Source organism: Suncus etruscus, chromosome 1, assembly GCF_024139225.1.
Source record: "Suncus etruscus isolate mSunEtr1 chromosome 1, mSunEtr1.pri.cur, whole genome shotgun sequence".
NCBI classification, from domain to species: Eukaryota; Metazoa; Chordata; class Mammalia; order Eulipotyphla; family Soricidae; genus Suncus; species Suncus etruscus.
The window spans coordinates 183,746,793-183,812,488 of NC_064848.1; the positions used below are offsets into that span (position 1 = coordinate 183,746,793).

Genomic DNA, 65,696 nt, shown 5'->3' on the forward strand with positions numbered 1-65,696 from the left:
CCTTGTCTAAACTTTTATCTCTTACTGAGAGATGGGCTCATTGATGGAATGCTTGCCTTATTTTGTATACATGAGGTCGGGGTTTTGATCCATTATTATTGGATTTCATTTGGTTTTTTAATCTTTTTCTTTTTTTTTTTTTTTTTGGTTTTTGGTCACACCTGGTGGTACTCAGGACTCTGCACTCAGAAATCACTCCTGGCAGGTAGGGGAGTACCATATGGGATGCCAGGATTCGAACCACCATCGAGTCCTGGATCGCTGCATGTAAGGCATAAACCCTACCAGCTCTTCTATCTCTCCAGCCACTTAAATCTAATTTTTAAAAATTTAAAACATACCTCAAATATATTTAATCTCCTTGTAGGGTTTGTTGTTTTTTACTTGGGGGCCATACCCAGGAGTATTCAGGGCTTACTCCTGGCTCTATGCTACAGGGAATCAGTCAAGTGCAAGGCAAGTGTCTTTTTTTTGTTTGTTTGTTTGTTTTTTGGGTCCACACCCGGCAAGCGCTCAGGGGTTACTCCTGGCTCTACACTTAGTCATCGCTGCTGGAAAGGGGCTTGGTTGCCTGCCAGGGGCGATTTCTGAGCGTAGAGGCCAAGAGTGACCCCTGAGCGCTGCCGGTGTGGACCCCCCCCCCAAAAAAAAAGAAAAGAAATCGCTCCTGGGCAGGCTCTGGGGAACATATGGGATGCCGGGGGATTCGAACCACCGTCCTTCTGCATGGAAGGCAAATGCCTAACCTCCATGCTATCTCTCTGGGGGGCCCCACAGTGTTTTTCTACACCATAGATTAGTACTGTCATCTGTCTTTTCTCATGTACATGCAACCAAAATGGTTTCTTTCTTTTCCTTTCACTCAGATTAAATCTTTGCCATTCCTCGTGTACTGTACTGTACTGGGTACTGTGTGCATCTGTAACTTTTCTCATTTGCTGAATCATGTCCCATCATATGCTGCTCCTCATTCTGAAATTGTTAGGAAGAATAGATACAAACCTTTGCACACAATTTTTTGAGGGACATCAGCATTTCATTCCCTTGGAAATGAAGCTGTTGAATTTTCAGTTAAATATATGATTCAAAATATATATGATTCACTGTATAAGAAACTGCCAAAGGCCAGAGAGATGGCACAGTGGGCAGATACTTGCTTTGGATGTAGCCAACCCATTTTCAGTCCCTGACATCCCATATGGTTCTCTGAGCCCCAGGAAGTGCTCCTTAGGCACAAAGCGAAGAGCAACACCAAATGTGGCCCAACCTGAACGATCTCTCTAGTCCCTGAGTGAGCATTATTTGTCTTTTCAATCACAGTCATTTTAGTCGATATGCAATTGTCTCTTATCGTGGTCTTAATCTGGATTTTTTGAGGATTAATGCATATATGATAAAGAGCATCTTTTCATGTCTCAGTCATTCTTTCTGGTGCTGGGAATTGAACCCAGAGCCTCACACATACAAAGCCTCTAGTCTACATTGATAGCTGTATTCCTGGCCCCAATTTCCTCCATTCTTCAATGATGCATCTATTCAAATCCTTTGCCTACTTAAAAAAAATCACACTAACTTGGTTTTGTATTGGTGTTCTTTTTATTTTTATTTTTTGGTTTTTTGGGCCATACCCATTTGATGCTCAGAGGTTACTCCTGGCTAAGTGCTCAAAAATCGCCCCTGGCTTGGGGGGACCATATGGGACACTGGAGGACTGAACCATGGTCGTTCCTTGGCTAGTGCTTGCAAGGCAGACAGACACCTTACCTCTAGCAACACCTCACTGGCCCCTGGTATTCTTTTTATATGCTAGATGCAAGTTGTTAATCCTAGAAATATTTTGCAGAGTTGGGGATGTGTTTCAGTACTGATTGCATCTTGCATCTTACATCTTGCATGCATGAAAACTATTTTTAACCCCTGGCACCTACCTCCAGAAAAAAAAGTTACCAATATTTTTTTTTAGCAGTTTGTAACTTAAAGGCTTTTTCTTTCTTGTTTGACTCGTTATTTATTTGTTGTTGTTTTTGTTTTTTTTTGTTTTTGTTTTGTTTTTGGGTCACACCCGGCGGTGCTCAGGGGTTACTTCTGGCTCTAAGCTCAGAAATCGCTCCTGGCAGGCTCAGGGTACTATATGGGATGCCGGGATTCGAACCACCGTCCTTCTGCATGCAAGACAAACGCCTTACCTCCATGCTATCTCTTCAGCCCCATTATTTATTTGTTTTAAGGCCACACCCAGAATTCCTCAGGGATTACTCCTGGCCCCCATGTTCAGGATCACTCCTGCAATGCTAGGGGATCATATATGGTGCCAGAGATCTAATCCCGGGTCAGCTAAATGCAAGACAAGCACCCTTACCCCACTGTACTATCGTTCTGGTTCCTTACAAAAAAATTTTTTTTTCCTATTGTGCTTTGTACTTTTTGTATAAGAAGTCCTTACCGTAAGGATTTTTTCCTACATATTTTAGCTTCAGGGCTGGAGAGATGGCTCAAAAAGCTGGAGCACATGCTTGACATGTGGATGCCCTGGTTTACATTCCTCAGCAACCATGTTGGGCTTCTGAACACCAGGGTGTGGAGGGACACCCAAGTGTTCAAGACCAGGGACGCCTATCAAACATCAGGTGTGACTTAAAATCTAATGTTATGGAAATAGTGTTTGCCAGGGGTTGTATGGTGCTCATACACAAGCTCACCAAAGACTGTAGCATCTTGCTTATGGAACTCTCATGTCTTTTTAGTTGTGGATGCTCTCTCAGGGTATCAAACATTTTACACACCCAAGACTCCACAACTGCCAGAAAGTGATGGGTGGCATTTTGGTAATTGCAAATAGTGGAGCTGCCAGCACACTGGACGCATATGGTGGGACACCAGGGCTTCAATTTTAAAACACACTGACCACACGCTTGCCATCCCACACTCACGCTTCCAAACAAGGCTCTAAATCCATGCCCATTCCTCCAGGCCCAGTGTTTTGGTGTTTCCTATATACACAATAACACTGGCAGTTTTTCTTCTCATTTTCCTGTTCGCGTGCTTCATTTATTTTTCTTCTCTAATGAGGTCTATTGTCCTGGCTAAAACCTCCTCACGTGGAATAGAAGTGATGAGAAGTGGACATCTTTGCCTTGTTCTTGATTTTTATGGGGAAAACAACCCGTCTTTCCATATCCACTTATTTTGTTAAAAGCATCTTGTTCTCTGTTTCATGGATGGTAGTAGCTTACCATTTATCTGAGGTATCAATTAGAGGACTGATTGGTTTGTTTAGATTTTTCCATGTGTTTTGCTTGTTCTGATCTTGCCAAGCAATTCATTTGGGGTTCTTTTATTTTTCTTACTGAGTTATTTATTTTTTAATTTAATTTTTTCTCTTTCATGTTGTGGCTTTTCTCAAATGGACTTATGTCTCTTGTCTAATTATTCATATTTGAGTGGATACTGCAGACGGCTGGTTTATTCTCAAATTCCTTTCTTTTCCTGGGCATTTGGCTGTCCAGCTCGATATATATTTTTTTTTTCAATCTCTTTTGTGACTAGATGAGGTCATATAACAAGTTTTCACCAATAAAATGGAATGGAATTTATGTGTGCTGCTTCTGCCTTGTTTGCTTAAAAGAAAATTGCTGCCCTGGATTTCCTCTGTTTTCCCTTCCTGCCAGCTGGGACACAGATGGCCACGGTTAGCTGAAGACAATCTTTTCAGGGATGGCAGAGCAATGAATGAGAACTGGGTCTGTGAATGACCTGGGGAGCAAAGACAAGTTAACTTCTGTTTTCTCTGTGAAGTGGGGAGTGTGGATGTATGGGCTTACTCTCAGCTCTGTGCTCATGGGTTGCTCCGGGTAGTGCCAGGAACCCAACTAGGATCAGCTGCTTAAAAGGCGAGACCTTGGGGCCCGGAGAGATAGCACAGCGGCGTTTGCCTTGCAAGCAACCGATCCCAGGACCAAAGGTGGTTGGTTCGAATCCCGGTGTCCATATGGTCCCCCGTGCCTGCCAGGAGTTATTTCTGAGCAGGACAGCCAGGAGTAACCCCTGAGCAATGCCGGGTGTGGCCCAAAAACCAAAAAAAAAAAAAAAAAAAAGGCGAGAACCTTAACCATTGTACTATCTCTCCCGCCAGTCCCAAATCCTATTTCCTTAATTATTTGAGGGTCTTCTTGGGATAGCAACCTAGACATGGTTATCAAACACTCCCCACCTAAGAGAGGCACTGAGAAGCTTGGCTGTTCCATTCATGTTCCATTTAGCACTGAATCATTGTCTGAAGTGGATCAAAGATAGTGAGTGGCTCTCCAGATGTGGTCTGTGGAGCCCTGAGATCCTTCCAAGGGGTACTTGAAGACACAATTATTTTCCTGACAACAGTAAGTAATTATTTATCCATTTAAACCTGGTTTCTGTTTGTGCATTTTGAGTCACATCCACTGGTATTCAGGGAATATCCTGCAGTTCCACCAGGTGGCTCTGAGGTACACAGGTCAAATCTCGGGACTCCTTGTGCGTGAAATTTGTGCTCCAGCCCTTTGACTGTCTTTTCATTTTTTCCCCTGAACAAACAGCATAGTGTTCTAACAACTCCTTAGCCTGTGATTCCTCACAGAATAAAGAGCCCAAGATTTGCAAAACTGCAAAACAATGGCATTCTTCTTGCTCATCTTCTGTCTTTGGGCCATACTCAGAGGTGTTCAGTTACTTCTGACTCTGTGCTCAGGGAACTGCTGATGAGGCCTCAATGGACCTTAAAGATCTAACCTGAGTTGGTTCTGTGCAAGGCAAATGCCCTGGTTCTGCTATTTCACTGTCTCTGTGCTAATTATTTTTGTTTGGGTAAACCCAGCTTGCTTTTTTTTTTGTTTCGTTTTGGTTTTTGGGTCACACTCAGCAGCGCTCAGGGGTTACTCCCTGCCTCTATGCTCAGAAATCGCGGGGGGCCGGGTGGTGGCGCTAAAGGTAAGGTGCCTGCCTTGCCTGCGGCTAGCCTTGGACGGACCTCGGTTCGATCCCCCGGTGTCCCATATGGTCCCCCCAAGCAGGAGCGACTTTCCAAGCACATAGCCAGGAGTAACCCCTGAGCGTCACCGGGTGTGGCCCAAAAACCAAAAAAAAAAAAAAAAAAAAAAGAAATCGCTCCTGGCAGGCTTAGGAGACCATATGGGATACTGGGATTCGAACCACTGTCCTTCTGCATGCAAGGCAAATGCCTTATCTCCATGCTCTCTCTCTGGCCCCCCAGCTTGCTTTTCATAAAACTATCTGAAGGTGTGATGCATTATCACTCTTTCTAAATGAGTTCAGTAAAATATTTTAAAATATTCCCCGTTAAATTGGGAATATAATGCATCTTTTAAAAGCTCTCAGTTGTCTTCAGAAACCAGTCAGGATCCCCAGTGGGACCCTAGTATTACAAAGAAACCATTGCAGGGAAAAGGAGGCAGGGAAATCTCCATGGGCCTTTTTTCCTGGGAATTGTCTATCCCTGTGTGCGTGGTTCTTTTTTACTTGTGCTGGCTACTTTCTTGTTTTCCCCAGAGGCAAATTAGCCACTGTCCTGCTGAGAAATTTGCAGGAACTTGCATGGTTCATGGAGCTTCTCAGCAAAGCCTGCGACATCAGCACTGGACTCCACATCTTCCATCCTGTGAGCTGGTGGGAGTCTCCCCTCCTCTCTGAGTCTGTTGGGGTGGGGGGGCATCCCATATCTGCAGAGCTCAGCCTGCCTCTGGCAATAAAGTGTCCCCATGGGGCTCCCTGATACAAGACTCCACAGAGCAAAAGGGCTATTGCATGAGTATTGTCAGAGCCCTTGAAAGCATCCTGCAAACAGAGCAAGCTTTGAGGAGCAGCTACAGCCAGTCCTCACACACTCTCCCCTATGCCTGCTCAGCAGGAGTATTAGGAACCCTGCAGGTTCTGGTTATATCCAAGAATCTCCATCTCTCACCCCCTCTTGGGCCCCAGCAGTAAACAACCATCCTAAGTAAGTAATCAAGTAGCTGTTGGCTTTAAAATGTTCTTTGGGGACTGAGAGATAGTAGAGCAAGTAGGGCACTTGCCTTGCACAAAGATGACCCCAGGTTTGATCCCCAGCACTTCCTATGATCTTCCAAAATCCATCAAAAGTCATCCCTGAGCACAACTAGGAGTGTTTCCCCAGAAAAACAAACAAAGCAAAAAGATTTTTTTGGCTACTGCTATAGGTGGTGCTGGGGCACATGCTTGACTCACATGAGCTGTTCACTTGGCCTGGCTATCCCACTTTTCCACACCCCTTCCCCTTAGATCTTCCCAGTATCATCTTCTTCTTTGCTTATCTTTAATCAACTCAACCCAAGACAGAGCCCTCGCAGCAGACTCTACTGGCAGCGGCAATGCCAGCAACCATTCTCCCTTCTAGCCTATCTCTGGCCAACTTTTGCTTTGCTAGGGCTCTAAGTGGCCTTGCACTTTCAGAGAAGCCAAGCCCCTTCCAATCCCAGGACCAATTGAGCTCCAGTGCAGCAATGCCAATCCTGGGCCCACAAGTAGGTAAAAATGGGGAGACAATACTACTCTTGCATATAAGGCGTGGGGCTATCTTGAGGGTACCTCTGCAGACTTTCTCATTCTTTTTTTTTGTGTGTGTGTGGTTTTTGGGTCACACCCAGCAGTTGCTCAGGGGTTTTTCCTGGCTCCCGGTGCTCAGAAATTGCTCCTGGCAGGCACGGGGGACCATATGGGATGCGGGGATTCAAACCGATGACCTCCTGCATGAAAGGTAAACGCCTTACCTCCATGCTATCTCTCCGGCCCCAGACTTTCTCATTCTTCTTTTGTTTCTGGTCACATCCAGTAGTACTCAGGAGCTACTCAGAGCTCAATATTAGAGGGTCACCCCTTGGGCTTCTTGGGGGACTGTGTGGTGCTGTGGATCAAAACCAGAGCTCCTGCAGGCAAAGCATGCTCTAGTCCCTAAACCATCTCTTTGGTCCCTAACTTTAACTTATTTTATAAATGGGTCACAACACGCATAATATTCATCTGTCTTCTTTCTGGCTTTGGTTACTTACTGGCTGAGAACACTTCAGGGAATTTCTTTTGAATGTGATCTTGAGGGCAACGACATAGGGTGCCATAAATTTTGAAGGTGGCAGAGTTGAAAACTAGAAAGAATCCAGGACCAAAGGTGGTTGGTTCGAATCCCGGTGTCCCATATGGTCCCCTGTGCCTGCTAGGAGCTATTTCTGAGCAGACAGCCAGGAGTAACCCCTGAGCATCGCCGGGTGTGGGCCCCCCCCCCAAAAAAAAAAAAACAAAAAAAGAAAAAAAAGAAAACTAGAAAGAAGACGGGGCTGGGCAGTGGCGCTAGAGGTAAGGTACCTGCCTTGCCTGCCTGCGCTAGCCTTGGACAGACCGAGGTTTGATCCCCCAGCGTCCCATATGGTCCCCCAAACCAGCAGCAACTTCTGAGCGCATAGCCAGGAGTAACCCCTGACCGTTACCGGGTGTGGCCCAAAAACCAAAAGAAAACTAGAAAGATTCCATCATAGAGACCATGGAGCACCCCTCAGCTCACCAACCCCAGCACTGCCTCCCTGGGACTGTGTTCTTGTCACACCCAGCTACTCATTTTATTTTGAGTTTTTAGATCACACCCAGAAGTGCATCAGGATTACCCCTGCTGCACTCAGGAGTCACTCCTGGCAGGACTCAGGGGATCATATATGGTGCTAAAAATAAAACCAGGGTCATCCATATATAGCATTTAGGCAAGCACCCTACATGCTATACTATCTCTCCGGCCTCTCATCTTTATTTTTTAGCAATAAAGTATTTTCCAATAAAGGTGTCTTTTAGACATACTGCTATTGCAGTATAGGAACATAATTTTTTGAAGGGGCCACACCCAGTGATGCTCAGGGGTTACTCCTGGCTAGGCACTCAGAAATCGCTCCTGGCTTGGGGGACTATATGGAATGCTGGGGGATTGCCGGGGTCCATCCTAGGCTAGCGCACACAAGGCAGACGCCTTACAGCTTGCGCCACCACTCTGGTCCCAATAACATACATTTTTGTTTAGTTTTGTTTTTTGGGTCACACCTTGCAGTGCTCAGGGGTTACTCCTGGCTCTATGCTCAGAAACCGCTCCTGGCAGGCTCAGGAGACCATATGGGATGCTGGGATTCAAACCACTCTCCTTCTGCATGCATGGCAAATGCCCTACCTCCATTCTATCTCTCTGGCTTGGAACATAACTTTTATTTGCACTGAGAAATTCAAACTTTGTGTGGCCTGAAGTGTTGTGAAATGGGCTTTCCAGCAGCAGTCTGAAGCAGACAAAGTCTCCATACTGTTTCATTCAGTTGTGTACATTCTTATATTACCTGAGGTCATATATAATATGTAATAATAATACATAATATTTAAAAATTTATATATATGTGTGTGTATTTATATATAGGGGGCCAGAGCAATTGCATGCTACTGATCTGGGATGGACCTGGGTTCGATCCCTAACATCCCGTATCCTCAGGTACTTCAAGCCTGCTAGGAGTGATTTCTGAGCGCAGAGCTAGGAATAACCCCCAGGTGTGACCCCAAAACAAAACAGAATAAAAATATTAAATATTTATATATAACTATGTATAAGTAACATATATAAACATATATATATATAACACATATATATGTTTTGGGGCCACATTCAGTGATGTTTAGGGGCTAATATGACTGCACTCAGGAATCATTCCTACCAGGCTTGGGGAACCATGTGGGACACTGGGGATCAAATCCGGGTTTTGTGCAAGGAAGATGCCCTACACATGTTGTACTCTCTGGCCCCACAAGGATACCAATATTTTTAGGTCCCCATTCCTGCTAGAATCTACTTATTCTATTATGAAACCTTCTCAGTTTCTTTTCTTATGAGTTTGTTGAATAAGCAAGGCACCCTGAGATCCATTCTTTCAAGACATGGTTCTTCTCTTCTTAGTCACTGTGGTCCAGTAACCAGCATGATGTCCAAGCTCTGATGCTGGGCTATCTTCTTGCTCCATGATTTTACCTGGCTACCCCTTGCCCAACAAGCCCCTTCAATGCCCTTCATTCTTCATTCAGTAAATACTGAGGTTCCACTCTGCCAATCACTGTCATAAATAGAACTATAAAACAGCTGGTTAAGCCAATCAGAGAAGTTTGGAGTCGGTTCTGAAAACTCAGACCACCTGGGGTGTACTTCCAAGGACAGTCTCAAATCATTTGATTTTGGCAGGTGGGGACAAGCAAGGATAGAGGGAACAGGAGAAAGGCGGGGGAAGGGGGGGTTGAAAAACATCCAGCCAAGCTGGAATCCAAAAATAAGCCTAGTTTCTTCAAAAGTAAGTGTCCAAACAATGTTTAGGTAATAACCCAGAGAAGAACTAAAAACCTAAACCTAATCATGAGGAAACATTAGACAAACTCCAAACAAGAGGCATCCCCCCCCCCTTTTTTTTAAGTACTAAAAGACAAGAAAGGCTGAGGGCAATCTTCAGATTACATGAGACTAAAGAAACATGAGCAATAAATAGAGAACCTAACCTTAGATTACATCTGTTGAACCCCTGCTGGGGGTGGGGGAAATGACTTATGAAGTTCATTATTGGGTCAGTGAACAAAACTGGAATGCAGTGGGTAGGAAGTATTTACTTAAGGTTATATACAAAGATGTGCTATTCTTAGAAAAGGAGATGGGGAGGAGGGAAGGGAGCAAATGAAAAAGCAAAATAGCACAAACTGCTAGCAAGAGAGGAATTTCGGTAAAGAAGAAAGTGTTCTTTGTACTATCCTTTCTACTTTCCCAAATAAGATATTAAATGTTTCAAACTGCAGGCTAACTCTATACTTCGAACGCAGGAAGTCAGGGTTAGATCCCAGCCACCACACCAAGAACACAAAATGAAGTTGTCCCTGAGTGCCCCAGGAATTGTTCAAAAACCAAATTGTATATAGGTTACCTGGATCCTAAACCAAATCCTGGGGCCAGAGAGATAGCACAGAGTAAGGCGTTTGCTTTGCATGCAGCCTACCCTGGATGGACCCAGGTTGGATTTCCAGCATCCCATAAAGTCCCCCAGCCTGCCAGGAACGATTTCTGAGTGCAGAACAGCACAGAGCCAGGAGTAACCCCTGAGCACAACTGGGTGTGATCGAAAAAACAAAACAAACAAACAAACAAAAAAACCCACCACCACCAAAAAAATCCTTTTGCTAAACCTCTGGGCCTTGTTTTTCTAATGCAGAACGTTTCCAAGTTTCTCTGTGGCTCTGACAATTAGTGTTCCAGAGCTCTAAAGACAAGCTTGAGACTTCCCAACCAAGTTGCAAGAAGACTTTCCTTAGGTTCTCTTAGCCTTAGCTTTCCTGAGGTCTCTCAATCCATTTGTAACGTCACTTCACATTTTTCCAAAGTGCCCGCCCATCCTTCTCATCTGCCTTTTACCTGCCCCATTTATTTACCTTCCTCTCACCGGTCCAAAGGTTTAATCGATTTCACTTCCTCAGCTTTCAGGACCTACACGTGCATTTATCCCCAAGAAACTACAACACCCAAAAGGCTAAGCGGCAACCTTTCATCAGTTACCACCAAAGAGAAAAGACTTTTCAGCGAGGACCTGACGCTGCAAAGGTTTCTGGGAATTGTAGTTCCTCTATGGACATTCTCGAGGCTAGCCTAGGGCTGCACGCCACCCTTCCCAGGATGCACAGCGCCAGCCTCCACTAATCGCAGGCGCGGTTCTTGGAAGGGGCGGGGAAGAGGCGGACTATCCCGCGCGTGCGTAGTGCGTGCGGCTGAGGAATTCATGTGGAGGTCAGAGTAGAAGCAGGTGAGAATGGAGGGGAGCGTCCAGGGCCGCCTTGTTACACCTCTGCAATCCACCTTTGCATTTATTTTTGCTATTTGAGCGGGTGGGGTACGTGTATGGGTGCATCTCATGGGGGAGAGGTAAAGGGCTTGAATCTGGGACAAGCCACAAGGAGTTAAGAGAGGCGTGCATGGGGAGGGGGGGCAGGGTGAGGAATAATCCAGAAACTGTTAGAAATGGAAAATTTGAGGAATCCGGACTGTTGCACCCTGGTTTCGAGGAGAGAATATTTTTTAAGTGCATGAGGACATGAAGTGTCCTAAGGAGTTGAGGTCCGGGTACTAGAAGCAGAGTTGGAAACTAGTTGGGGGGATCATGGCTCTGCAAAGTTAAGTGCCTGCTGGTTTTTGCTTCTGTTCCTGCACTGCTGGCCTTGGCCTTACTCTCCCGCCTTTTCTCTGGCTCTCTACCTTTTTGCCTGGGGAAAATCTTTCTGCCCAATGGGCTGCCTCGTTATCTGGGTTATTTTCCCTACTGGGATCAAGATGTAGCATGATCTTGGAGTTCATTTTACCAATGAAACTTGCAAAGCCAGCCCGTAGTTTATCTCTTGGGAGAGAAAAAGTGAGAGGGTGGTTTTAAGCGTGGTGCTAAGTTCTCTTTGGGGATCTATTCTGTGCCTCATTTCCAGAGTATTCCAGATCCTTGTTCTTAGTGGTGGGAAAGAAAGAAAGAGAAGATCCGAGTGAGAACTCAGCAGACAGTTCATACTGCATTTGCCGGAAACTCAGATCCCTTCCCTGGCATGGCCCCTGGAGCTCTGTTAGGAGCTATGCTCTAAGCACAGAGCTAAGAGTAGCCTTGAACCCAGGGGTTATGGCCCCCAGAAAAGACAAAGGAATCGATACTTCCAAGTTGTAGTTTTATTTTATTAGGTGCCCTTGGGAGGAAGTAGCCAGATTGCTAAGTATACCTCGGAGAAGGCTCTTGAGGATTTGAGGGTCAGGCTGACTTGTTTTCACCTCTCCAGGTGTGAGTGGGTCCAACAGAAGGAGACATGGCTGCCAAAGTGTTTGAGTCCATTGGCAAGTTCGGCCTGGCTTTGGCAGTTGCAGGAGGCGTGGTGAACTCAGCTTTGTACAATGGTGAGATGCTGGGGGTGGGAACACTGCCCTTCCTGGAAGGTTTTGTTTGGTCTTCACGGTCCACGTAACTCCTCATGGCGCTTCATCTCTTACCATCTCACACTGTGTTGTGTGTCTGACATTTTATTGTGGGGTCTGGGAGGGATGCTTTCAGTAATATTTGGCCTGGCTGTATCCCCTAATAACTTCATTGATACCGGTGATGTTCTGGCAGTGCTGGAGGTCAACAGAGTGGCACCCAGTGGTGCTGGAGGAATGAAACTTACAGTGCCAAGGATCTAACTTGGGGATCTCCATGTGCCAGGCATCTCTCTAGCCCCTCCTGCATCTGACCTTGGAGCCCCAGGTCAGAGCCTTTATGCAGAAGGAGCTTCTCCTCAGCCTCTTGCCTCTGAGATGTTCGTAACTGCTCTGGATGTAAGGGACTCCAGCGCAAGGCTTTCACGGGAGGTGGGATGAGCACCCATTGCTCTTTCTGTCTGTGGAATCACTCTGCAAGCTTTTGGACCGTGGAGACCCCAAAATAGTGGGGGATTTCTCAAGCAACTGCTTAAATGCACTGCCTGCTGTGCACATGGGACTAGGGGTGGAGGCGCTGGTTTCCCACTTTCCACAGGTCACTGCCTCTTCTCCAGGGGGGCCTCCAGCCCCACATGCATGCTCGTGCTCTCATTGTGGAGAGGAGCAGATTTACCCACCATTTGTGGCTGTCTGATCACTAGAGTTACTTGTGGAGGGGAGATATTTGGGTCAACTCTCAAGACCAGAGAGGCAGGCAGAGTTCAGTGGATCAGAAAGGCTGGCCAGGAGAGACAGTCCAGCTTTCCACCTTGATCTTTTTTATTTATTTTTTTTAATTGATTGGTTTTTGGGCCACACTGGCGATGTCCAGGAGTTATTTCTGGCTCTGTGCTCAGAAATCGCTCCTGACAAGCTCAGGGGACCATATGGGATGACGGGAATCGAACTGAGTCTGACCCGGGTTCGTCCTAGGTCGGCTGCATGCAAGGCAAACATCCCACCACTATGCTCTCTCTCCGGTCCCGACTTTGATTTCATTTTTTTTTTTTTTTTGACCGTATCTGCCCACGTGTCCTTGCCACCATCACTGTTTTCTCCCCCAGTTGACTGGGAAGCTATCTTACCTCTGAAAACCTTAAGAAATCAGGGACTGGGGAGTGAGAGAGGCCATCCAGTGTTTCATATGCCTGATTGGGGTGCTGTAACCAGGCTAGAGAAAATGACAGGGGACCCTCTCTACCCCACCTCCGTGAGATCCAGGAGGCAGGGTTGGACCCTAGAAATGTATGAATGGGGGCTAAGAGTAAAGGACAGAGTGTCTCAGAACAGCAGCAGCAAGGACAAAGCTGAGGAGTAAGTCTTGTTCCCGAAGTCCTTCGAAAGACACAAGGGCCAGAGAGCAATAGCTTCCTTTTGTAGCTAGTTACATGCCTCTAGAGACAGCAGTGTAAGAAGAAAAGAGCAGGAATGGGGAGATCTATTAAAGGAACCAGGGAGTGGAGCCGCAGTGATAGCACAGCGGTAGGTATTTGCCTTGCACGCTGCCAACCTAGGACGGATCCTCAGCATCCCATATGGTCCCCTGCTGCAGACATCCTGCGTCTCAGGAAGTCTATTGGGATGGAGTCCTTCACAAGAAGGAAAGCTGGAGCACCGGCGGATGAATGGACTAATATTGAGAAAATAATCACATACAGAGTGTGTGGGGTCAACACATCTACTAGCAGGAGTGCGACGACCTTATTCTCAAGACAGGTTTTTATAGTTGCAAGCCAGTCACAGGTGTTAAGGATGATAATTATAACAACGCATCCTCCGATTTTTTTCCTAGTGGACGCTGGGCACAGAGCTGTCATCTTTGACCGGTTTCGTGGTGTGCAGGACATTGTGGTAGGGGAAGGCACTCACTTCCTCATCCCTTGGGTACAGAAACCAATTCTCTTTGATTGCCGCTCCCGACCTCGTAATGTGCCTGTCATCACCGGCAGCAAAGGTGAGTCTGGGCAAGCACATAGCAGGGGATGGTGCACTTGAGCCTGTCCCTGAAACCTCTCAGAGACGCTCGACTCCAGAAGAGGTTGAACTGCACACACTGAGAATTGCTAGCATTATGTTCTGTATGAATTTATAGGAAGAGATGGTTAAGGGGTCCAGAGTGATAGCACAGCGGCAGGGCATTTGCCTTGTAAGCTGCTGACCTAGGACAGACCCGGGTTTGATCCCCAGCACCCCATATGGTCCCCTAGCCTGCCAGAAACAATTTCTGTGCACAGAGCCAGGAGTAATCCCTAAACGCTGCTGGGTGTTGCACACACACAAAAAGAGGCAAGGCCCAAGAGATAGCATGGAGGTAGGGCGTTTGCCTTGCATACAGAAGGATGGTGGTCCGATCCCGGCATCCCATATGGTCCCCTGAGCCTGCCAGGAGCGATTTCTGAGCACAGAGCCAGGAGTAACCCCCGAGCACTGCCCGGTGTGACCCAAAAACCCAAAAAAAAAAAAAAAAAGAAGAGAGAGATGGTTTAGAGACACATTTACAGGCAATTGTAGAGAAGCCATAGTCTTACCCCCCTCCCCCGCAGCCAGTCTATTGGCCTTCCTCACCCACTCACCCTTTCCCTCTATTTCCAAGGCCTCTGTTACCCACAGAGCTGACGTCATGTGACTTTCCCAAGGTCTGTGACACAGTCCTGGACTTCTGGTCAGAACCTAATGTAGACTGTTGTTCTTTTATTGGTGTTTGGGTCACACTCATGCAACATGCTCAGGATCACTCCTGCTGGTGCTCAGGGAAGCATTTGGGATTCTAGGGACTGAACTTGAATCAGTGCCCTACCTGCTGTACTCTTGTCCCTATCCTCCACACTGGTGCACAGACAGGCTGGCATGGATTCATGGTAGTGCTACTTATTTAGTAAGGCACTGGCCTGGAAGGGACAGCAACCCTCCACCATTCTGTTCAGTGGTGTTCTTGATTTGGTTTACTTCCTGGGAGAAGGCCAGTCTTTGTGCAGGAAGAAGGGTGCTCTCGCTCAACAGTCACTAAAGTGCTGTAGAGGTAGCACAGCGGAAGGGCTTTTGCCTTGCATGTGGCCAACCCAAGATGGACGGTGGTTCGAATCCTAGCATATTATATGGTTCCCCCAGCCTGCCAGGAGCCACTTCTGCGTGCAGAGCCAGGAGTAATCCCTGAGAGCCCCTAATGTGACCCCCCCCCCCCCAAAAAAAAACAGTCATTAAAACCAGGACCCTTGAAGTGTGGAGTCTCTTTTGGAGATGGACAGGTGAACAAACCATACAGTGGAGAGTGAGGGGGCCCCAAGACCAGTGTCTGGAGCTGCAGTTAGCACACCAGCACCCTCTGGTGGTAGGGCAGGTTCCAGTGTGGAATCTTTTTTTGGGGGGGGGGGGGAGTTTCGGTTTTGGGTCACACCCGGCAGCGATCGGAGTTACTTCTGGCTCTATGCTCAGAAATGGCTCCTGGCAGGCTCAGGGGACCATATGGGATTCCGGGATTCAAACTACCATCCTTCTGCATGCAAGGCAAACGCCCTACCTCCATGCTATCTCTCCTGCCCTTCCGGTGTGGAATCTTTTTTTTTTTTTTTTTGGTTTTTGGGCCACACCCAGTGGTGCTCAGGGGTTACTCCTGGCTATCTGCTTAGAAATAGCTCCTGGCAGGCTCGGGGGACCATATGGGATGCCAGGATTCGAACCAACCACCTTAGGTCCTGGATTGGCTGCTTGCAAGGCAAACGCCACTGTGCTATCTCTCCGGCCCCTGGTGTGGTGTGGAATCTTTTTCTTTTTTTTTTTTTTTTTTTTTTTTTTTTTGGTTTTTGGGCCACACCCGGTAACGCTCAGGGGTTGCTCCTGGCTTGGGGGACCATATGGGACACCGGGGGCTCGAACCGCGGTCCGTCCAAGGCTAGCGCAGGCAAGGCAGGCACCTTACCTTTAGCGCCACCGCCCGGCCCCGTGGTGTGGAATCTTTTTTTTTTTTTTTTTTTTTTTTTTTTGGTTTTTGGTTTTTGGGTCACACCCGGTGACGCTCAGGGGTTACTCCTGGCCTCCTGGCTATGCGCTCAGAAGTCGCTCCTGGCTTGGGGGACCATATGGGACGCCGGGGGATCGAACCGCGGTCCATCCAAGGCTAGCGCAGGCAAGGCAGGCACCTTATCTCTAGCGCCACCGCCCGGCCCCAAAATCTTAACTGGCACTGCTTGGTCCTACAGCAGAGCCCGGAGTAACTCCTAAACTCTACCAGCTGTTACCCAAAGGAAATAAGGGATATTTTCAAAGTCTGGATCTGAACAGCCTGCCCTTAGAGAGCCAGAGTAATAATGCAGAAGGAGAGGCACTTGGCCTTATACACCTGCAACAGTCGTGACTCTAGTTTAACCATAAGTCACCCCTGAGCACCCCTGGATGTGGATGTCCCTCCCTCAAATATACCCACAAGTGGGCCAGAGCAGAGGCACAGCGTTTGCCTTGCTGTGCTCTAACCTAGGACAGACCTCGGTTCAACCCCCTGGCATCCCATATGGTCCCCCAAGCCAGGAGTGATTTCTAAGAACATAGCTCAGGTAACCCCTGACATCACCAGGTGTGGCTCAAAAACTAAAAAAAAAAAAAAAAAAACTCACATAGGGGCTGGAGAGATAGCACAGCGGTAAGGCAATTGATTGTCTTGCACATAGCTAATACATGACGGACCCGATTCAAATCCCAGCATCCCATATGGTCCCTTGAGCCTGCCAGGAGTAACTCCTGAATACTGCCAGGTGTGACCCCAAAAAAATCCAAAAGAAAATCTCACTTTTATGAATTATCAACAACTTTGAATGAGTGGCAGAATTGGTGTAGCAGAGGTCATGTGAAAGGTCATGGTTTGACACTGGCACTCCCCATCCTCAGACTTACAGAATGTCAACATCACCCTGCGTATCCTCTTCCGGCCAGTGGCCAGCCAGCTCCCGCGCATCTACACCAGCATTGGCGAGGACTATGATGAGCGCGTGCTGCCCTCCATCACCACAGAGATTCTCAAGTCCGTGGTGGTAAGTGAGCAGGGCCTCTACCCCACAACCGCGAGAGCGTGCGTGCGTGCGTGCGTGCGTGCGTGCGTGCGTGCGTGCGTGCGTGTTTTCCTCCTTTTTTCTTTCATTTTCATGACCACACCCAGCAATACTCAGGTATTACTCCTGCTTCTGCACTCAGGAATTATTCCTGGTGCTTGGTATACCATGTGGGGTGCTAGAGATCCAACTCAGTTAGGTGCATGTACCCGTACTGTACTGTAACTCCAGCTATGTGTGTGTCTCTCTGTCTGTCTGTCATTTCCTGACTCCCTTTCTGTTCCTCACTACCCCACTCTGCTCTGTTCCATCTCTGCCCCACCAGGCTCGCTTTGATGCGGGAGAACTGATCACCCAAAGAGAGCTGGTCTCCAGGCAGGTGAGTGACGACCTGACGGAACGAGCAGCCACCTTCGGGCTCATCCTGGATGACGTGTCCCTGGTGAGTTCTCAGGGTGCCCGGCTTCCTTTCTGGGCATACAGCCTCGGGGCCTTCCCTCTGCTGTCCCAGACATGAGGCTGGAAAACACGGGGGCTTCTAGGCGGATTCTTTCCCAAATGAGGGTCCTTGAGCCTCCCCGCACTCTGCCATATAGTTTTCTTTTGACTTACAGCCTACCCAGATGGTCCCAACCACTCGATTTTCCACTTTCTCCAAGCTCCCAATTGGTCTGTCCCCCTGCGTTACCCTTGTAAATGACGTCTCACTAGTGCACAGAAAGAAACTGCTGGGAGGAAACAAGAGAATTGCGAGGTCTTCCCTTCTGGCGCCAACCTCCCGGCCTCACTCCAGGGAGTTCCCCAACACTTGGGTTCTGGCGCTCAGCAAACTGAGCTCTGGGAAAGCCCATGAAAGGTGATAGAGTGTAAGTGAAAGGTTCAGTTCCCTCCTCTTCCTGGTAAGGAGGGCAAGGGACATCTATGAGGCGTCAGCGGGCCTCTGGAGAGAGTGTATTTATGTGACATCAAATGCCATAACTCTCACACAGAAGGCCGTGTCTGCTGGGTAGCGTTTCAAGTTGGTAGAGGGGGTCTTGTTTCTGGATTCTCTGGGAAAAATCACTCAAGAGTGATTTGTTCGGGTAGCAAGGTGGAGGGTTTCCTCTTAGGCTCTGCACAGCCTCTGCACAGCTGTTTCAACAGTCTCTCTCCCCAGCAAGCCAATGCTAACCGGTGCACCAGCATCCAGGACCTCAAACTAGGTTGGCATATGGCTCCCCCTGCTGGCGAGATGCCAGGCTGCAGCCTTTTCTCCTCTTCCCGACACGTTTAACCTAAAACACCTTGGTGGTGGGAAATGTGAAGTGAAAAGCTTCGGAGAGGCTTGGCGTTTTGCTCAACTTAAACCACATGCTTTTATTCCGGGGCAATGTGAGCTGACCACAAGAAACCCTGTCTTAAGAGGTGTGAGAGGAAAATTAGATTTCACGGGGAATTTGCTGCCCTCAGCTGGCCCTTGTAGAAAGAAGTTTTATTCCCTAATTACACATTTCGTTTTTTCATTTCTTTGGACTGTGTGTGTGTTTTCCCCCGCTCTGTATAACTCGGAGCAAGGGTCCAGAAGGGGAGCAGGCAAAGCAGAACAGCTGCAGTTTACGAGTGTTAAAAATTCGAAAAGTCCTGAGGACAAGGGTTCATGCCTCAGGAGTTCTGAACTTCTCTCAAACGCTGGGAGGAAGCGCAACATAGGATCTGGTTATAAAAACCATCATTCTTTATTTCTTCTTAAGAAATTGCATGAGGGGCCGGAGAGATAGCATGGAGGTAAGGCGTTTGCCTTTCATGCAGAAGGTCATCAGTGTGTGTGTGTGTGTGTGTGTGTGTGTGTGTGTGTGTGTGTGTGTGTGGAGGTAAGGCGTTTGCCTTTCATGCAGAAGGTCATCAGTGTGTGTGTACTTGCTCATGGTGAAACTGCTGGTGGTTTGTATTCTCGGCTGTCACTGCAGCTGAGTGGCATTTCCGTGCAGTCAGGGCAGCCGGGGGTAGTTGGAATTTGACTCTCACCTCAAGCAATAGCTTTTCCTGCCCTTGCTCTCCTCTGAGTCCTTTCCCACAGTCCTCGCATATGGGAACTTCGGGCTTTACAGCCCACCTTCTCGTCCCCTTCCTGTTTTGTGCAGGGAGAGAGCGGGATGGTTAATCTATAAGCAGAGCCTCAGACTTGCATCAGCCCTGAGAACCTGGTGCTCCACTCCACGGGGCTCGGTTTTTCCATTTGGCCTCCCTGGGGACTTCTGAGGGGCCATCAAAGGAATGTGGTGTGTCCCTAATCCCACCCTACACACACACTTCACTCTGGAGAGGTAGAGACCAAGCAGGTGCCTGCTGGTGTCATTTCCTCCTGGAAGCCTTTGACCTGAGCATGGCAGAACGATGCCCACAAGCAGTTGGAGTGGCAGCAGTGGCGGTTTCTGGGGAGTGGGCTCGTTTTGCTTGGGGAGGTGCAGGTGGGAGGGTGTGCTGGCCTGACGCCGCTTCCAGCTGCTAGAACTATTCCCAGCCCCTTCCTGCCTTCGCCACGCTGGTGAAGTGATTAGGTGGCCCCATCGTACTCTCTCTCTCTCTCCCCTCAGACACATCTGACCTTTGGGAAGGAGTTCACAGAAGCAGTAGAAGCCAAGCAGGTGGCTCAGCAGGAAGCAGAGAGGGCCAGATTTGTGGTGGAGAAGGTGAGTGTTCAGCCAGATGGCGGGGGCCTTTCTTCCCTGCTCCCGTGTTCGGCTGTTGTTCTCTGGGTGGCCTGGAAATTCATCATCTGTCATCTCTGCTTCCGGGATCATCGGAAGGGGATTGAAGGGACCCTCTTCCCGCAATTGGTTCCAGAGTCTTTGGGGGCTAGAGGGGGACATGTGAAGTTATGTTCTTAAGTCACAGAAGGGTAATTTATATACTTCTCCCCCCCCCCCCCACACACACACACACTTCCCCAAGATCAAACACTCTCTCCTCTCCAAGTTAAAAAATGTGTTTCTCCTAGAATGTTTTCAGTTTCACTCAGATCATTTGTAAGCGGGGTTACTGCCCTGTGAACACTGGCAGGAGAAAGGCTCAAATGTTGCTCCGCTTTTCCGGATGCTTTATCATCTTTGAGTTGTTTTGTTCCGTACCCCCACCCCTACCCCCCAAGCTGTAAGTCCCTCCAGATGTACCAGGGACAAAGTAAGCTGCAGCTGAACCTGTTCTTCATGGGTTTTGCAAAGGGCATTGATGGTTCACTGTCCCTCAGAATCCATCACTAATTTTTTTTTTTTTTTTTTTTTTTGGTTTTTGGTTTTTGGGTCACACCGGCAGTGCTCAGAGGTTACTCCTGGCTCTATGCTCAGAAATCACCCCTGGCAGGCACAGGGGACCATATGGGATGCCGGGATTCGAACCGCCTTACCTCCTTGCTATCTCTCTGGCCCCTCCCATCACTAATTTTTACTATACTTCCGTCCTTGGAATTTGGGACAAGAGGGATTTCTAGGCGGCCAGCATTTCTTTTTGGGAGATGAAAGAAAGGTGGGGGCAGAGGCCAGAATGATACCACTGTGTGGGTAGGGCATCTGCCTTGCATGCAGCTGAACCTGGTTCAAGCCCCTACATCCCATATGGCCCCCTAAGCCTTGCCAGGAGTGATTTTTTGAGCTCAGGGTCATGAGTAACCCTTGACCACCTTTGAGTGTGCCAAAAAAAAAGAGAGAGAGAGAGAAGAAATGTTGGGGCAGACTTGTAGTTTCTTTTTTTTTTTTTTTTTTTTTTTTTGTTTTTTTGTTTTTTTGGGCCACACCCATTTGACGCTCAGGGGTTACTCCTGGCTATGTGCTCAGAAATCGCCCCTGGCTTGGGGGGACCATATGGGACGCCGGGGGATCGAACCGCGGTCCGTTCCTTGGCTAGCGCTTGTAAGGCAGACACCTTACCTCTAGCGCCACCTTCCCGGCCCCTGACTTGTAGTTTCTTGTATCTGCCAATCTCCAGAGCCTGAACAGTGCCACAGGGTCCTTGGTGTTAGAGCACCATGTCGAGCGAACAGTCAGAGCATCCAAGTTTTCACACCCGATTTGAAGGCCGGAGAGATAGTACAGTGGGTAGGAAGGGTGCTTGCCACACAGGCAAGCTAAATTCAATTCCTCACACATCTGGTCCCACCCCACCAGGTGTCATTCCTGAGCAACACTGAATGTGACCTCCAAATAAAAACAGGCCAGTTTTGGGTTTTAGATGGGCTGGAGTAGGACTGCCTGCCTCCCCCCTACAGCCTTCCTTTCTCTGGTTTTGAGCTCCTGGCGGGGAGCAAGAGTTGCTCACTCTCAGGAAGTACATAGGCCTGCCGCTCTGCCACCACACTCAGTTTTAATTTGTCTCATTTGGGTGGTTGTTCCCCAGGGGTATCTAATGACCAAGTGGTGCCAGGGACAAAACTCGGGCCTCCCTCCTGCAAGGTCTGCATGAGACATGCCCTGGGTTGGGTTTTTGTTTGTATTTTGGGCCAATTCAGTGGTACTTGGGTGTTGCACCTCGAGTTGCATTCAGAAATCACTCCTGGTAGACTTAGGACCATATGGGAACCCGGTTGGGCCACGTGCAAGGCAAATGCCCTAACCACTGGCTATCACTCTGGCCCCTTTATGCTGGTTTTAATGAAAGTCACTTTAAAAAAAGGTGGGGGGTGGAGTGATAGCACAGTAGTAGGGCGTTTGCTTGCACCTAGCTGACCCGACACAGACCCCGGTTCGATTCCCGGCATCCCATATGGTCCCTTGAGCCAGCCAGGAGTAATTTATGAGTGCAAAGCCAGGAGTACTCCCTGAGTGTCACCAGGTGTGGCCCAAAAACAAACAAACAAAAAGAATAAAAAAGAAAGTCACTTTGACTTGTAGCTGGATGGGAAGCTGAGCCTTGATTCCACTTTTCTGTTCTGCTATTTTTCTCTTCGAGTTTGGCTCTTCCGGTTCAGGGTCAAGAGGCTTGCCTGGGATGCTATTAGGGTTGGTGTGCAATTTGCAAGAAGACATACTTGAGGGGCCGGAGAGATGGCATGGAAGTAGGGCATTTGCCTTGCATGCAGAAGGATGATGGTTCGAGTCCCGGCATCCCATATGGTCCCCCGAGCCTGCCAGGAGTGATTTCTGAGCATAGAGCCAGGAGTAACCCCTGAGTGCTGCTGGGTGTGACCCAAAAACAAAACAAAAAAGACATACTTGAGCAGATGAGGAGCAGGTAGCACATGCTTGCCGTTCACCTGGGGTTCAGGATATAATCCTGTCTCTCTGTCATTCCCATGCTCAGGCCGAGCAACAGAAGAAGGCGGCCATCATCTCTGCAGAAGGCGACTCCAAGGCTGCGGAGCTGATCGCCAACTCGCTGGCCACCGCAGGGGACGGCCTGATCGAGCTGCGAAAGCTAGAGGCAGCAGAGGACATCGCCTACCAGCTCTCGCGCTCCCGAAACATCACCTACCTGCCAGCCGGACAGTCGGTGCTCCTGCAGCTGCCCCAGTGAGGCCCAGGCTCTGCACATCGCCTTGGGCTGGCTAGACCACAGCCCCCCTGATTCTTGGCGCCGCCTTCCTCCTGCTGCCCCCAACACCCGCCCCAGAAATCACTGTGACAATTTCATGATTGGCTTCGAGTGAAGGAAATAAAAGTAAAAATCATTTTAGACCTCAGCTTGCTCTCTTGAAGCAAACTCTTTCTTCCCTCTTCTTCCCATTCACTTTTTCATCCACCTCCCTGACAAATGGCCAAGTGACTACACAAGGCTCAGCCAGCTGGCTCCCACCACAGTGATCGCTGGGGCACTGGCATTGGGCAGAAGAAAGGCAGGGCTGCGTGGGATGGGCCAGGAGCGTGGCGCTGTCCACCTGGCCAGAGGAAGATGGCACATGAGGCATCATTGTCTCATCATTGTCTCGCAGCAATTCCTATAACACCACAGAAAAGGTGCCAGGGCAGGTCAGAGTGGACGGGGCCTGTGTGTTTCCATTCAACTGATGCTCTTAATTGTGGGGCCCAGACGGAAGGATCTGCCCGTGTGAATGTGGGTGGGCCCCAGATGCGGGCCCCCACCTCCAGCTCCTGAGAGCAGGCCTGGACGGAGATGTGAGTCCTGTGAAGACTTCCTTTCCGCCCCCACCTGGTTCCAGTGCCCGGTGGGATTCCAGCTTGAAGGATCGCATCCTGCCGGGCCCAGACACCTGCCAAGGACGTGCAGCGCTCTTCTGCGCCTCCGCCCCGGGACTGCCCTCTCCCAGGTTCTGGCGGAAACAGCCCCGGGGGAGAGAAAAAGTGTGTGAACCGCTGTCAATAAATGACACCCAGACCTTCCAGCCAAGGCCTCCGGGCTTGGGAGTTTATGGGAGCTGTGGGAGCCGAAGGGAGTGTTCTAGCAGTTTCAGTTGTGTGTATGTGTGTGTGTGTGTGTGTGTGTGTGTGTGTGCTTGCATGTGTGTGTGGAGGGGGTGTTTGTGGGAGCCGAAAGGAGTTCAGTTTTGTGTGTGTGTGTGTGTGTGTGTGTACACAGCAGTTTAATCACATGCAAGCACACACAAATCCATTGTGTCAGTTGGAACCCTCCAGTGTGGCAGGAAATACTGTTCCAGACCTGGGTCACTCTAACCTGAAAGGAATCTTGTGGGTGCGGGCAAGATTTGTCAGCAGCTTGGCTCAGAGCAGTCAGGTTTTCAGAGGCAATAAAGGAACCTGGTTCACCTGAGAGCTAGGATTGCGGGAGGACCTTGCAACAGCTGCTCTGATTCGCTGAAACATGAGTACGCTGCTTCGGTGAACCCATTGGCGCTGCCTGGCTGGCAGGGGTCGCTCGCGTGCAGATGTGTGAAGCTGGGGAGGGCAAGCTCACCCCCTGGGTAGGGCACCATCTCCCTCCATCCCAAGCTGGGTGACCCTCCTTCCCCTCTGCTCTGCTTGCTCACTTGCTCACTCAACACCTGCTGAGGGGAGAGGCCGCTGCATGTTGCACTCTGACCCGGACCCCTGTTCCCTCCCTCCCCAATCCTCACCCCACCCCCGGGGGGGTTGGACCAGCTGTCAGCTGGCCAGGCAGAGCTGGGGTGAGCCTGCCCCAGCCCCTGCTAGAACCTCCTTCCGGTGCCCCTGTGACCACACACGTGTATAATGGGTGCTTCCCTGCCCCCTCCAAGCCCCTGCACATCCATCCTCCCAACAGCAGCTCTTGTACCCCCTCCCACCCCTTCCATCTCCTCAAATGACCAATCTTGTTCACCTCAGCCTTCAGGATACCCCTTCCTCACTTTTTTATTTTGCAGTAAGACGAGGAGGTTTGTGAGTGATGAGGTGCCTGGGCTCCCCCAAGTGCTTCTGGGACTAGGAGCAGGAGGAGGCAATGCCTAAATGGGTTCCAGGCTGCTTCCTCTTCCTCGGCTGCTGCTGCCCCCCCCCCCAGACCCCCTTCGTGCTTTATTGCTCCACACACCCTGTGGGGGAGGGAAGGCCCCCTCTCTCTGGCCTTTTGAACAGAGCACTTGTGTTTGCTCAGGCCCTGCTGGTTTTGCCGTTAGCCTCCCTGCCAAGGCTGGCCCGGGGCAGCCCAAGGGTCTCATTCTGCCTTGACTTTGGCCGTATTAACTCTTTTCACAAATGTGTAACGGCTGTGATGCTGGCCTGGCTGGCCAAGTCTCCTGATAGCCCCTGGGTTTCTCTGGAAGCCTCCACAATGGGCCTTTATCAGCCCGGGAGAGGCTCATAGGCCACGTCCTGTACTGGTCAGAGAAGGGGGCTGAGCAGAGGGCTGCCGGCCAGGCTGAATGATTCCCTTGTTCAGGCGCTGAGGGGGCATTTTCCCAGCAAGCAGTGGGCCTGACGAAGGAACACAAAAGCCAACAGGGCTGCAGCATTCCCTCCTGGTGCTCCAAACTCAGCCCATGTGGACCGATGGGACAGGGATCCCTTGATGGGTGGATCTGAAAGATGAAAGACATGGACACCCAGACAGTCCTGGTGTAGTAAATGCAGTTCTGTCAGGATATTAGCTATAGCTGCCAGATGTGCTATCAGAACTGCCCTGGGTGCCAGCTGGACAATGACTGTGGGGAAAAACCTGGGTATGAAGGTTGCAGGAAGCTGAATGGCTCCCTGTTTTTTAGCTCCCTGTATCCTGCTCCAAACTTAACTGTCTCCAGCAAATTTCATTCTCTCCTTACTGAGAAAATGCAGCATTCATGCTTGCTTAATCAAGATGCGAGCTAGGGGGACCAGAGTGATAGCACAGCGGTAAGGTGTTTGCCTTCCTAGAAGTTGATCCAGGATGGATGGTGGTTTGAATCCCAGCATCCCATATGGTTCCCAGTTCCTGCCAGAGGCAATTTCTGAGTCAGAGCCAGAAGTAACCCCTGAATAATGCTGGGTGTGACCCAAAAGCCAAAAAAATAAAAGATGTGGGCCCAGAGAGATAGCACAGCGACGTTTGCCTTGCAAGCAGCCGATCCAGGACCAAAGGTGGTTGGTTCGAATCCCGGTGTCCCATATGGTCCCCCATGCCTGCCAGGAACTATTTCTGAGCAGACAGCCAGGAGTGACCCCTGAGCACTGCCGGGTGTGGCCCAAAACAAACAAACAAACAAACAAAAAATAATAATAGATGCGAGCTGGGGCCAAAGTGGTCCTGTGCTTGCCTTGCATGTGGCCAACCCAGGTTAAATTCCCACCCCACCCCCACCTCACCCCCACCCCCACACAGCATCTCATTTGGTCCCCTGTACCTTACTAGGAGTGATACCTGAGCCTAGAGCCAGAAGTAACCCTGAGCATCTCTGGGTGTGGCCCAAAACAAAACAAGAGTAATAAGGGCAAATCAGGTCAAAGAAATAGGACAGTAGACAGGGTGTTTGCCTTGAACATAGCAGATCCCAGCTCCATCCCCAGCACTGTCTCTGGTCCTTTCAGCCCCTCCAGGATTGCAGAGACAAGAGCAAGTTCTGAGCACAGTCAGGTATGGTCCAGAAACCTAAAGAAAAAAAAGTGCAAACCTGAGCTGGGGAGATGGGACAGGCATTTTGTGTGTGGGAGGCCTGAATTGGATCCCTGGCACTGTCTGGTCCCCAGCACTGCTGGAAGCAACCCCTGAGCACTGAACCAAGTGTAACTATATGAGGCTCCCAAACCAAACAAACAAAATTTAAAAAGAGGGAAGTGGGACCAGAGCAATAGCACAGTGAGTAGGGCATTTGCCTTGCAAGCAGCTAACCTGTATTCGATTCCCGGCATCCCATATAGGCCCCGGAGCCTGCCAGAAGCTATTTCTAAGCGCAGAGTCAGGAGTAATCCCTGAACACCTCCAGGTGTTGCCAGAGAGAGAGAGAGAAAGAGATGATAGATGGATAGACAGATAGACAGACAGACAGACAGACAGACAGACAGACAGACAGACAGACAGACAGACAGACAGACAGACAGATAGATAGATAGATAGATAGATAGATAGATAGATAGATAGATAGATAGATAGATAGATAGGGGCCTGGAGAGATAGCACAGCAGCAGCGTTTGCCTTGCAAGCAGCCGATTCAGGACCAAAGGTGGTTGGTTCAAATCCCGGTGTCCCATATGGTCCCCGTGCCTGCCAGGAGCTATTTCTGAGCAGACAGCCAGGAGTAACCCCTGAGCACCGCTGGGTGTGGCCCAAAAACCAAAAAAAAAAAAAGATAGATGATTGATAGATAGATGATAGATAGATAGATAGATAGATAGATAGATAGATAGATAGATAGATAGATAGATAGATAGATAGATAAAAAGAGAGAAGTGTGCAGAAGACCCCCTGCCAAGAGGGGCCTTCTGGGTTTGGCCAAGCCCAGGTGCTCACAGCTGGAAGAACATGAGTGAAGAACATATCCTGAAGAACATATCCTCCCAGGAAACCAATTTATTATAGACAGATTATCTGTACACAAGAGATACAGCGAGAGGGAAGTACAGCTCCCACTGTCCAGGCTACTTCAGAAAAGCAGAGCTAGAAAGCAAATTTCCCTTCTCTGAAGGAAGTTAGAGCTGCTGCAAACCTTGGAGGATGAAAGAACCATGGAGATGGGCCAGAAAATCTATGGCCAGTGAGAGTCAAAGCAACAAGACAGCAGGGAGTGTGTTTGCTTTACAATACGGTCAACCTGGGCTTGATCTTGGCATGCTCATATGGTCCCTGGAGCACCATAAGAGTGATTCCTGAGAGCAGAGCCAGGAAAAAGCCCTGACCATTGATGAATATGTCCCTCTCCCTCTCCCCCCCCAAAATAGATCAGTTAAAAGAAGAGAATTAGGGGCCAGAGAGATAGCATGGAGGTAAGGTGTTTGCCTTTCATGCAGAAGGTTATCAGTTCGAATCCCGGCATCCCATATGGTCCCCCGAACCTGCCTGGAGTAATTTCTGAGCATGGAGCCAGGAGTAACCCCTGAGTGCTGCTGGGTGTGACCCAAAAACCAAAAAAAAAAAAAAAAAAAGACGAGAATTAGGGGCCAGAGAGATAGCATGGAGGTAAAGTGTTTGCCTTGCATGCAGAAGGATGGTGGTTCGAATCCCGGCATCCCATATGGTCCCCGAGCCTGCCAGGAACGATTTCTGAGCGTAGAACCAGGAGGAATCCCTGAGCGCTGCCGGGTGTGACCCAGAAACAAACAAACAAAAAAAGATCAGTTAAAAGACAAGAATTAAGTTTGATTGAATGAGCTTCTGCCAACACAGGGCAGGCACAGCAAACTCCTGTTTGTATATCAATAACACATGAGCAAATCATGGTTTGTTTTGGTCCTGAAGGTAACGTTAGAACACACTCAGAATTGTTCAATGGCTATTCTTGGTTCTGTGTTCAGGAGTGATCCCTAGAAGTGGTGTAGGGATCAAACCAAGGTCAGCTCAAATGGCTTCATGTCAGGCAAACACCTTAACCTGCACTATCTCTCTAGCCATCCCCATGGTTTCCAAACCTAAATGTTCAGAAAAATAAACACAAAGTATTATTTCATGACTCAGAAGAATGGCTCAGAAGAAATTCAAACTTCCGTGACTGGAGCAAAGTTTCCCAGAAACAGTTGTGGCCATTTGTGCTATTACAGCAGAGTCGTCTTAAGAGACCATCTGGGGGCTGGAGCAATAGCACAGCAGTAGAGCCTTTGCTTTGCACGTGGCCAACCCAGGACAGAGCCCAGTTTGATTCCCAGCATCCCATATGATCCCTCGAGCCTGCCAGGAGCAATTTCTGAGCACAGAGCCAGGAGAAACCCCTGAGTGCCATGACCCAAAAACCAAACAAACTAAAAAAAAAAAAGAGACCATCTGGCCTGCAAAGCCAAAGTATTTATTCTCGGTTCCTTGACAAAGTTTGCTGACCCTTAACTAAGAAGATTAGGGAAGAAATCTGGAATTTGGACAGCCCAGGGGTGCTAAGGGCTTTAAGTCTGACCCTGCTGCAAAGTCACCAGAGAATCTGTCAGGGCCTTGCACTCACACTGCTAACACCCACTGCTCTCCGTGCCTCACACTTGGTGATAAGAAACAGAGGCAATGGGCCCAGAGAGATAGCACAGCGGTGTTTGCCTTGCAAGCAGCCGATCCAGGACCAAAGATGGTTGGTTCGAATCCCGGTGTCCCATATGGTCCCCTGTGCCTGCCAGGAGCTATTTCTGAGCAGACAGCCAGGAGTAACCCCTGAGCACCGCTGGGTGTGGCCCAAAAACCAAAAAAAAAAAAAAAAAAAAGAAAGAAACAGAGGCAGAAGGTGGGAACTGGAAAGAATTGATGGTCTCCTGAAGGAGTGAGGAGCCCAGATTTGGGGTTTAATCCTTTCTCCTATTCCTCTGCCCTTCATACAGGGCTTGCTGTAGGATGTTCCTTCCAAACAGGACTCCACTGTAATGACACTTCTCCAAAGCATCTGTGTATATGTGTATGTGTGTGCATCTGTCTTGTGCACATGTGTATGTGTTTGCATGTGTTGTGTATATGTGACATGTGTTTATGTATGAGTTTGTGTGGATGTGTTTGTGTGTAACATGCGTGTTATGTGTGTGCATCTGTATATATATTGTGTGTGTCTAGGTTCACCCCAGGCCTGTCCCAGAGAGGATGGATGACCCCAGCATTCTACAGATGTTCCTCTGTGCGTAGTGCCTGCCTCACCTCTGCTGATCTCAGGAGCCAGTGAGGAGGCACTCTGAACACCAGCTGCTCCTTTCCTACTGGGCCTCTGCCAGCCCCCGTGTGAAATGCATTTCCTCCTTCTGCATGCCTCACCCTGCCCTCCCCAGATTCTGTCCTGAGCTGACAGGCTCTTTTCCTGTCTGCCTCCACCCGGCTGGAACTACAGTGGCCCTGGCACAGGTCAGGACTTTCAGATCCTTCAAACAGCATCTTTTTTTTTTTTTTTTTTTTTTTTTTTGGTTTTTGGTTTTTGGGCCACACCCAGCGGTGCTCAGGGGTTACTCCTGGCTGTCTGCTCAGAAATAGCTCCTGGCAGGCACGGGGGACCATATGGGACACCGGGATTTGAACCAACCACCTTAGGTCCTGGATCGGCTGCTTGCAAGGCAAACGCTGCTGCGCTATCTCTCCGGGCCCCAAACAGCATCTTTATTAAAATGAGGAGGGGGGAGTTTTCCCATGTCCCACCTGATACAGGTGACCAGGTCAGGGTGGCACTAGTCTCCTGACTCTCTATCTAAAGTGCTCCCCTCCTCCCCACCTAGGGTTCCAGAAGATTTTGCTTGGGGCTCCTGAACCTGAGAGTCTAGTCTTGGTTTGTTTGGGGGTATACACCAGGTTGCACTCAGGGGTTACTCCTGGCTCTGCACTCAGAAATTACTTTAGCAGTCTCAGGGGACTATGGGATGCTGGAGATCAAAGTTGGATTGGCCAAACACCTTACCTAACGCTGTGCTATCGTTCTCCAGTGGTCCTCAAAGTACAGCCTGAGGGCCACATATTGTATTTGTTTCTTCACTTCAACATAAGATATATGCAGTGTGACCAAAAAAAAAAAAAGATATATGCAGTATGCATAGAAATTTCTTCATAGTTTTTATTTTTACAATAGTCCGGCCCTCCAATGGTCTGAAGGACAGTGAACTGGGCCCCTGCTTAAAAAGTTTGAGGACCACTGCCTCTAAACCCTAAGAATCCTGTCTTACCACTCACAGGAGGTGAGTGTGTGGTGCTTGCATGGTGCATATACACGCCCTCTGCACTCGAATATGCTGGCACTTCAGCCACAGTGGTCAGTAGAGTCTTTCTTTGTAGAGTCATTAATGCTGGACCCCTATAAGTCTGCTTTGACTGAGGATCCAGGCTAGTTGGGGCTTCCTAGAGTCTCCTCCAGGAAGATCTCAGCTTATAGAATACCAGTAGGGAACATGGTTGCAGATGTAGCAAGATTTGAGTCTGGATCCTCACTGACTAGGTTGGGAGACATTCATTGCTATTGCTAAGTCCAGGAGAACGATGTGCCGTTCAAAGACACCAAGACCACAGTCTCATGCAAAAGCAGGGGGTTTATTTTCTTACAAGCATATGCAGGGGCTGCGCTAGAATCCAACATAAGCCAGAAACTGCCAGCCCTGAGCCATGAGTTTACAAGCTGTATATAGCATTTCAAACAATAGAAAGTTACAGTAGATTGATTTGCTTTAGGAAGTTCATGATATCTGGCATTTGCTCAATCACATTTTTGCAAGGTGCAGGTGTAAGCTTACAGGGTTAACATGACCAGGTTAGAACCATGTCAGAACAGAAAGAAAGTTGAACTGTAACTGGGTCTACAAGTTCCCACAATTGTGAAGGGGGGTAGGTGATCAGGGCAGTCAGGGAACTCAGGGGAAATTTTTCCTTTACACTATAAGCATTCTTAGCTCTTTTTTATTTTGCTTTGGGGCCACACTCGGTAGTGCTCAAAGGTTTGGGTTTTGTTTTTTTTTTTTTGGGGGGGGGAGGGTCACACCTAGCAGCACTCAGGGGTTACTCCTGGCTCTATGCTCAAAAATCACTCCTGGCAGGCTCAGGAGACCATATGGGATGCCAGATTTGAACCACCGTCCTTCTGCATGCAAGGCAAATGCCTTAGCTCCACACTATCTCTACGACTCCAGTGCTCAAGGGTTACTCCTGACTCTGCACTCAGGAATTACTTCACTTGATGTTCATATGGGATGCTCTGCATCAGACCCAGGTAGGACATATGCAAGGTGAGTGCCCTAGACATTGGGCTATTGCTTCAGTTCTCTGGCTCTTTGTGTGTGTGTGTGTGTGTGTGTGTGTGTGTGTGTGTGTGTGTGTGTCTGTTTTGGGTTCATACCTAATGGTGTTCAGGGGCTGTTCCACCACAGTCCTGGCAGGGGGTAAAGTGTCCTGGAAACCATGTGGTGTCCTGCAAATCATACACTTCAGCCCTTTAGCTATGCTTCCAGGCCCTAGTATTGTATTGAATTATGTTATTTTATTGTGTGGTCCTGAGAGTTGAACCCAGGGCCTCACACATGCAAACAACCTCTTATTTGGTTTCTATTTCCCACTAGATTGAGTAATCCAGGTCAGGCCCTTGTAGGGATTTAAAAACCTAAAAGCATTTGTCTTTATTGTGGGGAGAGAGGGGCAAAAGGAGAGTCATACCTGGTAGTGTTTAAAAGCTGCTCCTTGTTTAGTGCTTTGGGGTCACAGGAACCATGGAGGATAGGAATTTGGCTTTTTTCCTTATTAAAAAAAAAGGGGGGAGCAAAGAGAGGTAGTACAGGAGTTAAAGACTACTTTGTATGCAATTGACATAGGTTAATTTTTTGTTTGTTTGGTTGGTTGGTTGGTTGGTTGGTTTTTGAGCCACACCCAGTAGCACTCAGAGGTTACTCCTGGCTATGTGCTCAGAAATTGTTCCTGGATTGGAGAACCATATGCTCGCCAGGTGATCGAATCATCCTAGGCTAGTACATCTAGCAAGGCAGATGTCTTACCCCTTGTGCCATTGCTCCAGCCCCAGACATTGGTTAACTTTTGACATGGCATAGGACCCTCTAAATGCTGCCAGGAGTGATTCCTTTTTTTTTTTTTTTTTTGGGCCACACCCAAATGCTCAGGGGTTACTCCTGGCTGTCTGCTCAGAAATAGCTCCTGACAGGCACGAGGGACCATATGGGACACCGGGATTCGAACCAACCACCTTTGGTCCTGGATCAGCTGCTTGCAAGACAAATGCCGCTGTGCTATCTCTCCGGGCCCAGGAGTGATTCCTGAGCAGAGAAAGCCTTGGGCACAGCTGAGTGTGATCTTCCCCAAATTAAAAAAAAAAAAAAAAAGGGGCCGGCGGGGTGGCGCTAGAGGTAAGGTGTCTGCCTTGTAAGCGCTAGCCAAGGAAAGGACCATGGTTCAATCCCCCGGCGTCCCATATGATCCCCCCAAGCCAGGGGCAATTTCTGAGCATGTAGCCAGGAGTAACCCCTGAGCATCTAACGGGTGTGGCTTGAAAAAACAAAAACAAAAAAACAAACAAACAAAAAAAAATTCTCACCATAATATGGAGCCTTTGGGGACTGGAGTGATAGCACAGCGGTAGGGCATTTGCCTTGCATGCAGCTGACCCAGGACAATCCCGGGTTAGATCCCTGGCATCCCACATGGTCCCCTTAGCCTGCCAGGGGTGATTTCTGAGTGCAGAGCCAGGAGTAACCCCTGAGCACTGCTGGTGTGACCCCCCCAAAAAAAAGAAAAAGAAGATAAAAGAATATGAAGCCCTGTATTGCTGGGCTGTTGAGAAGTAAATGAGAACACTTTTAGTTCAAATTTTTCCTTCCTCCTCTAGATGTGTCCTGGGGACACTGCCTGCTTGGGATGCCAAGACAGCAGTGGATATCCGAGGTCCCCCTTGTGCCACACTGGCGGAGGGTTGAACCTGACTTGATTCAAACTAGAAGATGCAAGACGACTTGCATTCCAGGGCCCTGTTTCCCCAGGGTTCTGACTTTTGGCTCAGAAGCTGCTTGTGGCCCTGATTTGAGGCTGAGGTGGAGGGTGGACTGTGGCAACTTCCAAGTGTGTTTTTTACAGTTTGTGCATTACTCTTTCTAGCATTTATTTTAGGAAATGCCTTCATATCTCTGGGTCAATCTTTCCCATCTTTACAAAGGGAAATGCGTGTCACTGAGCTGGAGAGACCCTCCTTCACTGCTATCATTTGTTTTTGTTGGTTTGTTTTGTTTTGGAGTCACACCTGGCTGCGCTCAGGGGGGTTACTCCTGACTCTGTGCTCAGAAGTCGCTTCTGGCATGCATGGGGGACCATATGGGATTCCGGGATTCAAACCACCATCTGTTCGAATCAGCTGTGTGCAAGGTAAACGCCCTACCGCCGTGCTATTTCTCTGGCTCCCACTGCTGTCATTTGAAGGGTAAGCTCTGCAGCTGCAAAAGTGCTAGCCCTGGGGCTGGAGAGATAGCATGGAGGTAAGGCCTTTACTTTTCATGCAGAAGGACGGTGGTTCGAATCCCGGCATCCCATATGGTCCCCGAGCCTGCCAGGGGCGATTTCTGAGCATAGAGCCAGGAGTAACTCCTGCGCTGCCGGGTGTGACCAAAAAAAAAAAAAAAAGAAAGAAAAGGAAAAAAAAAGAAGTGCTAGCCCTCAGTCTCAAGATTCTCTAGGTTCTCCAAGTCTGTTTCCCATTCCACCAGCAAGGATGTGACCTCTTCGTGCCACCAGATGGCAGCAGCGTGCCTAGGTCGCCGTGCCAGGCTGTGTGGACAAGAACAACATGTTCAGAAAAAGATCCCAGAGAAGGGAGGAGGAAGCCCTGAGCGTCAACACCAAGTCTAAGTAAATAGGTTGAGGTGACCCTTTGCAGGCAACTTCCTGATATAGAAGCCCCGGGCATGGCCATCGGTGGCTGTAAATATACCTAGTGTCCTGTCCTAACCACCTGCCAAACTGGCACTGCCCCTCTGCCTGCCAGGTGGGAGATCAGCACCCAGCTCGGAATTAACTCTTTCTTAAACCAGGGAGGCATGTACCCAGGGCTCTGGGCACTCAGGCTGAGGCAGGCTGAAACCAGTCTCCTGGGGCGTCCCTGCCTGTTAGTGAATGAATGGGACACAGGGGACAGCAGGGCTGGAGAGATGACAGCACAGAGGGTTAAAAGGCATTTACTTCTGTGTGGCTAACCCTGCTTTGATCCCTGGCACTGCATATGGTCCACTGTCAGGCATGATCCCAGAGCACTGAATAGGAAGAGTCCCTGAACACAACTGAATGTGACCCCCTCAAAATACAAACAGCCGGGCCTGCAGAGATAGCACAGCAGTAGGGCATTTGCCTTGCACATAGCCGATCCAGGACAGACAGTGGTTCAAATCCTAGCATCTCATATGGTCCCCTGTGCCTGCCATGGATAATTTCTGAGTGCAGAGCCAGGAGTAACCCCTGAGCACCACCTGATGTGACCCAAAAACCAAAAATAAAAAAATACAAATAGCCCTATTTTCATATACAACAGCCCTCCCCTCCATAAAAGAAATGACATCAGATTCTCTTTCTGAGGTCCCTAGAGTTTCCTTAGATTTCCCCAAAGCACTCCAGAGGAAGAGCCAGAGGAAGTAATGGGCTGTGCCCTTCCACGGTGCTCTGAGAACAGACAACCAAGAGGCAAGCACAGTTGGTCTGTTCTTTCTCCTAAAAATTAAGCTTGTGCACAATGATGAGTAGTTGAGGATATTTCATGGCTAGATGCTTTGGGGAATGGGAAGATGAGTCATTCCAGAGCTTTGATTTTTAGTTTGTTGTTTGTTTGTTATTTTTTTTCTTGTCCTGGGGCTCCAATGCAGGAGCTGGTCTATGTGAGACAGGAGTGTTACCATGGACTTATGGTCCACACTAAGTTTTTTTTTTTTTTTTTGGGGGGGTGGTTTGGGTCATACCTGGCATCGCTCAGCGGTTCCTCCTGGCTCTATGCTCAGAAATCGCTCCTGGCAGGCTCAGGGGACCATATGGGATGCCGAGATTCGAACCACAGACCTTCTGCATGAAAGGCAAACGCCTTACCTCCATGCTATTTCTCCAGCCCCACACTAAGTTCTTTATAAAGGAGCTGGTACAGAGGCTGGGGAGATAGCTCACAGGAGTAAAGTGTCTGTTTTGCCCACGGGGGTGCTCTATGTTCAGTCCCCAAGCAGTACACCATGAGTTGGCCCTGAGCACTGCCTGATGTGGCCTCAAATACTAACCAAATAAACCGGCAGAGACACTCACATTGCAACACAGTTCAGATGACAGGTGGTCAGGTCATGTGTATGAGAGGAGGGCTTTGTGGGGGGTGGGGGACAATTTCTTGTGCTAGTCTTCTTCCTTTGGATTTGGTTTTTTATTGTTTGGCTTAGGTCAAAAGTTAAGCGATGAGGCCCTGAAACGGGGGAAGGAATGGTGAGAGGGTGTGGTTGGAAGGAAGCCAAGACAGTCACCCTGGAAGTCACCAGAGGGATCGGCTTCCTTGCCTGTCATCTGCTTGCGTGGACAGATCTGAAAGCAGAGCCTTTCCCCAGCTCCCAGCATATTTCCGTGGGTTGGGGAGGGTCTGTGATGCTAATTCACTTTGCAAAAAATGCAGTTTTACTTTGCAAAATGCACACAGCCTGACTCTCCCACTTGTCTTTGACGTAATAGTTAATGGGGCTGGAGAGATAGCACCTGGGTATGGTGCTTGCTTTACATCCTGCCCACCCCTATTTATGGTGCCCCAACACTGCCAGGGGCCACCCCTGAACACAGAGCCAGGAAGAATAGCCCCTGAGCACAGCCAAAGTAAGCTCCCCCACCTAGAATAAATAATACTTTAAGGTCTTAATCTTTCAATTATGCAGAGAAAAATCATGGGATAGTTTCAAGAATTGGAGACACGCTTTGCATACAGAAGGCCCATGTTTGAATTCCTTATACTGCTTCAGCCTGCTAGTGACCTCTGAGCACTGGGCCAGAAGTAACCCCAGAGTATTACTGGGTGTGGGCCTCTCCCTAAAACCAAAGCATACACACACACACACACACACACACACACACACACACACACACACACACACACACACACAAAGATTCAGAAAAGTATAAAGAATGCAACAGGAGCTAGAGAGATAATACAACGGGAAGGGGGAAAGGAACTTGTCTTGCATGAAGCCAATTCGGGTTCAATTTCCCATCATCCCATCTGGCCCTCTGAGCCCTGCCAGGAGTGATCCCTGAGCACAGGAGTAAGGAGTAAGTCCTGAGCCAGGGTTTACTTAAATAAGAGCCAGGAGTAAGCCCTGAGCACAAGCCCAGTGTGGCCAAACTCCCAACAGTCCCCTTCCCCTCCCCCCATAAGATACAATTGGGCCAGAATTCTACCGTCTGCAGGTCAGATCACATAGAGGTACAGAAAGAAAAAGAAAAGTGAAAGTCTTTGCAACATTTTTATCCCACATCTCCTCTCCACCCAATTACTACTGATCTGGGGCTTAAATTTGCTTCCTTGGAGGGCCGGAGAGATAGCATAGAGGTAAGTGCCTTGCAAGCAGGACAGTGGTTTGAATCCCGGTATCCCATAAGATCCTCTGAGCCTGCCAGGAGCGATTTCTGAGCCTAGAGCCAGGAGTAACCCCTGAGAACTGCCGGGTGTGACCCAACAACCAAAAAAAATTTTTTTTTGCTTCCTTGGAAGAAATGATGCCTGGACACACTACTGAAACACTCCACCATGCTGATCCTTGCTAGTTGCATTTTTTTGGGCCATGTTGGCCATCTTGCTCCAATGACACATAGGCATGCAGTCATCCTGCTGCCTGTGTTTGGAGCCCCCCCCCCCACTGTGCGTTTCATTGTCTCCAGTTGGGTTTTGAAGGACTCTGTGGTGGCTTTATGTATTTTGCTGCTGCAAACAAAAATCTCAGCAGCGAATCCTGGAGTTTTCAAAGGGTCAGAATTTCCTTCTAGGGCCAACGAGTGGGAGGAAATGATTTGGGGAGGGTTGGGGGCTGATCAAGCTCTAGCTCCTGGAGCTGCCTGGAGAGGCTTTGTGTTGTAAATGAAGGGCCCTAGCTGCTGTAGGGAAGTAGTTACTTCACCTCCAGTCCCAGCCAAACTGGCATGGCCGCTGCCAGGCCTAGCCGAGTACTGCCCTGGGAGGCCGCTCTATGTTTTCCAATGAGAGAAAGGTTTGCTGGGCCTACGGATGGTCTCCCTTGGGGGTACTTGGCTCAGGCTGGGTGGCTCTGCTAAGCTGGTGTTCAGCTCTGAGATTCACAAACAAACAGGAAGCCAGTCCACTTCCTCCTGGCTGGGCCTGGTCCCCTGTCCTTATCGCCCACAAGTGGGGGGAAGGGGTAGCCCAGGACTCACCAGGCGGCTTCCTGGAGCTGGGAAGCGGGGAATTCTGAGTCCTATTCTCTGTATAGGCTCCCCATAGGCCTGCCAGCCAGCCTTTCTGACTAGCCTCAAAACCAGTTCACCCCCCCCCCTCCCAATTCCCTACACCAAGTCTTTTCTCATCAGTTCCCACAGCCCAAGGAGACAGAATTCTGTCTGGGGTGACTCTCTCAGTTTAAGTGTCTGCATTTTCTCCCTGGAGGCAGCTCGGACACAATTTTCTCTGCTCTTTCCCACTGCCCACCCAGCTCGGCTCCTCTGGTCCGTGGGAGCCACATTCAATGCTTGTTGACTGTTTGAAGGGCCAACTCCACAGGGGCCCAGGAGTGGCAGGCAGAAGCTGGCATAGGGTTGTAGCTTCTTTTTTTTTTTTTCCGAGCCACACCCGTTTGATGCTCAGGAGTTACTCCTGGCTAAGAGCTCAGAAATTGCCCCTAGCTTGAGGGGACCATACAGGACACCGGGGGATCGAACCATGGTCTTGATCCTTGACTAGCACTTGCAAGGCAGACACCTTACCTCTAGCGCCACCTCACCGGCCCCTTATATCTTCTTTTTTTTTTTTTTTCTTTTTAGGGTTGTAGCTTCTATGTTCACTTATCACTGAGAGGAAGGAGTGGTGGGGACAGGTAAAGAAGGAAGCGGGAGCTGAGCCCTGGCCAATGTTCCATCTAGCACAGAAACTTCAGCTACCTAACAGGTAAGAAGCTCCCTTGTTAAACAGGTGTTTCATTCATTCTTTCTGGCTGGCTTGCTTTCTTTCTCTCTTTTTCTCTTTCCTCCTTTCTTCCTTCTTTTCGTTCTTCCTTCTTTCTTTCTCTTTTCTTTCTTCTTCCTTCTTTCTTTCTCTCTTCTTCTTTCTTTCTCTCTCTTTCCTTCTCTCTCTCTTTCCTTCTTTCTTTTTTTCCTTCTTTTTTTTTTTTTTTTTTTTTTTTTTGGTTTTTGGGCCACACCCGGGAGTGCTCAGGGGTTACTCCTGGCTGTCTGCTCAGAAACAGCTCCTGGCAGGCACGGGGGACCATATGGGACACTGGGATTCGAACCAACCACCTTTGGTCCTGGATCGGCTGCTTGCAAGGCAAACACCGCTGTGCTATCTCTCCGGGCCCTCTTTTCTTCCTTCTTTCCTTCTTTCATAAAGGAACCCACTTTTTAAGATGCAACCCACATTAAAAACCAGGCTGCCTGTGTTTTAATCCTTGGCCGTGACTCAACACAGCAGGATACCTCGTCAGAGCCTCAGGCCATCATTACTATCAATTACTTAAGAGAACATTAGCCCCAGGTCACACCGCCCCACCGCCTGCAGTGACTCACTGTCAATTGCTTAAAAAAAAAAAAAAAAAGGCAAAAGAAAAACTGATATCAACCTGCTTGGTAGCCTCTGTTCTCTTCCTAAAGAAAATAGAGCCCAGGAACTTAGCTTCAGGTGTCTAGGAAACACCCCCCATCCCACTCCCTCTTGAACCTCACTTTGTTGGGACTCACTTTATTGGTGCGGGGTGTATAGGGAAGCTGCAGTCAAGGAGCTTGGCGGGCAGGTGTGTGGGCCAGGCAGGTGAGGATGAAGGGGACTTTCTGGGCTCCAGCAGACACTGTCAGAGGTCAGAGGAGGCATAGGGAGATTAGAGCTCTGGGAAATGCATCCTAGCAGGAGTGAGGCAGGACAGGAGACCACAGGGGCAGCTCTAAAAGTGTCTAGAAACTGAGGGTGCTGGAAGGGGCATCAGAGTTGCAGGACCCAGGGACCCTGAGGAAGAGTCTACATGCTTCTCCTTCTCCTCCTTCTTTATGTGTCACCCAGGGGACTTCTCTAGACAGGCCCTGTGAGGTGGCCAAAGTGCCTGCATGTGCGCACACACACACACACACACACACACTGTACTTGCTAAAAGTGTGTCCTCTAAACATTAGGAAGAAAGAGCAGCATAGAGACGGCGAAGGGTGAGGTCAGAAGCTGGGTTCAGCTCAGAGAGACACCGACAGGACAGACTCCTGCCCCCCAAAGTTTGCAAATGCTCCCAGCACTGTCTGCCTTGCAGCCTGGCAGACCCCATGGGGCAGCAGAGGTGAGTGGCAACCTCAGGTTAAAAAATTACCTAGTCTTGGGGCCAGAGAGATAGTATGGACATAGGGCATTTGCTTTTCATGCAGAAGGATGGTGGTTCGAATCCCAGCATCCCATATGGTCCCCCGAGCCTGCCAGGAGCATAGAACCAGGAGTAACCCCTGAGTGCTGCCGGGTGTGACCAAAAACAAAAAACAAAACAAAACAAAATACCGGTCTGGTAATAATGAGAGAGAACAGGAAGGAAGTGTGGAGAGGCAGTGCGGAAGGGACAGAAAGCTCTGAGGAGGTGGCATAAGCACCCGGAAATGAACCAGGTGAAACAGGTGAGTGATACCCTCACCTTCCATGGTATGGCTGGGGATGCAGACACTGGTGGCTCCCCTCTTAGGCTCAGTTCAGGCACTCCCAGAGGCACCATCAAGACCAGGATTTGGATACCCTAAAAGATTAGAAGTGGGGTGAGCTGGTTAAGGCCTTCCCTATGGACAGGGGCCATTGTGGTTAGCCAGAGGGAAGCCAGCCTGCATGCCTTTCATTCTTGCTGGTGAGGAGAATGAACCACAGCCATGGATCCTGAGCCCTCAGCATGGCCTGATAGAAGTGGGTCTGGGAACAGGTGCTCTTGTCCAGGACAAGAAGCAGGCAAGCTGGGTGAGGCCATTGCTCAGACTGTACAATAGAGCAAGGAGCTCCCAAGGTCTGAGTTTGGGGTTACTGTTTGGATTCCTGACTCAGCCACTTGAGAAAACTACGTAACTTTGGATTATCCCTAACTTTCTGTTGGACTTTCTTTTGATTTATTTTTCTTTCTTGTTTTTGTTTTTGAACCATACCTGGAATATTCAGAAACCACTTCTGTCAAGGCTCAAGGAACATATGGAGAGCCTTAGAATAAATCAGGTCAGGGGCCGGAGAAATGGCATGGAGGTAAGGCGTTTGCCTTTTATGCAGAAGGTCATTGATTCGAATCCCGGCGTCCCATATGGTCCCCCATGCCTGCCAGAAGCAATTTCTGAGCCTAGAGCCAGGGATAACCCCTGAGCACTGCTGGGTGTGACCCAAAAACCACAACAACAACAAAAAAAAGAATAAATCAGGTCAGCCTTGTGCAGTCTTGTGCCGGGTGTGACCCAAACACCAAAAAATTAAAAAATTTTTAAAAATATTTAGATTTTGCAGGAGTACCCCCAGGTTTAATCTCCAGCACATAATCCCCAAGCATTGCTGAGTGAAATCCCTGAACAACCTCACCACCAAAGAAGGACATATTATATCTGTTTTTGTTTGTTTTTTTTAAAAGGACTCTGAAAGAGAGCAACAGTTTTTATTAAAAGCTAGTTTTTCCACCAAAAAAAAAAAAGTTAAGGGCCCGGAGAGATAGCACAGTGGTGTTTGCCTTGCAAGCAGCTGATCCAGGACCAAAGGTGGTTGGTTCAAATCCCGGTGTCCCATATGGTCCTCCGTGCCTGCCAGGAGCTATTTCTAAGCAGACAGGAGTAACCCCTGAGCAACCCCGTGTGTGGCCCAAAAACCAAAAAAAAAAAAAAAAAAAAAAAAAAAAAAAGCTAATTTTTCCAAAGCAATCAAGAAATTATTTCAGGGGCTGGAGAGATAGCACAGTGGTGGGGCATTTGCCTTGCATGCAGAAGGACAGTGGTTCAAATCCCAGCATCCCCTATGGTTCCCTGAGCCTTCCGAGGGTGATTCCTGAGCCTAGAGCCAGGAGTAGCCTCTGAGCGCTGCCGGGTGTGACCCAAAAACAAAAACAAAAACAAAAAATAAGAAATTATTTCAGCTTAATGTGCTTAAGCACCCATATTAAACTTAGCCATCAACTCATTTTAAGATTCCACAGGCATCCAAATCCAAGTGAGAACACAATGAGAAATATGCGATGAGAAGCCAAAGAGACATGCTCGCTTCAGCAGCACATATACTAAAATTAGAATGATACAGAGATTAGCATGGCCCCTGCGCAAGGGACAGGCAAATTCGTGAAAAAGAGAAGCCAAAGAGACATTATAGCATATAGGATGTTTGCCTTGCATGCAGCCAACCCATGGCCTCAGAGCACTGCTCTCAGGAGGACCCTACACTGCCACAGGAAGGCACCCCAAATGAATAAATATAAGGATAACTCTTATTCTTTTTTTTTTTTTTTTTTTTTTTTTTTTTGTTTTTGGGCCACACCCATTTGACACTCAGGGGTTACTCCTGGCTATGTGCTCAGAAATCGCCCCTGGCTTGGGGGGACCATATGGGACGCCGGGGGATCGAACCGCGGTCCGTTCCTTGGCTAGCGCTTGTAAGGCAGGCACCTTACCTCTAGCGCCACCTTCCCGGCCCCGATAACTCTTATTCTTATCGGTTGAATTCTGTAGCAAATATGTCCATCGTAAGTGTCCATAGTGTTTTACTAATGTTTTGTTTTGTTATTTTTTGTTTGTTTGTTTTTTGGTTTTTAGGTCACACCCAGCAGCGCTCAGGGTTTACTCCTGGCTTTATGCTCAGAAATCGCTCCTGGCAGGCTCGGGGGACCATATGGGATGCTGGGATTTGAACCATCGACCTTCTGCATGCAAGGCAAATGCTTTACCTCTATGCTATCTCTCCGGCCCCTTGTTTGTTTGTTTTTTGAGCCACACCTGGTGATACTCAGGGGTTACTCCTGGTTATGTGCTCAGAAATCGCCCCTGGCTTTAGGAGACCGTATGGGACGCTGGGGACAGAGGTTCGTCCTAGGTCAGACAAGTGCAAGGCAAACACTCTAACGCTGTTATTGCTCCAGTCCCTGTTTGTTATTTTTTGTTTGCTTGATTGTTTGGGAACCACATCTGATAATAGTCAGGGGTAACTCTTGGCTCTACATTCAGGAATCACTCCGGATGGGGCTGGTGGATCCATATGGAATGCTGGGTATCAACCGAGTAGGGTAAGTGAAAGGCAAGCACCCTCCCTGCTGTTCCATCACTCTTGCCCTCTGTTACTAATATATTTTTGTTTGTTTGTTTTTTGGATCACACCCAGCAGCGCTCAGGGGTTCCTCCTGGCTCTACGCTCAGAAATCACTCCTGGCAGGCTCAGAGAACCAGATGGGATGCCGGGATTCGAACCACCGTCCTTCTGCATGCAAGGCAAATGCCCTACCTCCATGCTATCTCTCTGGTCCCTGTTGCTAATATTTTTACAGAACCTCAAGAAACAAGATCAGTGAAGTTTACTAGAGGAAACAAGAACCATTTAGATCTGGGAAACTAATGATAATGGACTGCTCACATGACTTGTTTTGTTTTGTTTTGGGAAGCCACATCCACCTATGCTCCTGGTTCTTCTCTCAGGAATCACTCCCGGGGGGGGGGGGGGAGAGAGAGAGAGAGAGAGAGAGAGAGAGAGAGAGAGAGAGAGAGAGAGAGAGAGAGAGAGAGAACAGCGGCACGGCATTTGCCTTGCCGGCAGCCATCCAGGATGAATGGTGGTGAGAGAGAGAGAGAGAGAGAGAGAGAGAGAGAGAGAGAGAGAACAGCGGCACGGCATTTGCCTTGCCGGCAGCCATCCAGGATGAATGGTGGTTCGAATCCCGGCATCCCATATGGTCCCCCGAGCCTGCGAGGGGCGATTTCTGAGTGCAGAGCCAAGAGTAACCCCTGAGCAACACTAGCTGTGACCCAAAAACCAAAGAAAAAATACCCAAACGAACAAAGAATCATTCCTGGTGAGCTTGTAGTATCATATGGACTGCTGGGGATTAAACTTGAGTTGGCCTCGTGCAAGCCAACTGTCTATTTCTCCAGTTCCTGCACATATAATTTGAAAGCAGACAGTCATTTATGAAGGCCACACACTCCTACTTGGTAACTGTGGAGCTACATCTCATAAGAGAACAGTTAGCTCACACAGGTAAGGGATGGTCACCTCACACAGGGTATTGGTCAGATATAAGAGAATAGTCACACAGAAGGGAGTGGTCACACAGAAGGGTATGGTCACCTCACAGGTAAGGGAACAGTCACCGCACACAGTAAGGGATTGGTCATCTCATCATCTCATTCAGGTTTTGATTTGGGCAAAGTCTCTTGAACCGCAGGTTTCAGATCCGGGAATGAAGGAGCTTCCTGCTTTATCGCGTCTTACATCTAAACTCAGAACAGAAGGACCTTGTGCTCAGACCGTCTCTGAGGCTCACATCTCTTTCATCGCCTCACTCCTTGTCTTCCTCTGGGGGTGAGGGGGAGCTCAGCCCAGCTCCCAAGAGAAATGTATTAAGTAAATACAAGGCGGCCGTCGCCAAAGTTATTGTTACTATTATTAACAACACTTAGGGACAGCAGCACTCTGGGGCTAATAAAGACCCAGGAGCAGTTTCTCAGCACACCCCAATACTGGCTTCTCACACCACAACAATGAGGGTTCTGGGATCAGAAGCCCTGGAAGGAGGTTTGAAAACACAGAGCCCCCAAAGCGTGAACCTAACCAGATCAGATGGAACCAGCAACAAGCTGAGGAGAGTTTTCTTTTTCTTTTTTTGTATTTTGGGAGGGGGCACACCAGGTAGTACTCAGAGGTTACTCCTGGCTCTGCACTCAGGGGTCATTCTTGGAGGTGCTTGAGGGAGCATATGGGATGCCAGGGATTGAACCTGGGTCAGCTGCGAGCAAAGCAAATGCCTACCCACTATGTTATTGCTCTGGCCACAGAGAACTTTTTATTTACATAATAAGCCCATGAGCCCAGGCCAGGCAGGCAGCTAGCTGATCCCTTCACTGGTGGCCTGGAGTTCTGCTTTCCTTGTCCCACAATGATATTCCAATCTTAATTTTCACTTTGCACAGCACATGTCCAGGTGGAAAATTATGAGGGTGGGGTGAGTATTCCCCACTATTTCTTTCTTTCTTTTTTTTTTTTTTTTTTTTTTTTTGGTTTTTGGGCCACACTCGTTTGACGCTCAGGGGTTACTCCTGGCTATGTGCTCAGAAATCGCCCCTGGCTTGGGGGGACCATATGGGACGCCGGGGGATCGAACCGCGGTCCTTCCTTGGCTAGCGCTTGCAAGGCAGACACCTTACCTCCAGCGCCACCTACCCGGCCCCCACTATTTATTTCTAATACAAACCGTGCATGTGCACTGGGTCCCAAGGAGATGCCAAGAATGAATAGGTCCGGGCCTGGAGAGATAGCACAGTGGCGTTTGCCTTGCAAACAGCCGATCCAGGACCACAGGTGGTTGGTTCGAATCCCGGTGTCCCATATGGTCCCCCGTGCCTGCCAGGAGCTATTTCTGAGCAGACAGCCAGGAGTAACCCCTGAGCACCGCTGGGTGTGACCCCCCCCAAAAAAAAAAAGAATGAATGAATAGGTCCCAGGAGCTGGAGTTATAGGGAGTAAGATATTCAATCCCAGGCATCCGATATGGTCTCCAGAGAACTACCAGGAATGACCCCGAGCGCAGAGCCAGGAGTAACCCCTAAGCACTTCCAGGTGTGGCCCCCTAAAAAGGAATGAAAAAGCATCCCAATGACTTAGGGGTACCTGCTTCTTTCAGGGGGGCACGGGAATGCATTTAGCAATATAGAACCCAGTTAGGCAGTACCATGAAGATGATAACTGTCCTCTGAGCCTGAAAGGGGGTGTTCTATCTAGGTAAGAATGAAGCAAATCATCTTTGAGAAGATTGAAGGTGTGAAGCCCCAGAGGAAGGAGCACAGGCAATGGAGGGCCAACAATGGGCAGGCATATAGAAATTTTGTTTGAGCCACACCCAGTGATGCTTAGGGGTCACTACTGGCTCTGCACTCAGGAATTATGTTGGTGGTACTCAAGGGACCATATGAATGCCAGAGATCAAACCCAAGTTGTCCATGTGCAAGGAAAATGTACCTGCTGTACAAATGTACTTGCTCCAGCCCCAGGTGTATAAAGTTGTGGCTTGCAACCTTCTACAGCTGTAACCATTAGTGAAACCTCTGAACCAGTAGGCCCAGATGGACCAATAGAAGTACAGATAGAGTGCTTACCTTGCACATAGACAACCTGAGTTTAATCCCTGGCACCCTATATGGTTTCCACAAGCCATGCCAGGAATGATCCTTGAGCACAAAGCCAGGAATAAACACTGAGCACTGTTGGGTGTGGGCCAAAGCAAAACAATAATAATAATTTTCAAATTAAAATTAATTTATAAACAAAGCGCTGAGCTAGAGGGAAGAGTAGATTTGGAAAAGTCTACTAGAACAAGATTCGGGGAGGTCTCTCGAATACTGCTCCAGTAATTCTCGGTCAACTAGGCCTACTAGGCAAGAGCCCCAAGGATGTGGTGCTGCTTAGACACTGTGGTGGTGGGGATCCCCTCATCACCAGAGCAGTACTGGGGGTCTCCAGGGCCACACCCAGCAGGGTTCAGGGAACTTTTTTTTTTTTTTTTTTTGGTTTTTGGGTCACACCATCGGTGCTCAGGTACTCCTGGCTCTGCACTCAGAAATCCTGGCAGGCTCAGGGGACCATATGGGATGCCAGGAATTGAACACATCCTGGGTTGGCTTCCTTCAAGGCATGTGCCCTCCATCCTGCTATGGCCTCTCAGGGAACTTTTTTTTATGCCAAAGGTTGAATTGGAGCTAAATTGCATATAAAACATCTGTGTTGATATCGGAACCATCTTTCTGGCCCCTAGACCCTAATATTAAACAACCACATGCTGTACTCTGAGATCCAGGTTTTATTGTCCTTGTGGATAGGAGAAATCTCAGAAAGTGTGGGGACAGGTAATGTAGTGAACACAGAGAAGTGAAAAACAACACAGCAAGTCCAGGATCCAGCGGGGAGTTTGGTTGTGGCTTAGGCGGGACTGGGAACTAGACTTGTGTTGACACAGGCCGTGGTCCTGGGCTCACACTGACCAGCACGGATGCATCTGTGGGAACTTGCTCCAGGCCAGGGGCAGGCAGACAGCAGCTCTGGGAAACCCTGGAGCTCAGTTTCCAAGTAGCGGAGCGTCCTAGCCTGGGGTCTGTTGAGCTGACTCTTCCCATGGAACCTGGGCCACGGCATGGGCCAAAGCAGGACTCTGTCCTTGGGAAGCCAAATGGGTTGGGCTGAGAATGGGAGAGTGTGGGACCGAGGCAATAAAACGAAGGGAGAGGAGTCTCGGAGTGTCTTGGGGGGTGGGGTGCACAGGGCGTGGGGCCTTGCATTCCTGGATGGTTAAGACGCCATGGCTGATGATTAGCATGATTATTCCTGCTCTGGCTGCTCCCAGCTTTCAGCCTTCGAGACCCACGTCACTCCTGAGCAAAGACAAGGTGGGGCAGGGCGGATGGTTCCACATCAGGGAACACCATGTGACCCCACTTTATTCTCTGGGGGAACTTCCTAGTGTTGAGCCACCTCCTGCCTCAACTAACACCCACATCTAAGGAATGGCTTGATGACATTTCTGGGGGGGAAAGACTCCCCCAAACCGTCCCTTACCTGTCAGTCAGTTCTGTGCACTAGACCGTGCTTGTCCTTCCCCAACTGGGGCAGATCTTGTCAGTATGGAGGGGAGCCAGGAAAGGTGTGGATTCTGGAAGAGAAAACTGGGCTGGGGCCAGTTCCACAAACAGGTACCCTCCTTGCCAGGTGCTGCGGGCATCATGAGGTCAGGCTCCTGGTTTCGCGTCTCTCTGGAAGATTCTGCCATGAGGGTGACTATCATGTCCACCCAGACCCCAAGGGAGCAGGACATTACACACCAAGGACCCTGGCAGGGCTGGCATCAGAGGCCTTGTTCAGTGTCCTGGGAGAGGAAAAGCCCAGTTCTCTCAGAGACAGGCCGGGCTGGGCCCCAGGGCAGAGGGCCAGACAATGGTTCCTCCACTGGCAGAGGGGTGTGGGGCTCTTGCATTTGCGCAAGGCCTTCCAGCAGGACTTGTCCCTACCTGCAGAGAGATCAAACAGACAGCAGGGGGAATTGTGAATGACAACCTGAAGGAGGGGGCATAAGGGGCTCCAACTGAAGGTGCACAGGTCCTGTCCAGCAGTGGGAACACAAACCCCCGAAGAAGGAAGCAAGTGGCCAGACAGGCTGCTTCATGCTGAGATCCACCAGTGAGGGGCTATCTGTCATCAACCGCCTCATGACATCTTTGGGGTCATCTCCTGAGGGCTGTGGGGAATTCCTCAGGCTCTCCGAATCTAATCTCGAGTCTCCAGTGACAATCACACCTTGGAGAAGAAACAAGAAGCCCAACTGAACAGGGCACTCAGCCCTGTAGGAGTGTATATGTCTAAGACCCTCAAATTAGTCGCCTGGGGACACTCTGGAGGAAGGAGTCTCTTCCTTTGGGAGTTCCTGCCCACTTTACACAGTTCCAGAACCCTGGAGTGAGATCCAGCAGATAATGTCTTTAGCTTCTTGCCTACGTCTGGTCCTGATTGCTCTGCTCTGGCTTCCGGACCTTAGCCAGTTCCCTGAGCAGGCACTAGTGCCTTCTCACTTGTTCCCTTGTACATCCCTGGATGGAATGTCACACCATTATTCAAGCTGGCCATACTGACCCACCCCCTGACACACATACACGCGCGCGCGCACACACACACACACACACACACACACACACATATTGTTTTGGGGTGAGTCTGCCCTCTTGCCACTCAGAGGGGCTACAGGACATGGACCTGTGCATCTTCTCCTGTGTAGTAGAGCCTTGTTGTGGCCTGTCAGATTCCTCAAGAACTTTTTTTTATTTCCCTGAGTCTTCTGTCTGTGTTCTTCTCTTTCTTTTTTATTTTTAATTTAATGTAATTTTTTTTTTTTTTTTTTTGGTTTTTGGGCCACACCCGGTGTTGCTCAGGGGTTACTCTGGCTGTCTGCTCAGAAATAGCTCCTGGCAGGCAGGGGACCATATGGGACACCGGATTCGAACCAACCACCTTAGATCCTGGATCGGCTGCTTGCAAGGCAAACACAGCTGTGCTATCTCTCCGGGCCCAATTTATTTTTATTTTATTTATTTTATTTTATTTCATTATTTCCCTGAGTCTTCTGTGTGCTTCTGGTTCTTCTCTTTTTGCTTCGTTTTGTTTTGGGGCCACACCCGGTGACACTTAGAGGTTACTCCTGGCTATGTGCTCAGAAATCACTCCTGACTTGGGGGACCATATGGGATGCCGGGGCATCAAACCGAGGTCCATCCTAGGCTAGTGTGGGCAAGACAAGCGCCTTACTGCTTGCGCCACCGCTCCGGCGCCTGGTTCTTCTCTTTTCGCTTTTGTTTTGGGGCCACACCCACAGCTCTCAGGGGTTACCCCTGGCTCTGTGCTCAGAAGTTACTCCTGGCAGGCTCAGAGGACCATATGGGCTGCCAGAGATCAAACCTGGGACTCCCCCGGGTCGGCTGCATGCAAGGCAAATGCCTTACCGCTGTGCTATTGCTCAGGCCCCCGTGATTCTAATCTTTAGCTCCCAGAAGTTCCCTTTCAGCATATCTTTGCCAGCCTCTGACATGTCTTTCTGCAACTGGATGAGAGTGGATTGTAGAGAAGAACCCATTGCCACAGTTGTAGTGACTTCATTTCATAAACCTTTGCTGCCCAGCTGCAACTACTTGTGCAGTGACACTGTTTTTGCTTAGAGCCGTAGGACCACACCTGATGTTGTTTAGAGGCCACTCCTGGCTCTCCGGATCACTCCTGAGACTCAGGGATCACTCCTGGCATGCTGAAGGATCAAACTGAGATAGACAGCTTGTAAAGCTGTACTCTCTTAGGTCTAGGGTGACTCTGATGAGGACACACAATGCCCCCATCTCCAAAGTGGTCAACAGTAGCCCGTTGGGTTACGTTAGAGAGCCCTGGATGAACACCCAGGGCCCCCAACCTTCTGTCTTTTTTTTTTTTTTTTTTTTTTTTTTTGGTTTTTGGGCCACACCCGGCAGTGCTCAGGGGTTACTCCTGGCTGTCTGCTCAGAAATAGCTCCTGGCAGGCACGGGGGACCATGTGGGACACCGGGATTCGAACCAACCACCTTTGGTCCTGGATCGGCTGCTTGCAAGGCAAACGCCGCTGTGCTATCTCTCCGGGCCCCCAACCTTCTGTCTAAACTTTCATTGCATCACTACATCTCTTTAGGGTGGAGGGGGGATTTGGGTCACATTGAGTGGTACACAGGGACTACTATGCACAGGATTACTATGCTTAGGTGTCACTCCTGGTAGTGCTCAGAGATTGAACCAGGCCTCCCAAATGTTCCCAAAACATGAACCTTGAGAGATTTAGAGGTTAGGGCACATGTACTGCAGATGCCACTCCTGATTTTCTTCTCAGCACCACATAGTTCACTGAACATCTCAAGATTAAGCCTCAAAGGTCTCTGATCACTGATGGGGTTGCCCTGGTGGTCACTAGCACCAGAGGACCCAGGCACTATTGCATCATTGGGTTATTACATTGATATTTGGCCCATTTAGTCAAGTATTTTAGGAAGTGATCCCTGAGCCTCCTGAACACTACTCAAGAGACTTCTTATAAAAAAAAAAAAATAGGGGCCGGAGAGATAGCATGGAGGTAAGGTGTTTGTCTTTCATGCAGAAGGTCATCAGTTCAAATCCCAGCATCCCATATAGTCCCCCGTGCCTGCCAGGAGCGATTTCTGAGCATGAAACCAGGAGTAACTCCTGAGCACTGCCGGGTGTGACCCAAAAATCAAAAAAAAAAAAAAAAAAAGTAATAATAATAATAATAAGGGCCAGAGCAGTGGCGCTGGGCATAAGGCATCTGCCTTGCTCGTGCTAGCCTAGGACGGACTGTGGCTCCATCCCCAGGCATCCCATATGGCCCCCCAAGCCAGGGGCGATTTCTGAGTGCATAGCCAGGAGTAATCCCTGAGTGTCACCGGCTGTGGCCCCAAAATCAAAAACAAAACAAAACAAAACAACAGCAACAAAAAATAGCTGAGTCGCATAAACCCTGTTTCCAGTTGGCTGGTTACTGATTATGTTTCCTTCTTGTATGGTCCTTTACAGGACAAAATGAACCTAGTAAGGAAGATTCAAAGAATATTTCAGGGCCCGGAGAGATAGCACAGCGGCGTTTGCCTTGCAAGCAGCCGATCCAGGACCAAAGGTGGTTGGTTCGAATCCCGATGTCCCATATGGTCCCCGTGCCTGCCAGGAGCTATTTCTGAGCAGACAGCCAGGAGTAACCCCTGAGCACCACCGGGTGTGGCCCAAAAAAACAAAACAAAACAAACAAAAAAAAAAGAATATCTCAGTAATTTGTTCACCTGGTAGCACCCAAATGGTATTCACCAGCAGCGAGCGTGTGTGTGTGTGTGTGTGTGTGTGTGTGTGTGTGTGTGTGTGTAGTTACAAACTCTTTTTTTTTTTTTTTTTTTTTTGGTTTTTGGGCCACACCCGGCGGTCGGTGCTCAGGGGTTACTCCTGGCTGTCTGCTCAGAAATAGCTCCTGGCAGGCACGGGGGACCATATGGGACACCGGGATTCGAACCAACCACCTTTGGTCCTGGATCGGCTGCTTGCAAGGCAAACGCCGCTGTGCTATCTCTCCTGGCCCACATTCTCTTTCTTTCCAATTTTAGTTTCTTAGGAAAAGCACAGGATGATACAGGGGCCAAATTAACAGCCTGAGAATCCCACGTAGGAACCAGCCCTTCAGTACCGCATGAAGGCAGCTGTAGTCGTCCCATTGGTGGGTGTGGAATCCACTTTCCTCCCTTCTCCCTAGAACTGCTAGGACAGGGGGTGTCCCATGCTTTATTACCAGCCCGTCCAAGAGTAAGTCTCCAACTGATCCTTCAATCATCAGATGTTGAATCAGTGTTTAACCACTGTAATTGGCAGAAAAATCCTCCCTGACTGTCTCACCAAGACCAGACACTGAAAATTCACTCTCTGGTTGGTATGCAACCACCCTCTGTGAGATGAAGAAAATAAGAAAAAGTTAGAAAATATTCTCTGGGGCCAGAGAGATAGCACAGTGGTAAGTCAATTGTCTTGCTTGCGGTCGAAGTGGAATAGACCTGGTTCAATTCCCGGCAACCCATATGGTCCTCCAAGCATGCTGGAGTGATTTCTGAGCACAGTCAGGAGTAACCCCTGAGCATTGCCTGATGTGGCCCAGAAACCAATCAATTCATAAATTAATTAATTAAATAATTATTAAAAAAAGAAAATATTCTCTACTTAGAATGCTCCTGAGAAGGTTCTATAAAACTGGTCCCAGAAGCTGGCTTCAGGGCTTATATGGTACTCACCTGCAACATGAGGCCAAGAGTGACAGTCTGCATTGCAGTGAGTGCTGAGGGGATACCGACAGTCCCAATATTTGGGATTTCCATCAAGATCCTGAAAGATGGACTCAGTGGTTTAAAAAACTTCTGGAGGGGCCGGAGTGGCACAGTGGTAGGGCGTTTGCCTTGCATACAGCTGACCAATGATGGACCGTGGTTCAATCCCCCGACTTCTCATATGGTCCCCCAAGCCTGGAGCAATTTCTAAGTGCATAGCCAGGAGTAACCCCTGAGTGTCACTGGGTTGGTCCAAAAACAAAAAAGGGAAAGAAAAAAACTCTGGGGACAAGCATGAGACTTAGTCCTTGTGATCATGAGAACCCCTTAGTCTGGGATTCCCAGAAAGGTGGGGATTCTTCCATAGAACTGACATAAGTATAGCCTTGGACCTGAGGCACTGACCTACTCTGTCTCATTTCTTTGGTACTTGGAAAGTTACTGTCAGCAGCAGTTTTCAAGCGGAATGTGTGGTGTTGTTAGTCCATTGAGCTATCTCTTTGGCCTCTACATTCTCTTTAAGTTTCAATGGCCCTTGTAGACGTTTGGAGGGGAGCAAACACTCTGCAGTGTTCAGCTGACTCCTGGCTCTGTGCTCAGGATCACTCATGCAGGTGCTTGGGAGAACCCTATGTGGTGCTGAAGATTGAACTAGGGCCATGCAAGGCAAAGCACCTTGACTCCAGTGCTGTCTCGCTGGTGGGTGCCCCATGAGAACATTTGTAGACTGTGTTGGTAGGGGAAGAAGATAACATTCCAAGAGAGCTCTCTCTGCTCTAGGTGCCCCTTTTACACAGGATGACATTCCTGCTTCTGGAACTGAATGGGCCCCAGGAATGCTGGTCGATGGGGTAGGGCAGGGCTGTGCATGTGATGTACTGCTAAGCATTCCTTTATCAGGGGTGCCTGGTAAAAGTGAAAGTGGCTTAGCTCTGAAACCAGAAAAGCATTCGAGAAAACAAAGAGACAGAAGTTGCTACCCTAAATTTGTGGGAGTTTCCAAAAATCTAGGGGCAAATGATTATTCTAGAAAGTTCCTCTCTCGTTCTTCCTTCTTTTTTCTCTCTTCCTTCCTTCCTCCCCTTTCTTCTTCCCTCCCTATGTCCTTCCCTTCCTTCATTCCTCGTGTTCGTTCCTTCATTGTTTCATTCCTTCCTTCCCACCTACCTTTCAGTTTCTAAAACATCAAAAATCCTGGAAGGTCTTGATGTTATAGATTATCTTTGTTGTTACTGTTCAATCATATCTCAAACACCGACCCACTTTTTTCCTCCAGCCTCACTTCTACCATCCATTTAGACTATTTCAATCCTGCCACCTTTTGAGCTGCCTTTCCCATCTAGTCCGTCTCTGATAGCAGATTCCTGCTCAAAATTTCCCTTCAATCCTAGAAAACTTGGTGACTGGACATGATTGTCCTCCATCTCCTGTTCATCAGTTGTTGTCATCACCGGATGACAACGATCTCATTTTCCCACCAGACCTGTCTCCCCAAGCAGAGGCCATTCCCAGCCCTGCGGCTTTCAGAACAGAGCAGAGGGCCGGGCACATAATACACCTTTATTGAGACTTTCATTTGTCTTTGACTTCTCATTAAACATCAGAGAATTTGAGCAAGGGAAAAATTCCTCCATATAATGCAGGTGAATAAGCCTTTACATGGGTGGAGTAACCATCTCTCTCACCCAGGGGACAACCCCTCCTGGAAAAAACCCTGAGACTGAGATGCTCCTGGGGGGATCCCAGGGGTGAGTGTGAAGGATCTGGAGGGTGCATTGAATTAGACACTCAGCTTGCTCCCTGAACACTGTGAGGGGGCACCTTCACCCCAACCCAGAGTGACCATGAGAGAGAACCCAGAAGTCCGAGGATGTGGGGAAGAGCCTCATCAGTCAAGGGCAAGAATTCAGGAGTAAACAGAGCTGTATTGGGCACAGGGCAGTCAGAAAGCCCAGTCAGCATTGCTGAGCCATCTCCAGCCTTGTTTCTAGTTCAAACACTGAGCCTTGGAGGGGAAATTCCATATATCTGGGTATAGCTGCACCATCACAGACCTTGAATCAATGCCTATTTCTTTCTTGAACTCTAGAGACTTTAGTGTCTCATGTTCTTTGGTTTGGTCTCTCATCAGAGAAATGAAGGGCTGATCCTCTCTAAACACATTTGTAGTAGAGAAACAGGGGCTGGAGGTGCTGCATTGAATCCAGGGTGTGCTATGTGGGATTTAGGAGAGGAGCTCTAGTCTCTGGGCACCTTCACTTGCTGAGCCAGCAAGCTCCTAGTTCTGAAGAACAAAAGTCAAAAGGCAGGTTCCATGTCCTCAAATCACTTCTAGTTCAGGGAGGGAACAGATGGGTCTTAAAACCTGTTTAGAGCTTTCATGGGTGGGTGAAGGCATGAGATTTCAGAAGCACCAGGAGGCAGCCCTGAGCTCCTCAGGGGAAGAGGAGGGGGCACATTTGGAGCAGAGAAGGAAAGCCTGAGGAATGTGCGAGACAAGTTAGTGAGGAGAGGAAGTTCCAGGTGAGAGAGACAACAGAGGTGGGAACTGGGGAGGGCAGGCCCAGTACTCAGCTGGCAAAGCCCAGAGTGAATTGTAGCTGGCTGGGCAAAGGCAGGTAGAAATCAAATAACACAAAATCTTTTTTTACCTGTGAGAAAAAAGACACAGTTGTTGAAAACAAATTGTTTTTATACTTTGTCAATGTATCATTGATTTATTATTTTGTGGAATTTGGGGAGTTTAGTTCTATTCACCTATATGTCACCGCCTCCATAGATTAAAAAAAAAAAGTGGGGTTGGAGAGTTAGCATGAAGGTAAGGCGTTTGTCTTGCATGGAGAAGGATGGTGGTTCAAATCCCGGCATCCCATATGGTCCCCTGGAGCCCGCCAGGAGCGATTTCTGAGCGTAGAGCCAGGAGGAACCCCTGAGCGCTGCTGGATGGGACCCCAAAACCAAAAAAAAAAAAAAAAGTAGAGTAAAAAGGGAGGCCAGAGTGATAGCACAGCAGGTCTTGCATGCGGATGACCTGGGCTCAATCCCCAGCATCCCATATGGTACCCCAACCCTGCCAGGAGCAATTTCTGAACAGAAACAAAACAAAAGCAAGAGAGAGAGAGAGAGAGAGAGAGAGAGAGAGAGAGAGAGAGAGAGAGAGAGAGAGGCCAGAGAGTTAGTGCAGTGGGTAGGACATTTACCTCACAGCTAGCCAAGATGGGTTCAATTCCCAGCACTCCCCTGGTCCCCTGAAGCAGAACCAGGAATAACTTCTGAGCATTGCTTGAGTGTGTCCCAAACACACACATAAAAATAATTTTAAAAATTAAAGAGGGACCAGAGAGATAGCATGGAGATAGGGCATTTGCCTTGATGCAGAAGAACGGTGGTTCAAATACTGGCATCCCATATGGTCCTCTAAGCCTGCCAGGAGCGATTTCTGAGCATAGAGCCAGGAGTAACCCTGAGCACTGCCGGGAATGACCCAAAAACCAAAAATTAAAATAAAATAAATGAAAAGAGAGCTTTATCTCAAATATCAGATCAAAAAGGTGGGCCAGAGGACCCGGAGAGATAGCACAGCGGTGTTTGCCTTGCAAGCAGCCGATCTAGGACCTAAGGTGGTTGGTTCGAATCCCGGTGTCCCATATGGTCCCCCGTGCCTGCCAGGAGCTATTTCTGAGCAGACAGCCAGGAGTAACCCCTGAGCACTGCCGGGTGTGGCCCAAAAACCAAAAAAAAAAAAAAGGAGGGCCAGAGCAATAAAATAGTGGGTAGGATGCTTGCCATTTTGGAGGGGGAGTGTTGGGCCACACTCAGCAGTGCTCAAGGGTTACTCCTTGCTCTGCGCTCAGAAATTGCTTCTGGCAAGTCCGGGGACCATTTGGGATTTCAGAGATTGAACCCTGGTTGTCTACATGCAAGACAAATGCCCTACCACTGTGATATCACTCCAGCCCCAAAACAACACTGATTGTGTTATTATAGAGGGGCCAGAACAAGCGGTGGCCAGGTCACATAAGTTGTGTTCCTTCAGGGGTCTTGTCAGGTTCTAGAGCTGCCCATGTATCCTGGCTCAAGTCCCACTCCACTCTTTGAAGCCAGTGTCCAAAATAATCTGACCTTGGCTGTCCTTGTCATATCATCACTACATTTCTTTTGGAAGGAATAGTCTGGGGGCATTGGCAATCTGGCTGTGAATCCAAGAGCAGGTGACCCAGCTCCTGTTCCTAACTCATCTATTTGCAAAGTCCCTTTGCCATGCAAAGTAACATCACAGGTGAGTGACCCATTATTCCATTTACAACACAGTGGCAATTCTGTAGGCCACACCTCAGCTTGGTATCTAGGAGTTACTCTGGGCAGTACTTGGGCCCCAATTTTGTTTTGTTTGTTTCTGAAAACGGTATTATAAAAGGCTCTTTTATCTTTTTTTGAGGGGAAGCACAACTGGCAGTGCTCAGGAATTACTCCTGGCAGTGCTTGGGTACCATATGGGATACTGGGGATCAAACCTGGGTCAGCTTCATGCAAGGCAGATACCCTACCCACTGTGCTATCATATCACTTTAGCCCCACACTGTCTTTGATCTTAACAGATAATAATAAAGACTTAGAGTCTATGGAAAGCAAGTGAAAGTCTGACTCTGGATTGGATGCAAATAATTCATAGAAATCACTGTTAAGTCAAACACATTTTTCCCAAAAGGTTACAATCCGGGAGGTGAGTCACTGCTGGCACTGATTTTAGCAGATGGATTTACTCCCAGCTTCCGCCTCATGAAAGTCATCTGAAACAATTCTTTTTTCTACTTCCCTCAGCCCTGACTGACTTTGCCCCCTACCCTAAGGTTAACACACCTACCTGAAGGTCCCTAGTACCTTGTGTCCCATCTAGTTTCAGCCCTCCCTTCACCTGTAGAGCATCAGGAAATCATCACTCTCCTCCACAATGCATGTTGTCAGCCTGGTGCTCTTAGTGCAATTAGATTTCCCATCAAAATTGTTTAGGCACCTTGCAAAGGGTTTCTTTCTCATTCCACTTACACCCCCCCCACCCTTGGGATTTTTGGGCCACACATGGTACTCAGGCAGACTCAAGGAGATCGATCATATGGGATGCTGGATAGTCTGCGTGCAAGGCAACTACCCTATCCATTGTGCTATTGCTCGGGGTCCCACTTACCTCTTTCTAAATAAAGGCAAAAGTTCTTAGAAAGCTCTAAAGAAGATAAATCACCCTCCTTACACCTGTAGACTGGCACCTATCCACTGACCCACAATTATAAGCAAGGCCGTAAACTAGCTGTTTTTAATCTCTGTAACTGTGAACCAGCTCTCACCCAAGGACCCGAGGTCCAAGGCTACTGCCCTAAAAGGCCCTGGGATATTTATTTATTTATTTATTTATTTATTTATTTATTTATTTATTTATTTATTTATTTATTTATTTATTTTGGTGTTTGGGTCACACCTGGCAGTGCTCTACACTCATAAATCGCTCCTGGCAGGCTCAGGGGACCATATAGGATGCCGGTATTTGAACCGCCATCCTTCTGCATGCAAGGCAAACACCTTACCTCCATGCTATCTCACGGGCCCCAAGGCCCAGGGATTTTATAGTTTGCAGTTGAACCAACCCACAAGTCAAAAACTCTTGCAGCCCAGTGAACAGCTAGAGTCTGAGTCCTTTCACACTTTCACTTCTAGATAAAAGGTAGCCGGGAGGGACAGGTGGGGAGAGGAGGGGAGGAATGGAATTAATGACTTAATGCCTACAAAGCTCTAACAACTTGCTGCAGATAAGGTCTCATTATGGTTAATTGTTATTATTATTGTTGTTATTGTTATGAACATGATTCCTAAGAAATGCTGCCACGGCTCTGTTAATGACCTCAGGTCAGGGATTTAATTAAGACTTCTCCATGCCAATGGCCCCAGGCATCTTGTTCCCACCCCTGCAACTGGGTTCCACCTCCTTCCAGTTCCTCCCACGGGGTCCCTCCTGGAGAACTTTCTTCATCCTTCATTACCCTCAGCAGCTTCCTCTTCCACTCCAGTCCCAGCTCCCCAGGATTTTGTTCCCAGCCCCAACCTCAGGTTGCTTATAATCTCATACGCCTCCTTCAACCTTGCCTTTCCTTTTCTGAGTTTCTAGCCCCTCTGTCCATTTCTTTTCACCTCCTGTTCTCAAAAGCAGAATGTTTTTGTCAGTCAGGAAAGGTAAGAAAGGGATTGCAGAGCCTGTTCCCACCTACTGCAGCCTGCCCTGTTGCCCTCACTTCCTGCACTTTGTCCCCAGGTCTCCTCAGCCCTGAGAACTTGGGGCTTGTTCTTGGGGTGGTGAGGCCGGTTGGGTGGGTTGGTTGGTTTAGGGTTACAAAGTTTGGCTCTTAACTCCTATCCCTATGCAGCTGCCTTCTTTCATTAATTAATTCCAATTTAAAAATAAAAAAAAAAAAACCTCTTCAATTGACCCTCAGTACATGCCTCTGGGGCATATGTCACATCAATTACAGACAACAATTAAGCGAGCTGCCTAAAAGAATGTGAACCCTTGTAAAGATTCAAACACAATCCAGGCCTCACCATTTGAGATCACTCTGCTGGAGATGGACCCTGAGGCAGGAACTGCTGGGGAAGACTTGGGCTGGAACAGAAGAGAGATAGTGGGGGCTTTCTCCTGCTATGGGCCCCTGCCCCCAGCTGTCTAAACTCCTACATGCCAGAGTTTATTTCTACCTTAGCTTGGATAGCCCAAAAGCTAAGCTATTGTAGTTGATGTGGTGGCCTGAGTTTTCATTCTTTTTTTTCTTTTTTTGGTTTTTGGGTCACGCCTGGCAGCACTGGGGGGGGGGGTTACTCCTGGCTCTACACTCAGAAATCACCCCTGGCAGGCACAGGGGACTAAATGGGATGCCAGGATTCAAACCACCGTCCTTCTACATGAAAGGCAAACACCTTACCTCCATGCTATCTCTCCGGACCCAGTTTTCATTCTTTTTTCTTATTTTTCTTTTGGTTTATGGACCACATTCGGCAGTGCTCAGGTGTTACTCCTGGCTCTGTGCTCAGATATTGCTCCTAGCAGGCTCAGGATGCTGGGGATAGAACCCACGTTGGTCCCAGGTTGGCCACGAGCAAGGCAAATGCCCTACCACTGTACTATCGCTCCAGCCCCCTGAGTTTTCCAGACTTGGACAAATGTCCTTCATTCTAAAGTCCACATCTCTAATGTCCTAACTAGCTATCTTGCAAAACTTAAGATATGTCTCTTGGCCTGAGAGAAAGCACAGTGATAGGGCGTTTGCCTTGCATGCAGCAGCCGACCCAGGGCAGATCTGGGTTCAATCCCCAGCATCCCATATGGTCCCCCGAATTTGCCAAGGGTGATTTCTGAGCACAGAACCAGGAGTAATCCCTGATCGCAGCTGATCTAGCCCTTTTGATCTATCTCTTTTCGCAGATGCTATTGACAGGATTAAATAATAATGCTTCATGGTGGTTTGTGGCTATTATTGTATGGTCTTAGGGTTATACCCAGCAATGATCAAGGTCTATACCTGATTCTATACTCAGGAGTGAACCCTGGCTGTGCACAGGGAGGAAATCGAATGTGGTGCTAGGATTTAAACTAGGGTCAACACTATTTAAGGCAAGCGCCTTACCATTTGTACTACCGCTCAGGCCCCTGCTTTGAATAAGGGAAATAGTGGCTGTTACTTGAAGACAGAGACTTTTTCATGGGTATTCCTTCTCACCCTGTGTAATGGTAGATGCTCCAGGAATGTGAATAGAAGGTAGAAGAGAAGGAAAGGAATGAGTGGAGTACATTTATATGCATTATTTGCATGGACAAAAAAATCAGATTCAGCCGGGCCAATGCCTTAATTTCAATTATGTCCTTTCTACCCATCTGAGATAAAAAAAAAAAAAATGCCACCAGGCAAACTGCCTTTCCTTATCTATCTACCTCCTGTATTTATTGAACTCAGTATGTGAGTTGACTCCGAATCACTTTGTTCTTTTATGTTTGCCGGATTTGTTACTCTCCATTTGAGTTCAAACTTCCAGAGAGCAGAGACCACAGCTGTTCAATTTGCTTTGTATGGTGTCCAGCAAAGGGCTGCAGTAGAGTGACACTGAGATATCCTGAACTTGGACCCTGGAGAAATGTGCTAGCTCTGGGGGTATGACCCTTATAATCTGGAACACATTTTTATTTGCTGTTTAAAAAAATGTAGGGGGAATACCAATTTATACCACACTTACCTCCTAGAGGTAAAGCAAAAATTTAATGTGGTCAATGAAGTAATTCAGGAGAGAAAGAATTAGAGAAATTGGGACATATTGACTTTAAAAATTATAGAATGCATTTTGATGCTAACGAGAGCCGAGTAATCCAAATCCAAACTATTCAGATATTTGAAGTGGAGAGGCCATCATCACCCAGAACCCATTGCTGAAAGGACCTGCGACAGTCCCAGACAATAGTTAAAAGCTGGGCACTGAAGTGTCACAGTATCACTGGCAATCTTAGGAGCCTTCTGTATCTCTGCCTCAGGACAAAGCAGATGTACTCACATGTTTGACTTTTTAGTACATTCTCTCTCTTTTGCGGGGGTGCATACCAGGCAGCGTTAGGGGGTTACTCCTGGCTCTACTCTCAGAAATCACTCCTGGCAGGCTCAAAGGACCTGATGGGATGGCAGGGATGGAACCCTGGGTAGGTTATGTGTGCAAGGGAAATACCCTATCCCTGTGATATGACTCCGGCCCCTCATTCTTTATTTCTTTTCCTTCTAAGGCAACCTGGCATTTAACTGTTCTTTTTTTTGGGGGGGGGGGATTACAACCAGAGCTGTTGAGGGATTATTCCTAGCCCTGTGCTCAATGGCCACTTCAGACAGGGTTCAGGGGACCATAGGTAGTGCCAGGGATGGAACCAGAATTGACTATATGCAAGTCAAGACCTAAACCCCTGTTCTCTCTCTCTAGCCTCAGTATTTAACTTTTCACTAGAATTCAAGTGGGGGCAGGGGAATTGAAAGGTTATAGATTGAAGCTGATCATTGCCCTGAACATTCCTTTAAAACTGGATATATGCTGTATGGAGGAAAAATAAGAACTCACCTTTCTGGACTGTTTTTAAATACCGACACTGAAGAAATATAGGAAGTGAATAATAGAAGGGGAGTCCAGGATGGCCTTGCTCATTCTGTGAAAGGGGCAGTTTCCTTTAGGAAGGCCTCCAAGGTGAGAGCTGGTTAGTCACACTTAGGAAAGAAATGATGAGGTAATCGTGAGCACTGCTAGAATCAACTGAGGTGTCAGACTAGAAGATGCTCAGAGTGTACAATCCCAGGATTAAATGGTAAAGTGACAGTTCACAGCACTACAAGGAGAGGGTAAGGAGTCCATGATCAGAGTAGATGAAAAGGGGGTGATTGTAGCTAATGGGTGGGTCAGAAGTCATAGAATTGCCCCTAATAAGACCAGGTGGTGAGAACCTAGACTGACTAGGGATATGTTCATGGAAAATTGGGGAACCAGGAAATGCAGTAAAAGGGGAACCTTATCAGACACTCCAGATCAGACAGCTGTTTCTATTGCAAAGAATTTCAAAACTGCAGGATATATAAAACCTTTACAAAAACTTTTTTTTTTAATTTCTGAGCCACACCTAGTAGTGTTAAGGGTTCACTCCTGGTGGGCTTCAGGGAGTTTTATGTGATGCTGGGACAGAACCTAGGTCAGCTGCGTGTAAGGAAAGCACCTTACCCACTATATTATCAATCTGGCACCCAAACTTTTTACTTTTTTTTTTTTTTTTTGGTTTTTGGGCCACACTCAGCGTTGCTCAGGGGTTACTCCTGGGTGTCTGCTCAGAAACAGCTCCTGGCAGGCATGGGGGACCATATGGGACACCGGGATTCGAACCAACCACCTTTGGTCCTGGATCAGCTGCTTGCAAGGCAAACAACGCTGTGCTATCTCTCCTGGCCCACTTTTTTTTTTTTTAACTATCTTTATTTAGGATCACTGCAGTGGCGCAAGCAGTAGGGCGTTTGCCTTGCACGAGTTAACTTAGGATGGACCGCAGTTTGATCCTTGGACATCCCATATGGTCCCCAAGCCAGGAGCGACTTCTGAATTCATAGCCAGGAGTAACCCCTGAGCGTCACTGGGTGTGGCCCAAAAACAAAAACAAAACCAAACCCCACCACCTTTATTTATTGATTGTTTGATTTTTTTGGGCCACACCCAGCAGTGCTCTAGGGTTACTCCTGGCTCTGCACTCAGAAATTGCACCTGGCAGGCTAGGGGACCATATGGGATGCCAGGAATCAAACCGAGTCCATTCCCGGTCGCCCACATGCAAGGCAAATGTCCCACTGTGCTATCTCTCTGGCCCCAACATTTTACTTTTTAATATTCTTTTAGTCACCATAATTTATAATTCTGTCAATCTTTTCTTAAATCTGTATTTGTTTTGGGGCCATTGGTGTTCAGGGCTTACTCCTGGCTCTACACTCAGGGATTATTCTTGGTGTCCTTGGGGATTCATATGGGGTGCATGGGATAAAACCTGAGTTAATCATGTGCAGAGCAAGCACCCTACCCCCTGTACTATCACTCCAGACCTTGGAAACATTCCTTTTTTCTTAAAGAAATGTCCCAGATAGGAGCCGGTGAGGTGGCACTAGAGGTAAGGTGTCTGCCTTGCAAGCGCTAGCCAAGGAAGGACCACGGTTCGATCCCCCGGCGTCCCATATGGTCCCCCCAAACCAGGGGCAATTTCTGAGCGCTTAGCCAGGAGTAACCCCTGAGCATCAAACAGGTGTGGCCCAAAAAAAAACAAAACAAACAAACAGAAATGTCCCAGAACAAGAAGTCCATGATGGAGGATCACTGATCTTCTAGTAAGGTAAGATATGGGCTCGAAGCGCAGCTTCTGAGAACATTATGGGCCAGAAACTGGAGATGGGAGGAACTGGAACCAGCAGCCAGAAACCAGAGCCCTGTTGTGTGACATGTTGAGTGATGACATTGACTATCAGTTTTTTCCTTCAGCAGGTATGTGGGGTCTGGCAAAAGCAGGGAAAATTGACATGTCCTTGTCAATGCTAAGGTCCCCAAACTCCAAAGTACCAGACATGAAGGCTTCAGAAATATAGGAGCAAGTCCCAATGCCCTGGATAGAAAACAAAACAACCGGGCCCGGAGAGATAACACAGCGGCATTTGCCTTGCAAGCAGCCGATCCAGGACCAAAGGTGGTTGGTTCGAATCCTGGTGTCCCATATGGTTCCCTGTGCCTGCCAGGAGCTACTTCTGAGCAGACAGCCAGGAGTAACCCCTGAGCACCGTCGGGTGTGGGCCCCCCCCAAAAAAGAAAGAAAACAACCCCCTCCCAAAAAACAGACATCAAAAAAGGAGGGGCAATAAAACTCAATATTGGAATTATTCTTTCTTCATCCCACATGTTTAGCCCCTAGGAATAAGTAGTGGTTTTACAAGAGTGGGCCTAGAAAATCCTCTGCAAGATCACAGCATAGCCCATGCCAGGAAGGCTGGCTTCTATTCTGACTCTGTTTGCTGGGCTGGGCAACTTTAGCTGAGCCATTAAATGTTCCTTGATCCAAATTTCCTTCGTTGGGAATATACCTGTCCTGCCTGCCACACAGGGTGGTTGAAAAATGGGATGAGATAATGGACTAACCTCTTTGCAAATAACTATAAAGCCCTCATCACTGGAAGGTAAGAATGTTATTGTTCTAATTAGTGGGAGTCCTTCAGAGGATTGGTCATGGGAGAGTCACAGAGATGGGACAGTCAACTCCTTTCTTTTTCACTCTGCACACCCCTCAGAAGTGTCCTGACTAAGGAAACTCAAGAAGGGAAATTCAGGGGCTGAAGTAATAGCACTGCTGGTAGGGTATTTGCCTTGCACATGTTTAACCTGAGTTCGATTCACAGCATCCCATATGCTCTCCCGAACCTGTCAGGAGCAATTTCTGAGCACAGAGTCAGGAGTAACCCCTAAGCACTGCCGGGTGTGGCCCAAAAACCAAAAAAAAGAAGGGAAGTTCAACATTTCATAGATGTCAAATTATTTTTGTTTGTTTGTTTTGGGTCCACACAGGGGTTATTCCTGGCTCTACACTCAAAAATCACTCCTGCCAATGCTCAGGAAACCTTATAGGGTTCTTGGGACTGAACACAGGTTGGCTGCATTCAAGATAAGTACCCGACCTCCTGTACTATCTCTTCAGCCATGGGCCACACACCTGGCAGTGCTCAGGGGTTACTCCTGGTTCTGAGCTCAGAAATTACTCCTGGCAGGCTCAGGGGACCATGTTGGATGCCAGGAATTGAATCCGGGTTGGCTGTGTATAAGGCAAGCACCCTATCTACTGTGCTATATCTTTGGTCATGTGCCCCATTAAATTCTTTATATAGAACCTGTCTTTTCTTTCACAGCTTGTGCTTCTCTTTGAAGAGAATCTCTCTCTCTCTCTTTCTGTTTTGATGAAACAGTATAGAATCTTTTTTTTGGGGGGTCACACCCAGCAAGTAGTGCTCAGGGGTTACTCTGGGCTCTACGCTCAGAAATCGCTCCTGGCAGGCTCGGGGGACCATCTGGGATTCTGGGACTCGAACTAGCGACCTTCTGCATGAAAGGCATGCAAGGCCTTACCTCCATGCTATCTCTCCAGACAGCCTGAAGACACAGTCTACTAAAGAACATAACCCTAAGTTGAAAAATACTCCTGGAGTCTGGAGTCCAAGGATAACAGAAATGAAGCATGTGTTTGAGAAAGGAGCCAGCAAAAGACAGAGTTAGCCCTTGACCCCTTTATTTATAGTTTCAATCTCGTTCCTAACTTTGTCCCAAACCCAGGTCATTTTACTTCCTATAGGATTTCTCCCCTTCTCTGCCCGCCCCGGATGTGCTATTTTGAGTCGGAGTAGCTGCATCAGTATTAAAAATGGGGAAGTCAGTTCTAGTGAAGAATATCTGTGTAGTGTGTTTAAAATCATAAAAGCGGGATAAAGCGTTTCAGTTCAGATAGAATTCGGAAAATTCTGGGAAGAAGTTGGGTTTATGGTGCTTATTCTGCCCCTCAAATTACTGTCTTAGGTCTTCCCCTCTCAGTACTCCACAAACATTTCAATTTGGGGCACCCTCTCTTGGCTCAGAAATTGGATAAGTGCTACCTTGTTAGCTAATAGTCCCATTAATTATATTAACAATTAATAGCCAATTAGTCATAATACTGTAATACACAATGAGGTTTCCTCTCTTGCAACCGCTGAGTCTGGAGCACAGAGGAGGCACGTTTCCCTGGTGGCTCCAAATTTTCCAGCTACTCCTGCCATCTCTCATTTTCTGCAGTTTCTTTTTTCTTTTTTTTTTTTTTTTTTTTTATCAGAGGCCCCATTCATCTGGTGAGTGACCCTTCGACTAGACTACTACTTTGGCCTCCTGCATTTCTCTCTCTTCTCCTCCTGTCTGTCCTTCACAGTGCCCTGGAGTCCCAAGGAGAAGGCCAGTCAAGATCCACACACCCAGAGAGATAGCGTGGAGGTAAGGCGTTTGCCTTGCATGCAGAAGATTGGTGGTTCGAAACCCGGCATCCCATAGGGTCCCCCTTTGAGCCTGCCAGGATCAATTTCTGAGTGCAGAGGCAGGAGGAACCCCTGAGTGCTGCTGGGTGTGATCCAAAAAAAAAAAAAAATCCTAACACCTCCTACTTTGCCACCTTATTTCATTAACTATCCTTTACTTCTCAGCCTCACTGGGCCCTACTATTCTCCTTTGGGCCCCCACCTCTATTTTTTTTTGGCCCCCTATTTTTTATTTTTTTACCTTTCCCCTAATCCTAACCCTAT

At 48.4% G+C, this 65,696-nt stretch overlaps 1 protein-coding gene and 1 non-coding gene across 2 annotated transcripts; both read left to right on the forward strand.

Moving 5' to 3' along the window:
- The first annotated feature begins 10,811 nt into the window (after positions 1 to 10,811).
- On the forward strand, positions 10,812 to 22,719 carry PHB1 (prohibitin 1). The gene is made up of 7 exons (XM_049780955.1): positions 10,812 to 10,853; positions 11,863 to 11,977; positions 13,830 to 13,991; positions 16,916 to 17,058; positions 17,402 to 17,518; positions 19,650 to 19,745; positions 22,348 to 22,719. The coding sequence occupies exons 2-7, from the start codon at positions 11,890 to 11,892 to the stop codon at positions 22,558 to 22,560; spliced, it is 819 nt and encodes a 272-aa protein (XP_049636912.1). The 5' UTR covers positions 10,812 to 10,853; positions 11,863 to 11,889; the 3' UTR covers positions 22,561 to 22,719.
- Positions 22,720 to 41,432: 18,713 nt separating this feature from the next.
- LOC126029842 (U6 spliceosomal RNA) lies at positions 41,433 to 41,534 on the forward strand. The gene has a single exon (XR_007503055.1). It is a non-coding gene; the product is annotated as a U6 spliceosomal RNA (small nuclear RNA).
- The last annotated feature ends 24,162 nt before the right edge of the window (positions 41,535 to 65,696 follow it).

Excerpts from the sequence above, each read along its gene's own strand:
- PHB1 (XM_049780955.1), top strand. The coding sequence starts at position 11,890 with ATGGCTGCCAAAGTGTTTGAGTCCATTGGCAAGTTCGGCCTGGCTTTG. Across the intron at positions 13,992-16,915 it reads TGTCATCACCGGCAGCAAAG|ACTTACAGAATGTCAACATC; the intron begins GTGAGTCTGGGC and ends CCCCATCCTCAG. Across the intron at positions 17,059-17,401 it reads AGATTCTCAAGTCCGTGGTG|GCTCGCTTTGATGCGGGAGA; the intron begins GTAAGTGAGCAG and ends CTGCCCCACCAG.